Genomic DNA, 54,155 nt, shown 5'->3' with positions numbered 1-54,155 from the left:
TTGTTGGTTTTCGAAAAGATTTCAAGACCAAATCACCCCACCTGCTTCTTGTTTTCTCTTCTCCTGATGGGATTAGGCCACTTGAAGGATCAGATTCACTTTCAAAGGTGTTTTTTTTTTTTTTTTATTTTGTTTCTAAATTTACTACTGTTTATTATGTTATTTTATTTTTTTAGTTACCTAGGTGGTCGTTTAATTAATTTAGTAAAATAAAGTTTTTGACTTAAGAATTAGAGATAAAAATGTTAGTCTAGCTGGGTGCTGGCTTGTTTGTGGAAATGAGAATTTAATTATCAACCAAAACAAAAGGGAAAAATTGAATTTTCGTTTTCTTTTTGTTAAACCCGATTTGATTAGGGTAGAGGTTGAGGTCAAGTGAAATTTTGTTATTATGAAGTGGCATTGAAAACTTGACTAGATTTAAATTACCAAAATTGCGTAAACATGCATATTATGTTTACCCGGATTAAGGTATTTTAGCACAAATTAAGAATGTGGCTACGATGATGTGGGGCGGGGTGTGACACGAAAGAGATACAAACTACGAGATTAGGTTAGTTTTTACGCTAGTTAGGTAAGTAGAGAGATTTTTACTCTAATGAGGAAAATACGGATAGTATGTTAATGCATTTTCACCCAAAACAAAACCTTATAATTCCTTAGCACCAAATAAATGGGCATACCCAATGTTATACATGATGTTGAGGAACTTGCAAGGTTGTAAATATCGGTTATCGTTTTATTATCTTCCGACCTCCGATAAGCGATAAATAGGATATAGCGGGGATATATCGGATACCCTAAAATGTAAAGGAATTTATCTAAAATTTATATATATACTAACAAATAAACAATTTGCAATGTAATACATCAATAATTAGAATATAAGACTATAGAAAAGAAAATAATTACAATTAAAGTTTCGAAATTTAAGTATCTATAGACTATATTCAAAAGGGAAAACGGTAGTAAAGAAAGTAATTACAATTTACAACTAGAAATTAAAAGATTATTAAAGATTAACTAAAAAATTAAGGAATTAATTAAAAATTAGCTGGAAAAAATTGAATTAAAGAAAGTAATAAACCCTAATATTTGATAAAAACCCCTTTTTTTAAAAAAAAAAAATTGGTCAATTTTTTTTTACCGATATTGACCGATAAGTGCTAAGTTTGACTGAAATTTGAGCAAAACGATGGATTGCCCGATAAGTCATTGTTCTTATCGGTAAATGACCGATAACCGATATATTGCCGATATATCGACCGATAAATCCGATATTTACAACATTGGGAACTTGTCTTTAATGAGGCCCCAAGATTTTTGTATAAGATTTAGCTTTGGACTAGATCGGAGGGAAACCAAAAAATCAGACAGAATTCCACTCTTAGAATATATAAACAGAAGGTGACAAAAGACTACAATAGTATATTTACGAACGATCGTATTAAGTTATGTATTGAAACATGAGATTGCAGTCATTTTGTTGAATCTGGGGCACATAGTTTCTTTCATTTTGAAGTTCGACATTACCTTTAGTCAATTTGGATCTATGCCAATGTGTATGACAGATTTTTGTTGTCAAAGAATTGGATACTTAGGTTATTGTGAAGTTACATTAACAATAGACGGGCTTTGGAGTGTTTCACTTTGTCAATAGCAAACCCTTTCTAGTAATTGAGTCAATAGATTTTATCTGCTCTCTCAAAACATATGCATATGACAGGCAAATGATTTATATTTATCGGTTTACAAATTTCTATCATAATATAAGAGGTGTGGCTAAATCTTTCATGGGTTTTAATTCTACCAGAAGTCGGTGCTCTTGAAATTGATTCAAGAGATCGAGCCACTGGATGTAAGCCTCATCCAGAGAGATGTTCCACCTACTACTGTAGATGCCATGAAGAGGACTATATCTGGAATGTTGGGATTACTACCTTCAGATCAGTTTCAAGTTTTGATTGAAGCTTTATGGAAACCCCTTTCCAAGTTATTGGTTAATTCCTTGATGACAGGGTAAGTGGCCTCTTTAATTCTTTTTGCATGATACAATTGTTATAAAATTTTATGTTCCTTGGTTATTTGTTTGGGGATAAATCAAAAAATTTGCTACATCATAAAATGATTCTCTATCTAAAAACAAAAACTCGATTCTCTTTGCTTGCAAACAAGTATAAACATTGTGGATGTTCTCTTGACAAAAATAGAAATCTATGTAAAATAAGTGATGTAAGTATGTAAGACGATACATGTCATGTATGTTTAAGGGAAAGGTAACTTCTTCTTCTAACATAGCTATAATATATTGAATTAGCTATCGTCGAATTTCTATAAAAACTAAGTCACAATGTTTGTAAACAATTATCTATGCATTATTTGTTTTTTGATATAGATTAAAGTATATAACTAGTAATCTGTTTATTTATCTTTTGTTGATAAATAGCAACAAATATCACACATTTGCACCTAGGTCCCTCAATATTTTTGTAGACATTAAGTCACTTAAGCTTACACACAGAAGCACATTTTCTATAGTGTGGGCTAGTAAACCTAGCTCAACTTCTTAAAGTTTGATGCCAAATAGTTAGTTGGAAGTTAAAGGCATACGTGGGGACGGTTTTTTTAGAGGGAACTCTCATTTGGGAGTGTTTGCAAAAAAGCGGGTACAGAAGTGGCTCATTGTGCGAATTGTGAATCCTATTCAATGTCCTTGAGGTTCAGGAAGTGAGATATCGAATTTTTGAATCCTTTACAAAGTTTCAAAGATGTTTTGCAAACTTAGATCACTAAGGTTGTACACTGTTTAAATTACCTAAGTGGGACATATGTTAATATTTGTTGAATTTTTCCCTATATTTTAGAGGTTGCATTCATTGAAAAAGATGAAGCTGTCTTATTTAGGTAATTTTTGATTATTAGTTGGTCTCATGATTTAAGTTTACTTATCTAACAACCTTAATGTTTGCCAATTCAGATCCATCATCTGCTGTATTAGCTAATGATGGATTCAAATTGGTTCAGTATTCATTTTTTTGGCTATATCTTACAAAACTAAAATATCATCACGGAGTTGTCATCGTATCTCATCTGCCATCCAATTAGGGATCTCTCAGTTGTTGGAGATGCAAGTTCTATTATATGATACACTTATATCATCCTATATATTGCACTTTATTGTCTCTGTCAAAACGTGTCTGAGTGTCCAAAGCTTTCTAGACTGTCACATGAATTGAGGGTCTTTTTATTTTTTTTTAAGCTTTGGTAAGTGAATAATGAGATAAAATCGTTATTCACTTTAACGTTTGCCATTGTAATCGCAACATTTTGTATACAATCTGAAATATATACCAGTTCGGATCATTATTCAAGACATTGGTGATTGTCAAGCATTTCCATGAATTTACAACAACCACTACTGACATGTTAATTTAGAAGCAGGAATAATCCCTAACAGTTATCCAAAAACAAAGAACTGGGGAATAATGATCCAAACTCTGGGAAAGCTTTTATGGATTTCTCTTGCTTCTATTTTAGCATATCGGTAGTTTTGGACCTGTGATAGTCAATTCATGGAAAGCTGTACAATCGCTAATGTCTTGAAAACAATCCAAACTTCGGGATAAATTTCAAATCTGTATATAATATATGAAGGGAAAGATATAAGCAACAATAACGGATATCTAATCTTGTCACATTGCAGGTATACACTGAGGAATGCAGAATATAGGCTCTGTTTGGAGAGGAACTTTGATACTGATGAAGAAATTACTGATAAGCAGACAATTGAAGAGTCCAAGTCTCAAGAGTTACAAACGTTAATGCACAACAATATCGTAAAAAATTCACCTATGGGTGAAGATGAATTACATAAGTCTGAAAATACACCTGAGATTCCAGATCTTGGTCAAATGACCCCGGAAGTTCAACAATATATTTTAAAGCTGCAATCCCGCTTGTTTTCTGTCAAAAAGGTAAATTAAAATCTAAACAAAGTTGAATTTTCTCTTGTTTATACAACATAATCACTATAATTGAGTTCCATACTGCATGATTCTTCAGTCATATTTGTCAAAATGTTAAATTCAAATTATCTTACTGCATCTTGTCTAGACTTCGAAAGAGATGCTTTAATTGCATTATCTATACTCCCTTATAAAGGATTTTGAAGTTTTATTTATGGTATGTCTTAAAAAATTAAGCATACTTTTTTTCTTTCAAAAAACCCCTTTCACTATATATATGGTTCTCAAAATGGTCCTCCGTACACACAACACTGAATTACCGTATCTACCTTTATAACAAATTGTCACTCCTAAAACAAAATTCCGCCGCAACGTGCGGGTATTATGCTCGTGCTAATAAAATATAAACTAATGTTTCCATTTTTGATTTTAGGAACTCCATGAAGTAAAAAGGAAGAATGCAGCTCTTCAGATGCAACAGTTTGTCGGGGAAGAAAAGAATGAATTGCTGGACTACTTGAGATCTTTACAACCAGAAAAGGTTAGCAGTCTAGAAAAATTTATATTGTATCTGCTATTTTGTTAGAATATAAGCATATAAACATACAAATAATCACGAGTAAACGCAACGGAAGAATCAAATATGCAATCACATTAATTAACAAAGAAAGGAATTGAAACGTGTACCTTTGCGCAAAGCTTCCAATAATTATTATTAATAATAAGATTATTATTAGTTATTTAGGGTTTAAAGTAAAACCCCTCTACGATCGCAAACTAGACACCCCTATACCGTATGCTAGTACCCGATCACGAACTCACAAACCCGTTGTGTTGCTCAATGTAGTCGAAACCGAAACCCAAAACTCTTTGTAGCCTTCGAACAAAGCACCCCCACAAAAACAATTCCATTGTTTATTGTGTAATAATATGTTCCACAAAATGGAACTTATAATAATATGAGTTTTGCGGATGAAAAGCAAAAGCCAATCTTGGTTTTTCTTTTGTTTGTTCGACCGAACCAAAGAAGAAAGAGAGAAGAGAAGGTTTTGTTAGGTTTTTTACAATTCTAATTGTCTCACAAAACCTTTAACCCTTAACCCCTATATAGGGATAATTAGTTAGGGTTATAAACTTGGTGAACAAGTTTAGTTAAGGCCTAAAATCCCCTTGTATTTTTCGGCCCCCCTATTAGTGTACAATTAGGAAACTTTCCAATTTACACTTTAATCCTTCTCTTTAAATTAATAAACATTTAACCAATCGTTTATTAATTATTTCATGATCAAATTAATTAATATATTACTTTAATATACTAATTAATAATATAGAGTTACCGTGTCATTTCGTGTGACCCCGTAGGCTTAAATTATTTCCGGACATGCGTTTATTATAACGTGATCACATACCAATATATTTATCCTAGGATGAAATTTATTATTGCTAACAGGTTGCTGAGCTATCAGAGCCAACATCTGCAGACCTCAAAGAAACAATTCATTCAGTAGTTCACGGTCTTCTTGCTACTCTTTCGCCTAAAATGCATTCACAAGCTCCTCATGTATCCGAAAGCACCTCAATAGGAACTGCAGAAATTGGCAATGATCTTGTGGAGAACACTTCGATTCAATTTCAGCCCCTCATTTCTTTGAGTCGGGACTATTTGGCCCGTCTGTTGTTTTGGTAAGCCTGTTTCTGTCATTCACATACTCTATATTCTCGTTTTATCAACACGCTAAGGTTAAATATACTCATTTAGTAGTAACTAAAATATGTTTTTGTTGGTAGGTGCATGCTGCTGGGACATTACCTTAGAGGGCTGGAATACCGAGTAGAACTTATGGACCTTCTAGCATTGTCAAGCAATGTACAGAACGAGAATTCTGATGGTGAACATGTGCTGTGACGGTTTCTCTCTGTATATTTGTAGAATATGGTAACTTCTTGCACATGTTTATCATGTGTTAATTGTTATAGTCTGAGCTGTGGTCGTTAAAGGATTTGGGTCGGTTGGCAATGACGTGATGCAGAAACTGAAATTGAGAATTCAGAGATGTTGACACCTATGTTCTGCAAGATCCAAGCATAGCGCCGCAATGGCAATCACTTGGTGTTTGTCAAATCTGCCAAAGCGGTTATGGAGTTGGTAGGATATTGGTGTGAGCATATTTAAAGTCCGATTTGACGTTTCTGGTTGTTGGGCGCAAGAGCGATAGGATGTGTTTCTTTCTTTCTGTAGATTAGGTAATTCCTTTGTAATTGTGAATTTTGAATGTAGAAATTGACCGCTGTTTGTACATTTGCGCATATTCTTGTAATATTGGAGAAATAATAGTAATGCTTTTGTGATTGCTTGTGCATCCTCATGGATTTGTCCTTTCTTTCCCTTTTGTTAGGTGCCAGAGCCTATGGCTTTGTTCAAGTGTTCAATAGCAACTACTAAACCGAAAAAACCACTGCTTTTCTGACTTCTTGAATTCTAGTGCAAAACAGTAGTTGCACACTGCAATACAAGTTGTAATGTGAACATATCTGTTTGGTCATTAACCTTGACTTGATTCAGAATGAATAGGCGTTACTAACGTTGCCAATAACAAAAATTCGTTTTCTTTTTCCTTTCGCAAAAGTGAATCGGGATCAATCGATCCTACTCAAATGTCCTGGTCTGTTTCATCTGATGTCACTCAAATCAAATAAAATAGAATGAAAATTAGCATCAAAGTTTAAACTTTGTATCACTACTAAATTACTAAATTGGCTTATTGGGGACATCGAAATTTTACATCTTGAAAATTGAAATAGTGACTGTAGTCTACCCTCATCGGCAACTTAAATGGTTAGGTTTTTTTACCTTTTATAGAACAAAGTTAGATCATTTGTAGCCTTTTAAATCACTAACTGAAGCCCAAGCAAAATTAGACTGGTATTTTACAGAAGAGGTGGTGCAACCTCTTTGTCTAGGATCAGCTTCAGGGATCATCTACACACTAGCCTTGCTGTTTGAATCTATCATTCGGACTTTTTGAAAGCTTGTTCATCAGTTCCTTAAGTAGTTATAACTTGTTCCTGTACAAATCCTTCTTTACTTCACAATTTAGGTTTCAACTAGTATTACCTTACGGTAAATGTTAACATATTAAGATTCATACTATCATTTAGAGAGCTATTGTGAGCTACATAAACAATTGATTAAAAGGATTCAAACTAAGAAAACAGATCACTGTAACATCTACAAAAATTAGACCAACGACGTTCTTTTCTTCATCTGTTCCTTGTAACAGAATCTAGTGATGATATATATATTATATAAACCAAGCAACCCACAAACGATAGGTTTGCAAGAGAAACCTCCGCTTCCAAAAATTAACCTCATTTTTAACTAATACACCCACACCTAAAAGCCTTTTAGCATAACAGGCAAAAGGATAAGAACTCGATTACTCAGAATCAGAACCATGAGAGTTGGAACCGTGGCGAACATTTCTTGCTTGTGTCTTTGATGGTTTCAAAGATGATTCGCCTTCAAAAAAGATTACTTGGGCTTTGGCTATTCTCTCCTCAAGTTCTTCTGTGCTAAAGTCATCAGTTCCACCCAGCTCATTAAATCCCACCTACACATTAAAGCAAAAAAACTAATAAATACAACAGCAAAAAAGAAACTAGAGGATGCATAGGCCTTGAGTGAATCAAACATACCACATAGTCATCTACTTTGGCATTCTTTATGAGAGCAATTGTTGGAAGAACAACAATCTTTAGCTTCTCGGCCAAGAATGGGCTTTTCTCTGCTTGAATCTTTAAAAATCGGGTCTCAATATGCTGCTTGGCAAGTACGCTCAAGTGTTTGTCCACTACCTGCAGGTAAGAAAGGGTATAGAGTATCGATTGATCAAGTTCATTGTCATGCCTGGTATAGAAAATGCTTCCAAACATAAATTCCTACTCAAAAAGTCATTTTGATGATATTTTTCAAGCAACACACTCATAAAGCATCCATGCTAGCCTCCTTATCTTCGTATTTTCCATAGTCAGTTTGTTAACTAAATTAAGACTAAAACACTACGTGATGTTTGGTTGTTCAAGTGATGCCTTGACACCTCATTAGATAAATTTCTAATTAAATGGACATGTGAAAATTCATTTAACTTTGTTAGAATTTCAAAGGGCTTAACTTCCTTTGAACTATTGTACAAGTAAACTCGAATTTTCAAACTTTTTCGTGAATAAAGAAAAAATCATATTTCCCTCGTATTTGTGCTTTCTAGGTCAGTAGAAGGTACTATCCAGTTTGCCATGGGATTCGTTTATCAATGAACAGCAAAAGATAATGCCGGGATATTGAGTATTGACATAGGCTCAACATAACTGCACTTGAATGTTGGACTTAACTGTATAAGTCTTGTTGTCAATTGTTTAGGGTCTTATTTATGGTTAGTCTAACAATGTAATTTGAGCTACAAATTGTGTTAGTTAGTAAAGTTAAGGACCATACTTCTGTTTAAGGTCTAACACCCTCACAGCCAATGGACACGATGGTTCGAAACATCATTGACTGTTGGGAGATAACTGTCATTAGGACACTATACAAAAAAAAGTTTGTCATTAGGACACTATACAATGTATACAATATTCTTTGATGTAATAGAATCAAATTTCTTGCTCAATCTTGTGTTAGTGTAGAAAAGAGGGCATAACTTAGACGTGATTCGCTTTGAGAGTTCATTTTACATAAAACCTCAAACTACTAACATAACAGAGCCTACAAATTAAGCACTTTTAAATACATTATCTTTATTTAGTATCAGCAGGAACAACTACATTTCGGATTAGCCTTCTCGTCCTACCCCAAGGTTCTTTCATCAAACAACTTAACCCACATCATCACATTTACCTCACCTAATACTAAAATGCTAGTTCATAATATTATGTAAAACATTTGACACTTCCTATCCTGGTAACCAAACAGACCGTCATTACACAACCCACACACACTTGACATTTTCTATCATTTCGCAGATACAATGCTAGTCATTACAAAATACGAATCATACATACATACATTAACAATTCCAAATAGTAAATAATATATAGAGATAGATATATAGATAGGTACCTTGCAGGGCCAGTTTTCGCGATAAAAATGACAAACGACACGATCACTAGCCTTTACAATGGAAAAGAAATCCTTTTCGGAAAAGATTTCGGTATACTCTCCGTGACCAAGGGCCACCCATTTGCTACGCTTCTCGGCCATTTTTTTCATTTGTTGTAACCTCCTTTCTCTTAAGGCATCAATGTCGTCTAAATCAAGTTTATCTAAAGCCGCTATTTCATCATCTATCTTATCCTCTACTGCTTTTGCTACAGTCAATACTTGTTTTTCTATTATCTGAATATCCAACAAAACCAAACATTATTACTTAACAACCATTTAAATATGCATTTTCTACTTTATTCATACCATTATCATTTTCATTGAATTATTTGAAATGAAATGATGGAAATTGAAATAATACTAAAAACAAAAAATTACCTCTTGGACTTTGTTCTCCATTTTGATAGATTTGATTTGATATTAATGACAGAAGAACACTATTTTGAGGTTTGAAGATCTAGATCTTGCTTTTATTAATTTTTACAAAGAAAACAACACAACACAGATGTTTTTTATGTTTTGTATTTTGGAACTTCTCAAATCTAGTAAGTAAAGATATTAATATGGACCTGGTCTAGAAATATGATAATTGAACTCATTCAAAGCCCAACTCTTTTATTGAATACATTCAAAGCCCAATTTACTTGGAGGTCAGTTTACAATCTGGTTTGGTCGCGCGAACATTTTTATACAAACAATGGAAATAATCAATAATTACTAGGATTTAAGCTATATTATCATATTAATATATAATATACTTTGTGCTATCAGCATAATGTGGGTACCGAACTTCAAAAGTAATCAATTTATGCAATGTGCACTCAAACTTTGTTTCAATATCTGCAATACTCGTTTATTACAAATAATAAAATAATAATAATAATAATGATAATAATAATAATAATAATAATACATGATAACATGTCGTTATATGCATAGTCTGTAATTCACGTAAGCATTTCTTGTTGATATTAGAACAAAAATTAAAAGTACGCTATCTTTTTGGAGGTGTTGCCTAAACTGGAAATTACTTAAAACTTAAAAGTATGTTAACTACATTGGTAATTTTGTGCAATTTGTAAAAAGCTATGTACGAATTTACTAATTAAGTGACTTTTGACAAGTTGACACTCTAACGCAATCAATCAATTTAACAAATCACGTTGGTATTGAACTTGTTGTAGTAGATATCTCTTTAAAGTAAAAATTGTCATAAGATATTTTGATCAAGTAAAGTAATTGGTACCATGAAATAAAGGGAACTTTTGTGCTATGATTGTATCCATAGAAGGCGGAAAATGATGGATTGGATGTAGGTGGCACCAACTAATTATCATATTAAAAAAAAAAAGTGCATAGAGTTTCAAGCACATGGTCAACCCACTCGTCAATTCAGTTTCACTACTTTTAGATAACTTAACTTCTACTTCATTGTCATTTGTGATTTGTCATGTGATACAACTTAGTGTTTTCACTCTTTTAGAATTAATCCCTCTCCGTTGCTCAACAAAAATTAAATTTTTTTCTTGCCAGGCGAAGTCATGATAACGGGACCTGGGGCCATCATTTGAATTCTAGAGGTCCAGTCCAGTGCAAGATCATATCTAAATATAGGCTCGATATATCACAAAAAAGTTATATATTTGTAATAATGATTACACATATGAAAAGAATGGTAATAAACTAAATAATCTTTTTTAGTTTTCAAATTCTTATCATCGAAACTTGATGAAAAAAAAAAACGTTGATTAGTAACTAAAAGTCATCATTTTCACCAGTTAAAGTAAAAAAGAATTATCATATTGATCTTTTAATTGTGTACTAAATCGCGTCTAGCTTCAGGACGTCGCTTGGACTCCGTATACAATGGGTTGTGGCTTGTTTGTGACTTATTGATGAGTCCCTACCGGTAAGTTTATGTCTCTTTATGTCTATAAATCTTAAATATAGTTTACTGCCGTGTGTTGTTGATAATAGGTATGTTCGACAAAATTAGTTGTAGTTGTAGCCTGTAGGTTGTAGTTTTTAAGTACATATGTTAGCTAGAACTTTTATTTTTTAAAGGTATCTGGTATGGACGTATGGTAATTGGAGTTGCAACTTCTAGAAGTATTCGTGTAATTTTTAAATATTAATAGCTTCATCCAAACTAAAAGCTCTTGAAACGCTACTAACGTTTTATTTTGGATTTTTTTTTAATAAATTAAAGTTAAAATTGGTTGCATCTAAACAAAGTTTTTAAAGCTTATGGTTCAAAACTAAAAACTAAAAATCCAAAAAAACACTTACCAAAGATGCCCGATGATGTGAGATTGTCAATGAAATGTGTCTCTTGTCTTATAGAGAGATGATCTTAGTGCTCAAGTTAAGCGATTGGTGCTATTTCCATCGCGCCATTTCATGCTTATCTTGTTGGAGTTTGCTAGGAAGGATTTGGTAATATCCTTCCCATATATCAAATAGAGCCATGCTCATCAAGTTGTGAGGCTTCGTTTCCGTAGGCTTAACCTTCTGTATAAATGGAGAGGTATATAGAGCATATCATCATCATCTTTCTTTAGGCATTCTTTGAAGTAATTTGTTGATTAAACTCCAATAGTAGTCAATGTTATCTTAAAAATCTTTTGTTGCTATCATTGTCAATTGATTAAAGCATGAATGGTTCTTGAAAAAAAGTTATAGTTTTTAAATTTTGTATTTTGTTTATGGTAGATTGGTAGCTAAGAAACAAGTTGATCAATGCAGTTAGAACCGATCAAAATTAAAACTAAATACCAATAATTAGTACGGGTAAGTATAGTATCGTATCCACAGAGAATCAAAGGAAAGTGTTAAACAAATTACAAGAGTTAATTGAACTAGACATAAAACTTAAAACCGATTGATTGATTAATTTGATTAAAAACTAAATTTGATCATAAACTTAACAATTACTTCAATTAAATAAAAGGGATCATTCTCATGCTTCAAATTATGTTTTCAAAAGTATAACCTAACTTATGTTCGTTGGAAATCACATAGACATGATTCGTTATAAGTTTGGATTGAATGAATGCTAAGAACTAATCAATTAGGTTGTGATGATTCACGATAATGGAAACCGAGGAATTGACACAACTAAATTATCTATTCATTAACAAGATTACAAGTTCACAAGAGATTTTTCCAATAATAATTGACTAACAAGAAATTGAAATCAAAAGATAGATGGAATTCATTCAAGGTTATAAACTAGTAATCATTCAAACAATCCAAACAACATTAGATGTTAAAAGACTAATGGGAAATCAAACATCTAATCCAACATGAACATAAGAAAAGTTGAATACAATTGTCTTACATAATTGTTCACATGAGAATGATCAAAAGAGAATTAACCTAAAATCTTCATCATTGATATCATCATTGATTCTTCAATTAGGGCTTGAATCTCCATGGAAATATGAATTGATGATGAAATTGGGGTGTTGTGTGTGTTAGGAAACTGCCCAGGGATGAGAAAATATGAAGTGGTTACTTCCAAAATCGTCCATGAGGGAGTTATAAACTGAAAATTAATAAAACCCTTTAAATTCGGATTTTTGGTGCAGCTATGGCCATCCCAGACTGCCTCCTGGCCGTCTGAGACTGCCCTCCAGAAATGACAGTTTTCCAGATTTTTTCCTTGACACTTCTTGACTTGATTTCCGACTTTGCTTGACTTGTTTATGATCCATTTAACTTCAATTTGTCACCAAAGACCTGAAACACTTAAACAAACATAAAAACGCCCTAATCGTCTATTAACATTCACAAAACATGTTCGTTTTCATATCTTAAAGTAGTACGGATTAGGCGTTTATCACAAGTCTTCATTGCCTAAGGAAAAACGATATACCTCTATTATTTTATTATTGTCGAGTCCTTAATGAGTTGTATGGAAGCTTTGAAGAAAGACAATAGTTGGTGCCTAATTAGTTCAGAGTCATAGCACTCATACTTTTTAAGTGGGGAAAATTACACTTTTGGTTCCTGAACTTAACACGTTTTTCACTTTTAGTCATTAAACTTAAAAAATTGCAAATTATACACTGAACTTGTCACTTTTTTTTTCACTTTTGGTCACTGCGTCAACTTTGTTAGTTTTTCCCCGTTAACTTGTCCAGATTCGTTAATTTTCATTCACTTTTCATCCTTCCCATTATTTCATAACTAAAATCGATAATCGGTCCAACTTCAGGTTTTATATATTGTTTTGGCCGATTAGTGAAAATACATATTCATTTATTATGTTTTGAAACAAATTTTTTATGTTTACAGTTACTATCTATTTGTTATACAGTAGTTTGATTAGATAAAATAATTGATTTTTTTTAACGACGATGAAATTATTGTTATTGAAATTTTTATTTATAAAGATAGATTTATTTAGTAACTATGTTTGAATTTCGAGTCTTCTTATGTCTACTTTAACCGTAACTTTTTTTTTGTGTTATAAAAACTTATATAGTTTTTCTTAATTCATTTTATTAACTATTAATAAACGAAAATAAAAATAAGATATTGTAATGTTTATCTGAACTAACATGTTGTAGGTTTTTTTGATAATTTATAACACCTTATGATTTAACCATAAATATTTTTGTCTATGTTATATGAATTTGTTATAAAACATATAATAATGAACTAATTTTTAAATATATTTTTCATTGATAAATGTTATACCAACTACTATATGTTATAAATAAAAATGTTTAGAGTCAAAGTTAAAAGTAAAACTATTAAGAAAAAATCAAAATAATAACATTTAAAATTGGACGAATGAGGTATATATAAAAAAAACTAGGTAAATTACACTTTTCATCACTGAAGTTTGTCGATTATCGATTTTAGTTATGGAATAATTGGAAGGACGAAAAGTGAAAAAAAAAACTAACGAATCTGTGCAACTTAACGGAGCAAAACTAACGAAACTGGGCGCAGTGACCAAAAGTGAAAAAAAGTGACAAGTTTAGTGTATAATTTGCAATTTTTGAAGTTTAGTGATTAAAAGTGAAAAACGTGTCAAATTCAGGGATCAAAAGTGTAATTTTTAAGTGTTATCATCTTTGTTTAATATATATTCAATGTAGAATAACTCAATTCTAATTTTTAAAAGTTGTATTGTATAAAAAAATTAATCATAATAATAAAATGATAACAAGTGATAAAATCAAAATATAAAATTTATAAAATCCATACAATAACAGTTATATGTTTTATGATAGCACTTCTCTTTTAGAGGAATTAATCATTCTTATTCATATATGGTACACTCTGTCCGTCTCATATTAAATATTTAGTTTTAACTTATCAAATTTTCTGTTTTTAATTTTAACAATAAAATTTTTTGTTTATATTATATAACTCTTCATGTAAAATATATTGACATATAAAATTTTAAATATGTTATTCATTGATATAAATTTTATCAACTAATATATAATACATGGAAAGATATTTATAGAAAAAAAATTAACTAAATTAAAATCAACAAATTAATATGAGATGGAAAAAATATGATTTTAAGTCTAATGATTTTAAAGGACAAACTTATGTAAATTGGACCCACATGTTTGTCTTCGATCCAATTGATGGTATATTTACTTTATATTTTCTTCAGAAAAGCAAAAAGCCGAAACCAACTTGTATAAGATTACACATAAACATATCACATACAGAATATTAATGAGCTAAACTACTACAGTAATAAAAATTATAAAAAGTGATGATGTTGGGCCCAAATAAGGAGTATGAATGTATGACGAATTGACGATAGAGCTAAAGCGTGTAACGGCCACTGGTTTTGTACGTGTGAATGTAGGCCCATTGGCTGCCTTATCTTTCATAAATGGCCTGTCTTATCTATACTCTTTATTAAAAAAATAGACTTCCTATTGAAAGTTACAGGGAAAAAGATGTCAGAATTGCCTTTCATTAAAACAATATCTCCTAAATACAATATAACCTCACTCTAAATAAAACAAAAACACCATTAGTCCCTCAACCTTTAAAATAACTATACTAACCATTATATTAATCAGATTTACATAATAGTCCACACTATTCGTCGTCACCACCGCCGCCCGTCACCATCGCATTGTGGACACTGCCGCCGCATTTACGCGGGTACCATGTTAGTATATTTTAAAAAAATTGACAGAAAATCTTTCATCCCGTGTATCATATCGGTACATCCGAAAATTGATAGTTAGCTTCCATTATAAAATTTGTCTTTCATAAAAATTGAATCTAAGTCTCTCAAGATAAAGGCCCCGAATGATATCATGGTTATAACAAAGTTCTCAATCTAGATATATTGTGGTCACCGTACCTTGTTGATAATATCATCTTTACAAAGTTGTACATTATCTTCGACTATTTAATGAAATATTTCATACTCTTTGTAAAATCCAAATTTTGATTTAGTATACTTTTCTAACAAATAATACCACTTGCAAAGCATTGATAACGAGTAACCATGAATATACACGATACTTTTCGATGATAATGTGTAGGATAATATGTAAATTGACTTGGTTCAGGAAAAAAAAAATGTCTTAACTAGGAAAGGAGAAAAAAAATAAAGGTAGCCATGTTTTTTCATCCGGAACCAAGTGAGCTCTTCTGAGAATTAATGATCCCAACAAATTAGCATGCAAGGTATGAACTTGGGTTCCATATTACCATTTTACGTTAGCAATCTTAAAAGTGTTTTGTTATTACGTAAAGAAAGAGAAATGATATATCTACAATAATGTATGTCAGTTATAAATTGTATAGTAAAATATATACACTTATTATAGATTTATCACTTTCCAAAAAAAATATGTTACATTTGCATTATATTGGTACGAGATAAGTATTCGGGCAATGCGGCGGCGGTGGCGGCAACGAGTGATGCCAGTGACGGCGGTGGTAACGATATGGCTATTAATCTAAAAGTAATTAATGTAAATGGTAGTGTATTTATTTTATGGTTAAGAGATGTATGTATTGTAAATAACTTTATTAAGAACATTATAGAGATATTAAGTGGAAATATTTAAATTAATTAATAAAGGAGATAGATAGTTTGGATAAATATGAGTATAAAATATTTTAGGGATATATTGTGTAGATTTATTATATGAGTTAGGAATGTGTTAAAAATTAAGGTATTTTAGGTATTTTAAAAATAAAAAGTTAAAGAGAAAAGAGTATAGTTTGTTTATTAATATCGTATAGGTTACAAACGAATCCACACTTTTAATCTAACCATCACATGAATTTAATAATATTCACATCTATAATATCAAATAAATAAATAAAAAGGTAGTTACTTTAAAGAAATTATTAAAAATACCCTTGATGATTAAATTATATTATCAATTATTTACTTTTTAAAATATCTACATTATTTACATTAATTACTTTCATATTAATTATCGTCACCTCCACCACCAATAGTCTCTCCCACCATTACGCCGTCAGCGCCATAACCAACGTCTGATTATGAGGGTACTGTGCTAGTAATATCATAAAAAACTTTACAAAAACATTTACACCGAATTACCAACTTGGCGTCTTGCCCCCATTACATTAAGAGGTGTAGCCGTGTAGTTGGGGGACTGATGAGCTTCACCCCTATATATAGCGATCCCAAATTCTATATAAATCTTATCATCGAGCTCAAATCCGAAAAGAAATTATATAGCCGCTTCTTCCCAAATCCCAACCAAACAATCAACTACAAAGCCATATCACAAAACGAACAATAACAAACTAACATTATCTGAAAATTGTCAATGAATCCGAATGACCAGGATAACGCATGGTTCGATACTTGTATACTTCGCTATTTACTTAATTTACTTGATTCAAGTATAAACTCAACTCATTTTAATGTTAAATCATGACTTTACCTTTAATTACGTTGATCATCACACAACCTCCTAATGGTTCATGTTAAACAAAGCAACGTGATAGCCGAATCACATTGAAAGAAAAAGATGTCACAAATATAATTTTTACTTGCGTAGTTGAGTCATGAGTGAAACCAGAGGCGGTATTAGGAAAAAATTTTAAAGGGGGCAAACTTAGAATACTTATGAAAAATAAATCTAAAAGGGGGTAAATATTAAAAACCTATAGAAATTTTTTAAAAATTTATGAAAAATTTAAAAATACATGACAAAATTTAAATTTGAAGAGGGGCATTGGACTCCCTTGCTCCCCTTTAGTACCGCCCCTGAGTGAAACTATTTTGGACTGACTTATCGATATGTACCATTCAATTTCTTAAACTAGAAAAGTTGAAAAGGAATTTATATATCTTTCCAAATTCATGAATGTTTCATCTAGAAATGGACCAGAATGTGAATCCAAATATCGAATTCGTTACAATAATTTTAGCATGGATGTGAATATGTGATTGCAGAAGGTTACCTTAAAGACTCAGAGATCCAATTTAATTCTGATTCAGCTCCTTCTTCTATCCCATCAATCAATTGTCTTACTATTCCCTCTCAACTACTTTCATGCACCCTCATTTATCCTTTTATGATTTGTCAAACAATGACTTGAGCATGATGCATATAACAACAAATTTATTTTTAGTGGGCTGATTAATACTATGGTAGTCAAACCATATACAATCACGACAGTTTACTATGATAGATGTAACTTTTATTTTCTTCATCTTTCAAAAATAGAGTTTGAATGTTTGTACATGAAGTCGAAATTTCCGTTTTTTAAAGATTTGTCTAGAAGCCGAACATAAACTAATTAAGAGAAGCATATGAATTATTTAGCAAAAGTGTGGTTGTACACTTCAATACTTGTGTGAGAGTGAGTTTTCATTTTTTAACAAAGTGATCTTTTTCAATACAACATACGATGATATGAATTATATTAGATGATATTTTGAAAAATTAGTTGTGACAAGTAACGTTTTCACTATGTCCCTTCTCAAAAATTGGAAATTCTAATTTAGTTCGACTCTTTCTACAAATATACTTTAAGTTCGGCCCACAAGCCGAATTGAGAACGATGAAAGGGGTGTTTGTTAGACCTTCCCAAGGGAACCGCCCCTTTGACTCATGTTGTACTGACCATATATAGCCGTGTTATCAAAACGACTTAAATTAGCTTAATGACTAGAATCACCAACCCAAATTTCATTTCTCATGAACTCATATTATTTGAAGTTCACATTCCAGGGCCCGCATGTATTGCAAAGCATGTACAAATTCTATAGTTACAAATGATTGAAATTTTTTTTAGACATCAACGACAATGTCTAGATCAAATGTTTAAAAAGGAATATAGATACATAATTGTAGGGTAAAAAATGAAAACTAAATAAATATAACATGTTAACATTACTTTCAATCACACTTTATTCACTTCTTTCATTAATAACGTCACATATGTTAACAACACATCTTCATTTCCCTTTGTATTTTTATTTTACATACATATTAAAAATGATAAAAGTGAATATAAGGTTATTCCACAACTAATTTTTGATGTAAACTTCTCACAAACTAGTTTTTAATGTTTTTGTATAACAAATAAATGATTTTGATGCCTATTTTTATTAATTAAATAAAAAGTATGAACGGTTTCACATTTAAGTTTAAATGTTAGACAACCTCTTATTTACCTAACCTGTTACGAATATATACACATCATCGGGAAAGACCCAACTGAATAACACATCTCGTCGATTCACAAAAGCCAAGACCTCTAAGCATAGAGCCATTAGCACTCAACATAAGGGTCAACCAAAATTGAATTGGAGAATCGAGAAAAACAATAAAAACATCAAAACTAAAAAATATCATATTTTAAACCAAACCTAACTTTTTTTTAAAAGGTGAATTTCATTGGAAACCTCGTGTCGCGATTCGTCAGCGAGAGGTTTAACATACATTGTCTTAATCGGGTCCGCGTTAGAGAGCTCCATTAAATTAGGAATGTTTATTTCAAATACCTGATGGGGGAAAAACCCCCTAATAATCCGCCCGAAAGCACGACGATTAATTTGGGTAAACCATATCCCATCAGACTTGAAACTGGGTATACCAAAGTCAAGACCTCATAAAAGAACTTAATTAATATGTACTCTTCAAAATTTAAACATAAGATCTCATGCAAGGGGATACTCATTCAAACATTGACCTAAAACTCACTTTTCTCGTTTCAAACAAGTAAAAACTTAATTTAAATGTTTAAATTTGAGCCAAAAGTAACCAAAAACTAGCTAATATCACCTTAACCGGACTAGTGAATTTCCAATTTTGACTTTGGAGATCCTCATAAATGCAACCCTCTGCATTATGCGTTACATTCACACGTTATAAATTGGCGTCCCTTGATATTCACCCACTGCCTAAACATTACGCACTACCCACACCTTTTTTTTTTACTCTTTTTCTCTTTTAATTTAGGCAAACACAATAATCATATTTCCTTCCATTGTTCTTCCACATATACCCCACACTCAATTTCTCTCTTACCATAATTCGCATTTTTATTCATGACAACCCTTTGATATATACATATAGTAGATATATAAATAGATATTATACAAAAATATATATATTTGTCTATCCCCTTTCAACTCATTACTATTAAAAAAAACAATGGAAAGAAAACCCCAAAGCTTTTTCTCCGCACTAAAAGAAGAAGTCATACGAGGTCTATCTCCGGTGAGGTCAAGGTCAAAGTCACCGGGAAGAAGCCAATCTCCGATGTCGGCGCTACTCCGGCGGCGACCAAAACAGCTAACTACCGGTGACCAAAGATCAGGTAGCTTGACAGGAGAAACTTTAGCACCATTATACGAAGGCCCAGATCAAGATGGACTGTCGGAACTCGGTGAGTCGAAACGGGTCGGGTCGGGTATTGGAAACTGGATGAAAGGACAGCTGTCTAGGACACCATCAATGACATCAACTATGGCTTATAAACATAGGTCGGATTTAAGGTTGTTACTTGGTGTTATGGGCGCACCTTTAGCACCAGTGCATGTTAGCAGTGCTGATCCTTTGCCACATCTTTGTATCAAGGATACACCTATTGTAAGTTTTTTTTTTTAGTAATGATTGTTACATGTCATATATTATTTGAAAGACTAGCTAATTAATGTTTTTGCATTTATAGTTGGGGTCTTGGGGAATTTACTGTTTTTTTCTATTTTGAGGAGTATACATAGTTGGTTTGTATTTTAGCTTATTTGAGTAAATTAGTTCTTAATGACTCTATTTTTTGAATTTATTGTTTTTGTTGGTAGTATACTATTACTTTCTGGTGAGTATATATCTTTTATCTTTTCCAAAAATATTATATGTATCTTTTGTCTGTTAGGTACTTGTTAAGATTTACTGTATTATTATTATTATTATTATTATTATTATTATTTTTTCATATTAAGTTTGTATTTTAACATGTAAAAGTTGGACTTAATTTAAGTTTAACAAATGCAATTTTCATGGGTTTCATATAGTTCATGTTAGAATAAACTGTTTATTTAACAGCCAAAATGTATGGAGTATTTGTTTAATTTACTATACATCAGTAACTTGCTATGGTTTTTTTTTTTAGTTCTTCGTTAACAATCCACAATTAGGTAACTGAGTTTTTTCTTCACAATGAAGTAAAATATACTAAATGACATGTTTAGCGTTACAATTTATTATAAAGAAACTTTGGAAAGGTTTATATGAAGTTTTAAATTATAGTCTTTTTTAAAGTTAATTTGTTGACTTTAGGAAACATCGTCTGCTCAATACATACTGCAACAATACACAGCCGCATCTGGTGGGCAAAAGCTTCAGAACTCGATTAAGAATGCATACGCAATGGGGAAAGTGAAGATGGTAGCTTCTGAATTTGAAACTGCATCTAGAGTGGTGAAGAATAAGTATGCTGCTAGAGCTGCTGACACAGGTGGGTTTGTTTTATGGCAAATGAATCCCGATATGTGGTATGTCGAGCTCGCTGTTGGTGGTAGCAAGGTTCACGCGGGCTGCAATGGGAATCTGGTTTGGAGACACACGCCTTGGCTCGGTGCACATACTGCTAAGGGCCCTGTTCGCCCATTGCGTCGTGCACTTCAGGTCTAGTGATTGTGATAAAATATCAAGATTTTGAGTTTAAATAAAGTATCGCCAAAATTAATGAGAGTTTTTATTTTGTGTTGCAGGGTCTTGATCCTAGAACTACTGCAATGATGTTTGCAGATGCGAAATGTGTAGGCGAGAAGAAAATCAATGGTGAAGATTGCTTTATACTAAAACTATGTGCAGATCCACAAACATTGAAGGCTAGAAGTGAAGGACCAGCTGAAATCATTCGACACGTTCTGTTTGGCTATTTTAGCCAGAAAACAGGACTTATAATTCACATGGAAGATTCCCATCTCACCCGGATTCAAACTAATGGTGGTGATGCTGTTTACTGGGAGACAACAATCAATTCAAGTATGGATGATTATAGGCCCATTGAAGGCATAATGATTGCCCATTCGGGTCATTCAGTGGTGACCCTTTTCAGGTTTGGTGAAATGGCAATGAGTCATACCAAGACTAGAATGGAAGAAGCATGGTCCATTGAAGAAGTTGCTTTCAACGTTCCGGGCTTGTCAATGGACTGTTTTATCCCTCCGGCCGATTTAAAATCAAAATCTTTCTGTGAAACCTCTGAACTTCCAGAGGACGAAAGAGTAAAAACATCCGCCATGGGTGCTAGTCATCGAGCAAAGGTTGCAGCTTTGGTTTAGATAACGGCTGCTAATGTTCATATAGGGTCAAAGGTTAGCTTCTGATCGACTAACACCTTAGAAGTTACAGATTAGAAAGTTAGAGTTATTTATTTCACAACTTGGGTATCGCCGAGCATAGTTGGTCACCAGTCCCAGCCTTGGGGGCTTGGAAGCTCGGTTTTTTCTCTCTACTAGATCAAATGGAGGTTTAATTTTAGTTCACCTTCCATACGATGGCGGATGGTATACAACGCTCAGGGCATTCTAAAGAATCGGATTCTTGTTTGTTCTTAGTATTATGCTTACCTTGGTTAAGTTTGTTTAGGATTTTTATATGGTCGTTTTTTGTTTTAAATTGTTAGAAGTTCAAAGGTGGTTCTTCTAACCTATTGTTTTATGCATCTACTAGTAACCAAAATGTTACTAATGTAGATATTTACGATATAAAAAGTTTGAATTCAAAAGAATTATGTATGGCTTAGAGTTATTCTATAAGCGGTATCTGCTTGGTTTTAGCCATTTTTTTTTTCCTTTTTATTACCCGATCATCACAAGATTAGATATTGTTATTGTTATCTAATGTATAATCAGAGTTATGTACTGGAAAATGGAAATGTTCATTTGTTTGTGGGTAAGATTCCTTTTTGGTCCCTTTACTTTTGTAAAAGTTGCATGTTGGTACCCTTGAGATTTAGGGTCATTTGGATAAAAAGTTATATATTGGGTCAACTTTTTGGTTTGGCTTTTTGACAAATGTGCATCAGCATCCACTATACTTAAGTGGGCTTGCATCGTTTGAAGCAAAGCGTGTTTGAGAAATATGATTACGACGTTCCCACGAGGTTAAAGTTGGATAGGACCCACATTATTTATATTTTTACACATTCAGTTTACAGCTGTAAATGTCAAAACTTGGAAGCTAGAACCTTGTACTTTATGCTTAAAAGAATGTGTTTAGATTAGTGTTAAAATATGTTTTTGACAGATATTAAGCTTCTAAGATAGGCTAACCTTGAAATGATGAAAGAACCTAGAATAATAAGACTGTCTAGGATCAAAGTAAAATAATAAGATCCATGTGGTCTTAAGTAACTTTAGTCATGTGATTAGTAACCAACTATTGAGGGTGACTTGTGAGATTCTAAGACAAACTGTAATGTGTGTTAAGTTACTTTCTCCTTTTCTTTTATTAACGTCTTGTGCAAGAATTTTAGTCTTATGTTTGATGCATTTAACACTAGTAATTTTGATGTTTTTAAATCACTTTTTGTACGTTTGAGTAGGGTTGGTTTGAGAAGAGAAATGCACTATGTATTGATTTTCTCTCTATGTGAAGCAACATATAACATTAACATAAAAAAGAGGTAAAAAGTAAAACATAAAACTATTTTTTAAATTATTTATTTAAAATTATTTATTAATAAACTATGAAAAATATACCCCTCCATACCATTTTAAGTGTGTTTGACATTTAAAGTATTTTTCTTTTTGAAAATATATTTATATGTAGTTTATAAAAATTGATAAAACTTACATCATTGAAAAATAGATTGAATATTCAATCATTTCATTCATTTTATATCAAGTATTATATAACACAACAAAATATAATTACGGTCAAACATTATAAAAAAAAACTTTAAAAATCAAACTAGAACACTTAAAATGGGACGGAGAGAGTAACAATAAAAAGTCTTAAAAATAGAATAATACGCCGTTAATAAACAATGAGAAATACTTAAGAGTTGAAAATTTGAGACGAAATCCAAAACTTTATGAATGTTCGACCTCATCGATTCTTATTTAGAGGAAAAATTTGTAAAGTATAATGATTTGCAACTTGTGATTAGGATTTAAAAGTCTTAATAATTTTAAGAAAATTTCTAAGTTCAAATATTTCTTAAATAAAAATTACGAGATTCATGAAGATATTCTTATTAGAATACATATATGGGGATGGAAATATAAGGTTGTCGGGTATCTAAGCTTAGGTGTGGAACACTAACATATTTTTTTTTTAATCCTTAAAAATCATGGGACATGTATTTATTCATTAAATAAGAAATAATAAAATATTAGTATGTGATAGAGTTCCACGTCTAACAAATAATAAAATATAATGTGTGTGTGTTTTTAATTGGTTACAAAAGTAAAGTCTTTCATTAAGATAAATAACTTAGTGGGGTGTGTTTAATATTTCTTTTAGTTAATTAATGATACACAAGTGAAGACCAGTGTCTAAAGTATGGGGTGATGTTTTGTGAGGATAACAAGTATATGGGGTGATGTTTTGTGAGGATAACAAGTATGTTACTAGAAATATTATACTTTTATGATTTTGTGAGAATGGATGATTTTATATTTAAATATGTGATTTTTTTGGGGTATATTGTGAGATGGAATGAAAGCATTTTTTTTTCCATGTTTTATATACAAGTGTACAACAACCTGATTTGATTATAATAAGAAATGAAGATTTAATAGAAGCAACTGGTAGCGGGGAGGTAAGGTGGGGATGAAGAATACTTTTATGATAATGAAGGTTATGAACTGTCGATTTCAGAATTATGGGAGTGATGAATAGCTGTAAAGAGGATTATTACTGTTAAAAGTCATGGTCTTCATTTGGGATTCTGGAAACTAGACCAGTTTCTTATCTCACTAGGCCCCACTTACACACTTCATAATTTGTTGTCTTTTTTTATTTTTAAGGTTTCATTAAACAACTTATAGGGCATGTCCGGGAGGAAATTTTCAAAAACTTTCGAGGAGCTTTAACTTTTAACTTTTAACTTTGAATAGGAAAAACTTTTATAGCGCATTTGGTTCACAGATTGTTTTTGAAAGGAATGGAATCTTTCAAAGGAATTGGAATTTGACGGAATGTTTTTGATTTTTTGAAAATTCAAGTGATGGAAGGAATAAAATTCCTTCCTCCATCCCCAAGGAATGGAGATTCCATCAAATGATGGAATGTTTACATTCCTATGGAATGAGATTCCCTCTTCTTTGTGCAACCAAACGCACTAAGGAATGGAATTCAATTCCAATTCCATCAAATTCCATTAAATTCTGTGAACCAAACGCAACCTTATTGTGCATGTTAGAAATTTTATTTAGATGAAACTAGCTTTATCTTTTATTTGAAAGAAAAAGCTTCAAAATGAATTCGATAAAGCTTTTAATCTTAAAAGTTACATAAATACCATTTTAAGTTTCATTTACAACCATCATACAAAATATTTTAAATAAAAAAAGCTCTAGTTAACAGTTTTATTTAAAAGCTACACCTTATTGTTCCAACTAAAAACTACATATACAACTAGTTTTTAAGTTGATTGCTAAAAGTTATCGTTAGTTGACGTCCCAATCTAACTGGACGAAGCCAAAACCTGTTATTCTGATAATCCGGAACAAACTATTAACCCGCATGCACGACCAATTAATGTAAATCCGATATTTGTTAAGGCTTGAACCTATTTTACTAATAAAAAACCTATCCCACTAATAAGAAAAACAGAGAAAACCGGGGGACTCAACGCCTTTAAAAAGGCCCGTCCTTGGATATCTTCCATTTTTAACATTACCTTTGTTACAAATTTGAAAGATTTGTTATCTCACCACATATAGTATGGGTAGAATAATACAATCTTTGGTCAATAACGTGGCATTGAAGAGGCTTGGGAACAAGTGTTTTTTGATGGATGTGATTTCTCCTCCCAATCACTTCATATTAATTATGTGCACGTGTGTGTCTGTCTCGATCGTTTACGACATCTTCAAACTTTAGTCAATTTCCCCTTAACTAAAATTCTTCAAATCTTAGGACAAGGGTGTAGTCGGCAAGAAAAATCGGCTAACATCGGTTTTTTGGCAAACCTATAGCACATGCATTAACAAGTTTTGGCGAGTTACATCGGTTAGTTTTGGCCGATGCTAGTGAACGTTGGGCAAGTGTCACGTGGCCATTTTGGCAGGAAAAGTGAACGTTGGAGCTTTGGCAAGCCTATAGCGCATGCATCTACAAGTTTTGACAAGTTACATCGACTAGTTTTGGTCGATGCTAGTGAACGTTGGGCAAGTGTCACATGGCCATTTTGGCAGGAAAAGTAAACGTTGGAGCTTGTGTGGATTTTTTTTTTCTTTTTCAAATTGGCAAAAAAAACTTTTTACTACATCACATTTTTGGCAACAAATTGGTAAGAATTGACTAGCTTTTGGCTTGTACACGTGGCATTTTCTTATTGGAGGAAACTTTGCCAAAATTTACCAATATGTTAATTTTTGGCACTACATCCTTACCCTTTACAAAGTAATAAAAACACAACCAAAAGGTAATATATAGGATGTTGCTCACTTATAGTTTCATCACCAAAAATCTACATCAATAATTGTAACTAGAAAATTTTGGACCCCGCGTTGCGGGGTCTCAATTCCTTTGTTGAAACGGTTCGTTATTTTAGTATATATGCCGTGAATTTTTAACAGCTTAATTAGCTATAATTTTGTCATTAATATGTTTGTTTAAAAGTATGCAAGAAACCAAAACGTAACCCGTAGTAGAAACCTGAACGGGATGTGATATGACAAAAATATCAATATATTAATTCAGATATCAAGTGGATGCGATATAGCAAAATGCAAGTAGTGGTACGGGGTGTATCACAATAAGGTTGATTGACAAATAAAAAGTGTGAAAAAAACAACAGAAGTAACCCGTAATAAAAAATCCGAAAAGGAAAAACAAAAGTAAAAAAGAAAAAGACGTGACAAAATCCGAACAAGATGCAATATGGCAAAATCCAAACTATAAGAAACGTGCGATGTGTCACTTTATAATCGATGCCACGTGTCAAGTTTTAATAAGCATGGTTACTATTGATAACCATGCCAAAAAAAAAAGAAAGAAAAAAACTCCAAATGGGATTCGTAATGTCAGAATCTAAATAGTGATGCGGGATATATGATGAACCGATAATAGAGATCATATAAGCAAAAAAAAAAGGTATCAAAAAACCAAGATAAACCGAAAGATAAATAACCTTAAAGAAAATAGAAATAACAAAGGAAAAATAAAATGTTGAGTAAAAGTTTCCAATATATTATTTGGGAACACAAAAGCCAAAAAACTATGATGAACACCAAGAAAAAACCCCAAACGGATCCAAAATGGCAAAATCTAAATAGTGATGTGGTATATACGATGAACCAATAGAAAGAAAACACAAAAGCAAAAAAACTATGTAATAAACAAACAAAAACCGAAAGAAAAATAAATTTAACGGGATCCGATATGGCAAAATCCGAAAAAATGCGGGGTATAGGTGGACCAATAGAAAGAAAACACAAAAGCAAAAAAACTATGTAAGAAACAAAAAAAAACCGAAAAAAAATAACCTTAACGGAATCCGATATGGCAAAATCTGGGAAAAATGCGAGGTACAGGTGGACCAATATACAGCGCCACGTGTCACGTGGCATAAGGTTGAGCCTTAATGATATTGTAATTACTAATAAAGAAATTGTATATAAAAGCTTAGATAGAAATGTTAGAAAAACTTAGTGAGATAAATGTTGAATCAACTCCCACCCTTTTGTTACGAGCTGAGCGGTGGAACGAGCAACCTCATGTGACCTCGTCAATCTGTCACACATAAACCTTGGATGGGATCGGAGCTCATGGCCAGATACACACGACAATTGATTGACCATTATGTTTAGTGCGATACCTATAGCTAGTCAAGTAGTCAATTTTAACTAAAATGTCATCGCTTATGTAAATACGAAAGTTATCATATATACTTCTATCGTATGTTATTAATTATTCTCTTGACCCCCATTTACACCCTTGATACCATTTAGTCTTGGCAACTACTAGTATATGGGATAGAACCTGGAAAATATAAGAGTGTTAAATTAAATATTATATTAATTATAAAAAAACAAACACATTATCTATTTTTCATTTCCAAATACAATAAACGACACAAATTATTTTCATGCTACACCAAGTCATCTTCCTAGCCGTTTCGCACCAATCCTCCTTTCCAGTCACCAACTCTCCATCATCACCATGACTACCAGACAAACCACCATCACCCTAGCTCACCACTCTTGCAATTTGTAGGGTTCACTCTATGAATAATTGTTTATTAGTTTTATATGATCCAATGGTAATATTTTATCATGTTTATTTCGTTTTATTACTTATTTTACAATGACAAATCCTTATAATATATTATATATTTTCGTTTCATTTTAATGTCTTAAGTGGATTTTGAAGTTTTTATTTTAATTTAACCTTAAATTTATTTGTATATATTGTAGTTAATGAAAACTATATCAATGAAAAATATACTTAATATTTTTTATATCAAGTGTTTTGTGTCATAAACAAAAATTTATATATTTACAATTAAAATTGAATAAAAATAACCATAAAATGAAAATAAAACATTTAAAGTGAAATGAAAGAAATAAAAATGTATTGCATTTGTATATTTATCGGTTAACACAATATTACAATAAGACAATCTCTAAGACTCGAAGAGTATCTCCAATGCTAATAATCCTTCAAAAGCTTTTTTTTTGCATGTCCTTACCATGAATTATAATATTAAATTATAATTTTTAAAAGAATTCAAAAGAAAATATTTTAATAACATGAATTTAAAATTTAATGTGAGTGTATTAAAAAAAAGTGATTAATCAAAAGGTTGAAGAATGTCAAGCTTTTAAAGAAAAAAACTATGTTCTTCAATGACAAAAAGCTATTCAAAGACTTTTTTCTTAAAAAAATTTTTTTTGATTAAGTTATTTTTGGAAATGCTCTAAGTTAAGGTTTATAAACTATAAAACAATAAGCCCATCTTCGTTACGTAGATAAGATTATAATATAATGTTTACAGTCTATACTAAGTTTGAATTCTTGAAAAATGTGAACTTAAGGTTGACCACACTTAGTATATAAATAAAACAACTTCATTACTTTATAATATATTCCAGATACATGTTTATATATTGAAATTTAAATGTTTTTTGTTACACATGATTCCATTAACGGTCATGTTGTATATAAGTTATTAAAATTAAAATGTTTTTGTTACACATGAACATGATTCCATTAACGGTCATGTTGTATATATACATACATATTTAAAGATAAATTTTTATTCAAATGTAGTAAACATTGGTTGGGCTTAAATACTATAAACTCAGTGCATGAATCTATAATATTTGGGCTCAAGTATCCATTGCTTATAACTGGTTTAGTTTGGGTTAACTTTGGTAAAGTCCAAGGAAACAAAGTACTCCGTATGTGATATTTCGAAGGCCTTTGAAAACTTAAAATGATTACTTTATTGAAAAGGAAATTCTAATAGAAAAAAGAAAAAGAAGGCATAGGCACACTACCTAGCCAACGTACTAGTAGTTGGCGTAACTATAGAAAATAGAAAACACTTTTTAACCAATTCATAAAAATAGCAGTGACCTTCAAAAGTTATAATATTTAACTATGAATTTTTATTTATTTCCAAAAAATAGTAACATAATATTTAACAATGAACTTTCATTTATTTCCAAAAATAGTAACATTTGACACGTGTACATGATAACGTAGACATTTATTAATCACGTGACATTTTTTAATGACATTGTATTATTTATTTATTTTTTTACTATGTAATATTTATCAGCCATGTCATTTTCCCCAAAATGACATGGTTCCGTTTCAATTTCGGTCCCGACAAGGTATTTCTTCTTGTCATTTTCTTCCTATTACAAACATTGAAAAAGTGTGTATGAAGATCTTAAAGGAGACATATATCTAGCTTTTTTTCGTCTATCTCGAGATTAAAAATCTCTAAACTTAGATGTCAAAACGTCGTCGTTTTAGCCGAAAGGGAGATCCTGAGGATGTTTATGGTGAGACGACAGTTTCATAGGCCGGATCTAGGCCGTTTGAGAATAGTTTGTCGACAAATGACATTGATCAAGATAGCAGAGGTCGAGAGGTTAGCTCGAACTCAATCACACTGTTGGTGATTTATAAATTAGTTCAAGAAATCGATAAGAAATCACCTCCACCTCCAACACCGTCGTCGTCGGTGTTAGAGTAATTCGACAATAAATTAGAGTTTATTGCTAGAAAGTAAAACTTTTAAAGGTCACTGCTATTTTTGTAAACTGGTCGAAAGGACCTTTCTAATTTCTCTAGTAATAAAGCATGTCACGTCATTAAAAAATGTTACGTAATCAAAAAATGTACATGTCATCATGTACCGTGTCAAATGTTACTATTTTCAGGAATAAATGAAAGTTCATTTCTAAAAAGTAAACTTTTAAAGGTCACTGCTATTTTCGTAAATTGGTCGAAATATCATTTCTATTTTATGCATTTATCCCAAAATAAAACTGTAACCTTCCACTTCAAGATTAATTAACTTAAACGCAGGGAAAACTTGTTTGCCATTGTAGAACGGAAGAAAATATAACTATACGGACAAGGATGATGAACCTTACAAGCAACTTGAAAATTACTAGTTCGAATTAGGATTCTTCGAACGCCAAGATAAAAATTAATGGGTAAAAGCCACAAAGTAGCCTAACAAAAGACATGGAAACAGCCAGAATGGCGCCATATTGCACAGGCAGCGATAATTAGTTTGGATGGTTTTTGACAGTTTCCAGCCGGTAAGTTTAATCATGAAGGCAGTGGTGTAGACAGGGAGAAGAGAAGATATTTGGTAACATTAACAAAAATGTTTTGGTAACATAGACATAAAGTTGTACGTCCGTCTTGTTAGAAAGAAGAAAAGATTGTCAGAATCATAATTGACATCACTTCCCGTCGTAATAGAAGATTACGACTTGGGCTACCCACGAAGAATCAAGCAATTTCTCAACCATGATTTTATTTCCTAATTTAGCTTATTAAACTCTCTATAAATATAAGCTATGATAATTATAATGAATAGAAAACAATCATTCACAAGGTAATCTTTTATTTTCTTGCTGTTATCAAAGACTGTATATACCTTACAATCTTATGTTGATCTCATAATTTCTATATCAATTGTTAACCTGTCTAGAACTTGAAATATTTAATTACATACTTTTAATTTGTAAACAAGCTATTTGGATATACAAAGGATTGAACAGCATAACAGTAACAATAGTAGATAATAATATAATGATCATAGTAATCCCTCAAAATACAAAAAAAAAAAAAAAAAAAAAAAAAAAAAAAAAAAAAAAAAAAAAAAAGGATATAATATCCTTAAAAGAATCCCAACTAATAAATTCACTTCAAAATACAATGAAAGAAAATTCTTTTGCTACACCAATAAACAAGTGGCAAAATCATAAAGATATCGATGATAATCAAAGACCATAGATGACCGAGAAAAAATATACATCTCTAGAGTAGCAAGGAAACAAGAGCCGATCCAAAAACCAGGCCTCCAACCATGGATCCCATCTTCTCCGCGCCACTCTACAGTACAAATGCCATAGAGATAAAGTTACATTACAAAAGAATAATTACGAACTAATTCATTAGGTTACCGTCAACGATTAACCACTAAAACAGGCAAAGAGCCAGACCAATAATCCATGTGTTTGTACCGGTGACCAAGTGAGATTGATCCAATAACTTTAAAATCAACTTAAATTTCAATGTATAAACGTTGTAACTAATCCACTGCTAACCAATAGATTAACAAAAAAGTAATGTATAAGTAATGTGAGATGAGATGAAAGGGAAATTTAATAGCTTATTCGTAACTAACTACTGTACGAGATTAGTACACGCACAAAAGGTGAGTCGTTTTTAGCGACATCATATGTACACGCACAAAAGGTGAGTCGTGAATGTGATTTCAATATATATAGAAGCATAGATATAGTCCTTATTCCATATCATATGTAGTAAAACCAGTGTATATTCCATTTAAAACCAGCGTATATTCCATTTTTTTGTTATAGCCCAAATCACGCCAAACCGCGATCGACTTGGTTTACGTTTGTTTATAAATTATATTTAAAGGAAAAAACAAACTGAAATGAAACACATAAATGATAACATGTTGTAATCTCATAAAGTAAGATTGAATTTAATATTATGAATAACAATAAATATAAGATAAAATAGTGTGGCGCACAGATCAGGTGACGAAGTGCTGCCTTTTTCCGAGGCATCTCATAACAACGACAAGCCATCAGAGTATTAAACTAATAATAATAATGTCTAGTTCTGACCTACCTAGCTAGCTAGCTAGCTCTATGGATCGGGTTCATCAATATCACGTGACTACCCCATATATTCAGCTTATGTTAACGACCTCTTTCTACTTTTTTCTAACATACGCTTTACATATTAACAACATCCATTCAACACATGATTCAAGTTTATATATTACATACACTGTACTATAATTTATACAATCACAATATAATGCATAAATGTAGAAGAAATGTTACATGTAAAAAATCTAAATATATGTACAAAAGAATATTTATGATACTTTTGTAATGAATTACTTTTAAACTATATATTTTTTAAATACATACAGTACACTTTGATGGGCTTAGCCCGTGCCGAGAGGCAGGTTAGTTGAAGATCATTAATTTTAAATACATTTAGGAAATTTGTAGGATCTATTAGATCCGTGAATCATCTAGTTGACCCGACCCGATGAGATCTATTGGCAATTTTTTATAGCTAAACTAGACTAGATTTAAGAATGGTAATTAATCAAATGCTTAATAATGGGTAGTTCAGATGTGTTAATATAATATAACTAAAATGTAAAGTGAAAGTAATGTACCACATCAGTAGCTGATGGTGCAGGAGATATGCCGGTGGTTCTGACAGCTGGAGATGGAGCTCCGGTAGGTGGTGCTGGTGGGCTCATAGTTAAGGGAGATGGGGCTACCGATGGTGTCACAGCGGGTGAAGATACTGGCACTGGGGCTGGTGGTGGGGTTGCTACTGGCGGTGGGGTTGCCACTGGCGGAGGGGTGGCAACTGGTGGTGGAGTGGCTGGTGGTGGTGTTGCAACTGGCGGTGGAGTGGCAACTGGTGGAGGGGTAGCAGGTGGTGGGGTTGCAACTGGTGGAGGGGCTGAAACGGGTGGTGGGGTGGCTGGTGGTGGAGAGCTGACTGGGGGAGGTGTAGCGACGGGAGGGGTGGCAGTGGGGGGTGGAGTGGTGGAGGTTGGTGGTGCTGGGGTGGCGGTGGGGGAGGAGGATGGTGATTGGGCGGTGGCGGAAGTTAAGACAATGCAGATGAGGGCGGCGAGTAGAGTGGCATTGCGATCCATGATTTTTTTTTGGTTGATGTTAAAAGAATAAAGTTAATAACGTTAGGAACTGCGAAAGAAGTTTGATAGCGAGGAGTGAAAGTGAAGAGGAAGGGGTACGGTTTTTATATATCAAAGAACTTGGTGTATGAGAGTATCTACTTATGTGGACTCACTATTTGGAGCATTTTTTTTTTTCTAAATAACAATATATTATTTGAGTAAATAATCATATATATCTACAATTAAACTAAAATATGATTAATATGTTTTTAAAACAGCACGTGGCGTAATCCTTGATCGACATGTGTCTTTTTAATTTATTTATTAGATAATTTATCTTTTTTAATTGTATATAGATTCAAATTCCTTATTATAATTAAAATTAAACTCTAACTCTTGATTTATAAATACAAAACACATTACAACCTTATTTGATTGATCGTTCTCTTCTTAATAGAATTGTCTCTATTTTTTTTCTCAACTTTTCAACCCTATTACTTATAATAAGTTATTTGAGTTTACGATTCGAAATCACAAGGCTATTTGTCGTCATCCACTATGTTTACAAGTTCCAATTTTGATGTGATTGTAAAAATTTAAGGTAAATCCAAAACTCTAACTAGACATATACTATATTTATTATTACTGTTTATTATTATTTAGCTTCGATCATCGGTTTATTTTAACTATAAATTATTACATACTCATAAATCATGTATTATACATATTCGAATTTATTTATAACAAAATCTATGTAGCTTCCGTACATCGTACGGATATTAGGACTAATATGACTACGTAAATTAAATATGTTTAAAATACGACTAATAATATACGAGTATTTAAATAATTTATTATCTGTAGTTAACACATGTATTTTCATGATTCCTCATCATTAATTTTTAGATTTATTATTAAAGCATAACAAACATTTTTCGAATTAAAATGATATCAATATATCATATCCAAAATTCATGCGGCACAAATTGCAACATAACACATTCTTGGGAAACTAATGTTATCATCCTTTTGATCAATTATGTTTTCACTTGGAATGTCAATCAAGGATGGAGGGCTCGAATAACTTAACTTCTATCAGTCATGAAAGTGTTAGTCATATCCCATAGCGAATCTAACAAATAAGCCATAGTTTCTTGGTTAAGTCATCTGCAAAAGGTTTGAATCGAGAGGAGTATTCATTTTCAATAGCATGGACATGGTGGAAAAGCCATTTTAAGAAATCTTCCAACTCTCCACACACAACATAACCTTAATTGGTACCCAAATGTTTCCACAAGAAGTTTATTATTCCCAAATCGGTTTATCTTAATTTGTATGCCTTTTCTTACAAGAGCGGCTTAGATATGTATAGTCTATCTATATATACATTACTTGCCCTTGGTATCCGACTTCCAAATCAAACTATCATACTGCTTGGAATAAAGACAAAGGGGTACCAGTGCATAAATTAGCATCAAACTCAAAGGAGCCAAGAAGGTCCGCTTATTTGAGTTACACCTTCATTGCTAGTTAAAATTCCATATTCAGAGTATTTTTGACACGTAAATTAAAGTCCATTTCAAAGAAGTTAATTAGACATTTAAAGCTTTATATTTACCAAAATGATATATTTTTTTCTAATAAAACGTTCAACATTCTTTATTAAAGATTACATGGATCACAATAGGTAATATATAGATAAAGCCAAAGGTGTGAGGAACTCAGGAACCCCGGAATCAATGCAACGAATGCAATGATGGATGTTCAAAGTTCTTTACCAAAGATCGGAGCATCAACAATTGATGTAAAAGGCAATGTAAGAGGCAATTTTGGATTAAAAAGTCGAAAGTATAAAGAATAAATAACTTGAACAACTTCACATACAAACTATGTCATATTTTCTCCATGTGCACTTTAATTAACTTCAAATTTTTTTTTTTTATCAGAGTCTCTATACGAACAATCTTTTGGTTACGACTTACGAGTACAATTAAAGCAACGAAAGAACAAGGGATGGTCCATCTCTTCAACACCAAACAGAACTTGATTTGTTTCCACCGTTTGTAGGGCATACTTTGGTTGGATTCTTTTCTTAATTTCTATCTTGTTCTTCTTTAACACAGTAAAAATATATAATTAGCAACTTACCATGTATTTATCTTTTATTCTTTAAAGTAAAAAAAAAATAATAACGACTGCATACATTATGCTAAAAAATGTTTATGTTAACACTCTTTAACTAATGGATCACCTCATCACCACATGAATTCACATCAAACCAAAAATAAATCCCATTATAATTTTTCTTAATTACCAATCAATCTATTATCTATATATGTGATATTTTATGTCCGTTGTTGAATAATTGGTTCAAGTTCCGCATACTGCTCAATTGGATGTCATTGTGTTGTCTTGAATGCTAATTACGTATAAAATACTCGTTGTTTAAAAGAAAAGGAAAAAAAATAATATGTTAAAACTATCAAAAAAATTAAAATATGTGGAATTTAGTTGTTGTTGAAGTTTGTCGTTGTCGTTGAAATTTGTTTAACAACACATTGATCTGTTAAAATAAAAAAAAAATCACATTTTTTGTTTTGTTCATCCATTTAGATGAATATACATCCAAGATGGATGCACAAAACAAAAAACATGAATTTAAAACTTTTAATGCATCAAAATGATATTTTTAAGTGTTTACACGGTACATTATTCTTATTTTAAGTGTGTTCATATTTGATCGGTCTCTATGGAAAATTATATATATCTTCCCAATACATAGTCTACTTTTTTTAACGGCTAAATTTTATACTAAAATACTCTGGCTAGATGCCGGATTTCAAGAATTACTTACATCAAACAATTTGGACTAGTTTGCCAAAACGTCCAAAAAAAAGAAAAACGATTACAACGTGTACTCATCCAACGGTAACAAATTGATACAATTTGATTGAAAAAGGCCAAATAAATAGCCTAACACCCCTGATAACTTTATAACACGATAAGTGTATTTTATTTATTACCTTTCTTAATTTCATCTATTGATTTTGACAAATGTCATGATTTAATTGTTAAGAGGATTATTAAACCAATTAATTAGAAAAGTATACCATTTTCTTATATATATATTTTGTAAACTAAAATAAAAGTAATAGATTGTATATTGTCTAACAAATTAAATCATGTGAATTGGAAGAGGGTTATATGACTATATGCCAACTAGTGAGTGATATATGATTGCTTGGAGTATGTATTCACCGCCATAATCTCATGCTTGTGACTGGGATCGAAATCCTCCAGGGAACATTCACAGATTCACTATTGGACTATTCTGATCAAACATGTAATGGTAACGTGGTCTGAGTTGTAGCATACATATCCCCTAATAGTTGCTTAGATTTTTTTTTTTTTAAAGATATCTATTTCAATAATTAAAACATTTATTTTACATTTGTAATTTATTATTAGATTGTCGAACATATTTAGGTACGATTAATTAATTTGGTTTTGTATGGGTAATCGAGAAGTTTAGAATTTTGAAAGCCAAGATTACTCATTTTAACAAACTAATGTCATTTAGGAATGATTCTTAAAAGAGTTTCGAATAATGAGGATGGTGCAAAGTTGGAAGTTTAACGTTTTTAACAAACTAATGTCATTTAGGAATGTTCAAGTGTATCGTTTTTGTCACATGTTAGGTGTATTTAGAAGGCTATGAACGAGAAGATTTTTCAACAAGTCTCTCTTCGTAATGATAAGGTGTTTTTAGATATTAGATGTACATGTTTTTTGTGGTATAAAAGTAGACTAAAAAAAGTACTCTTAGTTGGAAAGATTGGATTAGCTTTAATGTGACCAATCTTTCTTTGTAATTTTTGCTATCCCGTAATTGTGGGATTGTATTTGTGCATCATGCGTATTATGATGTGATGATAGGTTGAAAACTTGTATTTGTGCATTGCCATTATATCGAGTTGTTGTTCGAGTCGCGAAATAGGTGAGTATATTTGCATACCTTTATGTATACGTTGGGTTGATTTCCATATGATGATGGATTTCATGCATGGAAATCGATTTGGGGTTAAAGCCCTTGTGGCATAGTGATTAATGAGGCCTAATAACCTCTTGATATGTGATTAACGGGGCCTAAGAACCCCTTGTGTACGAGGCCTAAGAACCTCTTGTGAATGGAGCCTAAGAACCCCAATATGTGATAATGATTGTGTTGTTTGCTTATATGGACCCATGTATAGCGTTAAAGTACAAAGGTGAGTATGTAAGTATGGCTCGACTGGGTCATAGGTTACATATAATAGTCCTTTGTGCGTTGCCCTCCTTCATGTTCATAAATGTATGCAAGTATATTCACTAAGTATTCGCTTACGTTTTAGTTTTACCCTTTTTATAGGCGGTTCTGGAATAAGGAACTAGGAACTTGTGGATTCGAAGTTTGAAATATTAGAAGTTGCTTTTGGAAAGGTTGAAGGTATTGCCATTCTTGAAGGAATGGTACTTTTATGTAGACACCTAGTTATCCCACCTCTTTATGGCTTTTGACACTCTTAATGTTTTGGTAATTTTGGTTATGACAAATTTTTGCAAATATGGGTAAGGTTTGATCTTTTGACATCAAAAGCATGTATGGTTGTTTTGATTAAATGTCAACTTGGGCAAACGACCCATTTAATGGCGATTGTAAAGGTGAATTGTGTTTGAATGTCAAACTATGTTTGTAAATGTGTTTTATATAAGTTAAAATCTGAATTATGATCTAATGAGGTTTGGTTGAGTTAGATAAGTTGCAAGTTGAATTAACTCAATTAAGTGTTAAAAACTGATTTTGGTGCTTTAAGGTCATTTTGTGCGCCGCACATAATTTCTCTGTGCCGCACAAATGAGTGTTTTAGTGTTGCAGACTTTCTGACCAAATTTTTTATGTTTTGTGCTTCGTACAAAACTTCTGTGCGCCACACAGAATCTCTGTGCTCCGCACAAAAAAAATAATTATTTTTCCTAAATTGAGTCTTGTCGTTTCAAGGATAATGTATATTAATGTCAATGATACTTACTTTTCAAAAAATAAAAATAAAAAATAACAATAATAATGAGGATGATTTTCGTGATGTCTGTTCGTGTTTACATTTCGATATCTTTGAGAAATAATGTGTACTGTAAACTATTTATTTCAATTCATCGACACTTGATTGTAACATTGATAATGCATTATTGCCATTAATTAGAAGCAAACATATACTGTGGGAGGTTTGCATCTAAAGCAATTTTCATGCCCAACAAAATGTTTCTTTTCGAATCATTGCGCTTTTATATCATTGCTAGCTAATCAATAGCATTTTAACTAGGTTCTTCAATAGAGTATAATGTGCTTTTTTTAGTAATTATAATTATAATTATTTTACAAGTGAAACTTTTTGAATTAAAAAAAAAATAAGTAACTTCCAATGTTGTATTTTATACGTTTTGGATCTCAATACCCTCTGTTACGGTATAAGTCAAACTTTTTAGAAAAATATATATAAATTTGACACGTCATATATGATATATATCACCACCATATCCAAGATGATCTAGTAGTTAACATACATGTCTTTTTACAAAAGGATTCAGGTTCCAATTTAATTAGATTTGGTCTTAAAAGTAGCGAATGGATGACTCGGAAACGGTCATTGGATACCATAGTTCGGTTGCGTACGTTTATCTAGGATATACTCGTACCACTTTTTTGTTAATGAATAGCTGAATTTTTTTCTTTAACGGCGAATTTGGGGTGCTACTGCATATATCTACTTGAAATCGAGCGTAACTATTTCCAAATGGGACCCATCTAAGGGCAGGGGCGAACACCCCCCCAAAACACCACCTCAGTGCCACCAATTCCGGAGGAAAAACCCACCGCTCGAAAGCCCACCGTGGTAAAACCCCCGGAGTCAGGTTCGAACCCAGGACCTTTGAGGAACCTGGGCGTCCCCTTCATTCTCGAAATACCGCCAGGCTATAAGCCTGTTGGTTAATGAATAGCTACATAAGCGGTGGATGTTTTCATTCTTCAAATTTTCATGAGAGCCAAGTGTGTAGCTCACATGTAAAAAATATAATCGTGTTATTAGGCACTTGTTTTTAATAAGTATGTTATGTAAAACAAAATATTATGGAGGAGTTAACTGATCATTTGAAACTAGCTAAAACAAAATCACCTAGTTAACAAAATTCAGATTAATAAAATCTAAAACAAACTAGCTAGTACAGTTTATATATACTTCGTAGTTTATACCGATCGAATTACATGTAATTCTTTATAATAATGTTAGTTGATAATTGACATGATTGGTTGGTTGTTTGATTGAAAATTAAAAACATATCTTGAATAACGAAAGTGGAAATAATATATCGTCACTTTGGCCTACCTTAAAGTGTTAATCATAACTTAAGACACCTAACAACTAATTAATCAAACCTTTTTCCTTTTGTTACTTCTTTTTCTTTTTTGTTTGTGTTTATTAATATTATTCCTCAATCCTCAGGGACTTGTATGTTGATTGCTATGTAAACAGTAAACACAAACGAATATCTCATATTTAGATGTATTGCTTTTATAAGTTCCATATTATTTTATCTTTTTTAAATTATGAAATTATAGTTAGTTTTGTCTATCGGTATCTCATTTGTAGACTTGTACTAGATCACACAATTCTTTTCAAATTTTTTTTATACTTTATGGACCTAGTGATCTAAGCCATCCTTTTCATTCAAGTCAGGCTCTTATATATTGGGCCAGTCCAAGTAGTAAAACCCATCTATCTACTTGGTTTTTATTATTGAATCAGTTCACGGGCTTAATTTGGTACATGTTCAGCAGTTCGCTAATATTATGTATTTTACCAAATCCATAGTAAATACCGCATAATCCCAATTATTTCCATATCGGTTAATTCGTTAAACCATTAGTCCATTAATCTTTATAAGCTTATCTATCCAATCTTATACAGTTATTCGAGTCCATAACTAGGTACTGCTACAGTTTTATAAAGAAAACATACATTAACTTACCTATCTATACTCTCTCTCCCCCCAAGGTTCTATCTCCATGAACTTAATTTGCTATGAACTTGATGAAATAATGGAAGAACAAACGTATGGATGCCATGTTATCTTCACTAGTTCACTTCTTGTATAAACCATTAAACCTCCATTAGAGGTGCTCTTAGTAAACATGCTATACTTGAATTAATATATTACTTTGTGTGCTGTTTAGTGTTTTACATTCTGTTGCCGCAAACCGGCCGTCAAGTAAACCAAAGTGAAATTCCAAATTGAAATTTACGCGGTACAAAATAAGGCATTTAAGAAAAAAGTAAAAAGAAAAAATGTGATTGTGAAGTTGGACAATTCTTTCATTATTACATTAGAAATTAAAAAATATTTATTAGATGTTACCCTTTGTCACAACATAGTTTTAATATAAAAATGAGTTTTAATTTTATCTGATTGCTATATATAAAAGGAGGTGATACATGTATCACAAAACTTGATTTATTTACAACCTGATTACAGTCGGTTATAAAACTTATAAATTATAGTAAATGAATCAAATATTGGTATGTTAGTTTATCATTCCTCTATGTAAAAACGTCATACATGATTACGTGTATCCTCTAGTAGTTTTATGCGGTCTCACTTGTTTGGGATCAAAGGTTCATAACGAATCATGTGAATGTCGATGTGAATGTGATATTGGTCCCACGATGTCAGTCGCCTACTTTTTTTATTTATGTATTCTCGTCGGAAAGTCGACCAACGTCGACGGTGACTAAAAACGTGCTCTCACGACAACATTCAACATGTTCTATGTGACCATATGTAGCGACGGTGGTCTTTAATACACGTGGACTCCTTACTACCGATGAGCCAACTGTAATGTGTGACCTGCCGTGCATGTGTTTTTCTCTCTATTTCAACTTTTAAATTTAGACTTGGCAATCTATAATTCAATATGACATATATTTCGTTTGGGAATGGGGTATTTGCCAACATTGTTAAAATTTGGGATATTATATAGAACAACTTTTAGTTCTATAAATCAAAATAACAAGATTAAATCAAGATCTGAAAATCGATCATACATATTATAGCTAACTTACATATGCTTTGTACCTCATATCAAATGTTAAATGTGTGACAAACATATGGCATAGTAATAATTTGAACATAATATCAATGGTACAATAATACCGACTAAGCATAGACTGAACTGAAATTGCTATATAAAATTACTTCTAGTCCTAGATTATACTAGATTTTAGATCCATATCCAACACTGGACACAAGTTTTACGATATTATCAATATTAAATCTACATACATTTAAGTTGTAAAAACTTATAATTTTGAAGATATATACTTCTAAGTGTTATATTTTGCAAGTTGTAGTACAACATAAGTTTGTCACTGTTATTATTAGCCGAGACATATTGATGTTGTTGTTTGTCGTAGTCTTTCCACAAGGCATATGCTATAATAATTTATCTATTATAGAATATATTTTGAAACCAGTTGTACTCATAATGTGATATTATTATGAAAGATAATCAAGAATTAAAATATAGACATACTTGTGATATGTACTTGACATTTAAGTATATGTATTTGATCATGATGCGGACCTATAGCACGCATAGGATTGTTTTTTATATTATTTGATAACAATTAGGACTTTTGATTTGAGTGACAACTGTAACTTTAAACATTAATATGCAAAATTTAATATATAAAAAATGAGAAAATTATGTACCTTTTTTTATTGAGAGATAAAATGAATCTAGAATGAAGTTCATATTGATTTGGATTTAGTATTGAAGTAACTCTTTGTTGTAAATTATGTTTTGTTTAGTGATCGTCTCATGTTCTGTTATTCCTATAATGTTTAGGATATGTATATAGAGTTCAAATTTTGTTTAGATTAAATATTTACTAACTACTACGAGTAATATTTATAATTTATAAAAATCTAATTTAATATTTGTTAGTAAGTCATTAGGTTTTGAAATAAAATTTTGTAAACAATATTTCATACGTTGAAATTTATTTAAATAATTGTAAATTAAAAAAAATTCTCAAGTTGATTTTAAAAATTAATATATATTAAGTATTCAGGGCTAAAAAGTGTAAATTATTGATGAAAAACAAAAAAAGTGTAAATTAATGAGACTTTTTCTACAAATTAAAATAAATACTAATATAATACGGAGTAATATATTTAGATAATGATTATTAAGATTTTTTGTTTGTATTTAATCTAAATGATGACATAAGCGAGAGTCAATTTGATAAAATTGAACGATTTGATTGGTTAATAAGTAATTAGTATATATTAAGATTTGAGGTTAGTCTAAATATTTTTGTTACTTGGCAATTGAAGTATATAGTAACATTTACTTCAACATCATTTATGAGTTAAATGTAATAGCAATGTTTTAAAAATCGGTGTTTTAGTCATTCCGGCGTGGAAAATTTTTCGGTATTATCGGTATTATCGTTATTACCGGAAATACCGGCCGGTACGACTATTTTTAAATTATTTTATTTTTATGTGTAAAAATCCTATAAACTTTGTTACAATTTAACAAAAATAATCAAAATGCAATTACAATTCACTCAAAAATAATACCTAGTATGTATTTTATAACAAAATATAAGTTTTAAAGTTCACAAACAACAAAAAATAATATTAAAGTATTATAAAAATAATCTTTTAAAAAAATAAAAATTTATTTTTTGAAAATAGCGGAAAATACCGGGAATACCGGCCGGTATTGAATAGTGAAAATACCGAAAAAATACCGGACTTAAAATACCGGTGTTGTCTCTGGTACCGATAATACCGGTAATACCGGCCGGTATTTACCGGTATTTAAAACATTGTGTAATAAGACCTTACAACCAAATTAAAGTTAACTAATTATTGGATTTTTGGTTTTTTAACTACTAACTCGTTTAATTTTCTTTTTTTTTGGATATTTGGTTCTTTATTTTAAGCAAAACAAAATTAATTTGTTTTGAACCAAATAGAATATAAAAATATATTAGATATATATAAGTAAAGTAATTAAAAAACTCATTAAAAGACAAAGTGTTACAGTACAGTAGTATGCTAATCGATAGTGAAGATAATAATAAAAATAGAAAGCACTTTAGGAATCGAAATAAACCTAACTTATAGTCTGGAGATAGATTGTAACGTCTTTATTTTCATTTCCACAAACTAAACACATCACATATTACGAAAATACCTAATTTTGTTAGAGACAGCGAATACACATCCCCTGTTACTAATTACTTGTATTAGTTAATACCTTTACTAAATTCTATCTACACCAACAGATTTGTTAATGCATCTTTTAAAAAAGAATAAATAAAAAGTTGTTACAAAATAAGGGGTAAAAAGTGACTACTGTAATCATGTGGGATATATGATCCGTATGATATAAAATCGTGGTCACCAAATCACATAAGTCTATAAGAAAAATACAATTTGCCAACTCTCTTTAATTTTTTCTACAACCTTCTTGAGTTCTTCATCTTCTATCCATACCGTTTCATCAAATACAAATATAAATAATTAAACACCAAATAAAACCTCCCATTTCCAACTAGTACTAGTATTACATCATGAGCTGGTGGTGGGCTGGAGCTATCGGAGCAGCCAAGGTGATTTAATACTTACAATTTCTATCTCTATATTATTGTTCATTGAATTCCATGTTCTTATTACTATTAATCTTTTAAAACAGAAAAAACTAGATGAGGATGAAGCCCCACCTAGATACCAAAGCGTTGCCTTAATTATTGGAGTTACCGGAATAGTCGGCAACAGCCTCGCCGAAATCCTCCCACTCTCCGACACCCCCGGCGGTCCATGGAAGGTCTACGGCGTCGCCCGCCGTCCCCGTCCAGAATGGAACGCCGACCACCCTGTCGAATACATCCAGTGCGACATCTCCGATCCAAACGAAACCAAAGTAAAACTTAGCAATCTTGATGATGTCACCCATCTGTTCTACGTCACTTGGGCCAACCGTAACACTGAATCCGAAAACTGCGAAATAAACGGAACCATGTTTAAGAATGTTCTTGATGTCGTCATTCCTAATTGTCCCAACTTACAACATGTTTCGTTGCAAACTGGCCGAAAACATTATTTAGGCCCGTTTGAAGTGTATGGAAAAGTGGCCCATGATCCACCTTTCCATGAAGATTTGCCTAGGCTTGATGTGCCTAACTTTTATTATACCTTAGAAGATATTTTATTTGAAAGTATTAAGCAAAAAGAAGGGTTAACTTGGTCTGTTCATAGGCCCGGGACAATCTTTGGGTTTTCGCCTTATAGTATGATGAATATAGTTGGCGCCTTATGTGTTTACGCGACTATTTGTAAACACCAAGGGGTGCCTTTTAAGTTTCCCGGGACAAAAGAAGCTTGGGATTATTATTCTGATGTTTCGGATGCTGATTTGATAGCTGAACAACATATTTGGGCCGCGGTTGAGCCTTACGCGAAGAATGAAGCGTTTAACATAAGTAATGGAGACATTTTTAAGTGGAAGCATTTTTGGAAAGTGTTGGCTGAACAGTTTGAAGTCGAGAACGGCGGGTTCGATGAAAGCTGGGGGGAAATGAGTATGGTGGAGATGATGAAGGATAAAGGGAGTGTTTGGGATGAGATTGTGAGGGAAAAGGGATTGTTGGTTACTAAATTGGAAGATGTTGCACCATGGTGGTTTGTGGATATGATCCTTAAGAGTGAATGTATGTTAGATACTATGAATAAGAGTAAAGAACATGGGTTTTTGGGGTTTAGGAATTCTAAAAAGTCTTTGATATCTTGGATTGATAAAATGAAAGGCTACAAAATTGTTCCTTAATTAATTGTAATGTTCTTGTTGTTTAATGATTTTATGTTTCATGTCCAAAAAGATGTTTAGATGATTTTATGATATGAAGCTGTATGTGTAAGATGAATGAATAAATGAGTTTCAATTATTTTTGTTACTAAGGTAATATTGTTTGTTCAGTAGTACCAATCAAGTGTACAAAAAGTTATGGTTTTTTGCTATGGATGTTGCAATAAATAGGAGTACAACATGCTTTTACTATTGGAAAACATATTTGAAGGTGAATTGGGTCATATGGGTTTTTATTAAGGTCGTTGGGTCATATGGGTCAAATAGATGAAATTTGAAGGGTAAATGTGAAACGAAGATCAAATAACATTAACGTACGAGCTAAATCTGAACTTATGTTATCACTCAACGCCATCACTCTCTTGATTTTATGGGTTCAAAGCGTCATGTCGATCTTAATCTCTTAGTTGCATCATTCAAATGAGTTGCTTTGCAGTTTGCTATATGAACCATCTGATGAACTTCAATAATATCATAAGAGTTAGTTTGTCCGCGATACAAGACATAATATTCCCAAATATTCTTGTATAATAGCAATCAGAGACATACATAAGATATATATACCCCAAAACCAGTTCTGCTTTATGTACATTTGATGTGGTTCCTACAATTAGTATGTTGGCCTCGAAAATAGACAGTACACGGCCTTTAAATAAGGAAACAAAGAACTGGAAACAAGGAGAAATTGCTAACAAACCTAAACTAAAGAAACAAAGCAACCACATCATTCCCCAAGAATAAAAATTTGAACCCAAAAATCAAAATCAATAACCCTAATCACATTTTCACCAAATTATGCCAGAAAATTCCAAAACTTTATGTTTTGACACCTAAAAAAAACTGTGGTCTATCGGAAGGGGATTCCCTCAAGTTCTCCCAACTTAAGATCTTGACTAGTCAAGTTGGAGGAACTTGAGGGAATCCCTTTCCGTGGTCCATCATAGAATGGATTATTATTACATATAGTCTTCAAATAATAAGTAAATGAGTTAATTTCACAAATCATCCTTGTGGTTCATGTTTCATTCTTTAAACTTAAAAATGACACTGATAGTCCTTTATACGCAGATAATGGTCGCGTTTCATCCTTTAATCTAACAGATGATGGTCACGTTTCGTCTTTTAATTTAATGGATGATTTTCACATTTCGTCATTTATACGGTCGACTAAAGGACGAAACGTGCCCATTATCCGCGTATAAAGGACTACTAGTGTCATTTTGAAGTTTAAAGAATAAAACGTGATTCTTTAGTAAAACCACAAGGACGATTTTTTGAAATTAACTCTAAGTAAATATAGAAAAGATCTAATCTTGAGGAAAAAATAAAGATCATTACTAAACAATGGTAAAATTAGTTATATATATATATATATATATATATATATATATATTTTATATATATATATATATCTCATTTCTTTCTTGTGAATATCTTAATTAGCTTCTTGAAACCAGAATCAGTCTGGGACTGTTTTATCATCGCAGCCATTGCTGGAGTTTGATAGTTTGCTCCACAAGCACCAATTGCATCAAAGGTTCCTCCACATTCGAAGTTTCCTCCATAAGCCGCGGCTCTTTGACTCTGGTGCGAGCTTAGAACTGATAACACATTAGCTCTTCCTGAATGCTCATACGTATGCCTACTAGTCATTTTGTCTTGCAATTCCTTGAGCTCAACATCTAGTGCCATACAAAGGTGGTCTCCTAATTTAGCAGATATGGTTTCAGAGAGCACCTTCCGAAAATTCTCAAGTATACTAACAGCTCGTCTTAAATCACCCTCTTCGGTTGCTTTTCTTGCTTGTTCCATGGCCTCTGCTGATTGTAACTGGTTTCTTTGTTTATCAACCTGAACTGAAACAATATTTTCTGGTCTTTTAATCGTAACATTTTCACTCACTAACTTAACGGTTTCTTTTGTCAACGCATCTATATATTAACAGCTAGCCTTCAATAATGACGTCTCATTCAGAAACCTGAAGACCATCTCCTCTGGGATGTTGACAGAGACGAGAAAATCCCATTCTTCATCAGCATACAAATCCCCAAAATCAACACACCCCGATTTCCTATCTGGCATTAATTGATTCTTGTAACTACCAGCCTTTAAAGATCTTAACAGAATGTTCGGGTTTGCACTCTCAACAGTCACTTGTAGACCTTTGACCACGACGCTTAGAAGTCCAGCGATGCATTGAGCAAATGCGTCTTGAATCACATTTTCGTTTTCAATGAATGAAAATGTCCCCCTGGATATTTATGAAATTGAGTGCATTAACCTAGCATCATGGTCCGCCCCAAAACCAAAGGAGTAGATCGGAAATTGGATCCCTGAAACCAAACTGCTGCTCATACCATAAGTATCTTTACCATCAGAGAAGAGCAGTATACCAGCAACGGGGTTTTTCTCACGGCGGTCTTCCATCACTTTACCACTCATTCTCAACCCTTCAGCAATATTTGTTGCACCCTGTGCTACCAGCGAATTGACATCCTGGAAGGCGTGTTGCTTCCCTGTCATAGACATTTTCCTGAGTGGGAAGAGGTGACAGGCAGTGGAAGAAAATGCAATCACTGACAGCCTATCGGCCGGTCCTAGATTCTGTATCACAAAACCCATGACCCGTTTAAGTAATGCTAGCTTTGTGCCCTTCATGGAACCACTAATATCAACAACTGTTACTGTAACACCCCGACTACGGCGGAAACACGAGATGTCACAGAACGACATGGTACAAAAGATTTAAATGGAAAACATCATAATTAAAGTCTTAAAATCATCCCAAAATAGTCGTTTACATAGTTCAAATTCAATTGTTTAAAACCATTACATAAATCCAAATCCGAATTAAAAAGATACTTGTTTGCATTACAAGCCTTCAAACATCAAACAGTTACAACATCCAGAGGCGGTCCATTAGCAAACCTACTGCTCTAAACCTGAAAAGCATGAAGAAAAAGTGTCAACTACGAGAGTTGAGTGAGTTCATAGGTTTTTAACTAGCAACATATACATATTAATATACCAATTATGATCAAAAATAAAGAACCACCAAGAAGGACCTTCAAATATCTTTACGAATATTCTTTTCCAAAAACGTATGTTCAAATCTTAATACTCAAATCTTAATATCCAATCATTTCAACTTCAATTTCTTTTAACCACGAGGGCAAAACTTAAATAGCTTTTTGATGAATAAATACTTGAGCCACTACTACTACCATTTTCAAGTCCAAGCTTTATAATATATTTTATCTTTGCACAAGCTGTCAATCAAGTGCCTTACTTATACTTGGGGTCGTGTCATGAGGACGACCGATTAAACTTACGTAGCTAGAACACCCTAATGGTCGGACTGGAAGTGATGGTCATCACGAAGGCAACCAACCTTCCACCGTTACGCTCTGGATGGGTGGACGACTCCTAGTTGCGCAACTATCTAACTACAGGCCTCCCTTAGGAGTAAATAGTAGTGTACCGAAAAGAAAACGGGTTGACAGAACTCAAGTTCATCATATAACAATTATCACTTGGAACATACGTTATAACTTCATATCATAATCATACTTATCAAGAGTCATTTCATATATCAAACTTTCTTTCAAGGAACACTTCATATATATATATATATATATATATATATATAAAATAACTTTACTTATCATGCTTTTCACCCCGAAAGTTAAACACATAAAATAGTTTGAAAGGGGACTATGACTCACTTGATTGGAGGGTGTTAGGGGCTGATCAAGTACCTGGAATGCGCCTAGTGGTGTCGTTCCTCAAGCAAGCCTAAACCATGGTATTCAAATATACACAACGTAAGTGTGTGTTACATGAACTTGTAAACTAGATCATGAGATGTATGCTAGTAGGCTTGCCTATCTTTGGTTGTTACTTAATTATGGAATCAAGTGTATTATGATGTTCAAAATGTTTGGTTAAGTTAGAATTGGTGATAAGAGTAGTTTTCGCGTTATACGTTTTTGCGCGTTTATTGGAATTTCGGTAGTTTGACTTTGATACGCATGATTTCTTTTGTATGCTTAGCCTTGTAATTTTATTTGGTATTGGTACTGTAGTATTATGAATCTTAAAATATATTTTCTGATTTATATTAATTTCCTTGATTTATTATTATTTAATTAATTATTTATTCCATTTATTCATTAATTAATTAAATAATTCTTTATAATTATCTTTAGGTTCTTAAATTACCTTTAAAATTCATAGATAATTATATTGTGATTATCTACTGATTATTATGCTTTTAAACTTGTAATGTTATATTTTATATATTTATTCAAGCTTTATTATTATTTATTTAATAATAGTGATTAATTAGTGATTTTAACTTAGTTATTTATTCTTAAATCATATGAAACTTGGTTCTTTTCTTGTAATTATTTTTCTACAGTAGGTTTGAGTTATTTTATCATTGGTTATGTGAATTTGTCCAAGTTCATGATTTATATAATTTATTATTGATTTAATTATCCTTTAAATCCCTTTTAAATTCATTAATTCATAAAAACACTTAGAAATCACCACAAGGGTTTTTGTCCAAAAATTCCAGGCCTTACTAGGCACCTTTTATCAATAAAAATTTATAACCATTCAACCTCTCTTGTTTCCTTATAATTTGAGGACTTTTAAACATGAAAATCGTTTACCGAAATAGTGATTTTTGCCTCATTTCTTAAGCAAATTAAGTGCTTCAAAAGGGATTTTTGTTATTGTTTCATTTTGTCCAGAATATCCATCATATTTTGATGTTCCAAGTCGTGCTTGTGGTGGTGGTGTGATATGTGCAATTTTGTGCTTTCGGCTGGTGATTATTTGACCCGAAAAAGTGACTTTTAAGCTTGTTATTGTCTTGAACCAACCAAGTTGAGTTTTGTAAAATAAATATCAATTTTTCACAGTAACTTTGTGATATTTTCTTGGTCATTTGATTTTGTGCAAGTGGGTGCTAAAAGTGCATTTTTACAAGCTTTCGGTTTTCGATTTCAAGCCTAACTTGACTTGATTAGTTCCATACTTGTATTTTTGACATATTAACAATTTTTCCAGAATATTAACATATTTTTCACCTATGACAAGCCTAGCTTCATCTCATAATCCAACAACAATCCAACCTTCTTAAATCTAGCATATATGCACTTAAATCAATACTTTTTAACATAAAGCCTTATCCATCTCAAATCCATCAATATGAAAACATGTTTTTATGAAATATTCCAGAAAATATATATGCAAATATTATATAAAACATGTTCATCTTTTTATATAAAAAGTTACTTTACAAACTATCAACACATATCTACCGTTTTGATGCTAACTTTTATAGATCCAACACTTTAACAACAAAATCTATATTTTTATAAAAATTTCCAGAAATATGACCTTCATAATATACATTAATATCACCATTTTTCAAAGGAAAAATCACATCAAGAACTATTAAACATATATCCACACTTTTGGGTCTTAAACTAGTTGAATCATTGGATTTTTCTTCATAGATCTAACATGCATGAGCATGAGAAGAAAGATCCTATCAACTTTGCCCTCATTAAGTGTATATTTGAAAGAAAACTTGAAGATTCATAAAGAAAACATAAGTTTTTAATAAAACCTTCAAGCATAAACATAAACAAGATTTAATCTAGTAAAGAGATGAAGATATATACCCTTGAAGAACACTTTGAGATGAAGAAAAGATGGCAGAAAATTGTGGCCTTTCTTGCACCAAATAACCCTTGTTTTAACCTTATATTAACCCTTAAACCTTAGCTTAACACCACCTTTGCTTAATCTAATCTAAACCCTTATTATTAACAAGTTTTTAGATGAGTTTTGCTTTGTTTTTCCTTTGTTCTTGGGCTGGCCGAAATCAAGAGGGAGAGAGGGAGAAAAGGAAGAGTTTTTGAGAGAAAATGAGTTATGTGTGTGTTGGGAGAAGAGAGAGTTTGAGTGTTATTTTCCTTGGAAGTGTAAGAGTGTGAAATTTGAAATGAGTGTGTGTGTGTGTGTCTAAGGGGGGGGGGGGGGGGGGGGGACGGCCAAAAGGAGGGGGAAAAGGAAAGACACACATTTTTTTTTTATAAAATTTGTTGTATAAGTATAAGTGTAGGTATATGTTAAGTGTGGATTTAATTTGTAAGTGTTTTGTTAGTAAAATGTAAGTAATTGGTTGTTTTAGTTAGGAATATGTATATGTATGCATATGTCATGTATATATATGTGTATGGATATATTTTTGTATTTTAAGTTGGTTACATAGGTCATTGGTTGTAAATTCGTATTCATTTTTAAGCTTATATGCTTACTTATTAAGTTTTCGACGTTTTTACGCACATAATACTTCCAATTATATTTTTAGTTGGAAATTTTACTTATTATAATCATATTTACTTGATTTGGTTTTGTTTTTGATTTGTTGGATATTTCATAGGGATTTTGATTGGTATCTCAATTTGTGAGACTTAAGTTATTATTATCGTAACGATTAATCACCTCTAAAAATTTTTGTTCCGAGGTATTTTCATTAGGTAATTCTTATAACATATCATTAGCTTTAGATTACTAATTTGGGGCATTACCTACTAGCTTCAAGTATACCTATGGCTTGCGGGAACATAGACAACCTAACTAGCACATATATAATATTAAAAAGTACGGTTGTTACAGTTACAAGATCAATCGGGGCTCGTGAATTCTGGTTAACTGTAGAAGTGGGCGCTTTAAGATGGACCAAAACCGTAAAATCATCAACAACAGTCAACCTTGGCACGGCTGGAACCTCAGTATATGTTTTCATTAATAACTTTTCAAGAGATGATCCATCTGTTGTTGTATCACTAGTATTGTTGCTTGAGCTTTGTAAATCCAATGCTTCATCATCATTAAACACAACAGGCTCAAAAGGACCGTTGGAGTTTTGTCGTGGTGGGGATGGGGAAAAATAGGGGGCGCGACATGTGGTGGTGACATCCATATCGCCAAGCAAACCTGGCAAGATTGGCAATTTTCATTCGAAGTAATACACTGAAAGTGGAAAAAATGTGAACACTTTGCAGTGAAAATGGCTTGGCCCTTCATTGATGTTAAACATATTGAGCATTTCTGAAAAGTAAAAAATTTTAAAACTATCAGAAATAGTTAACCGGGAAAAAAAGGAGACAAAAAAGGTCTTTAATTATGAAAAAATTCTTGAAATAGTCATATTTAAAGTGTCTTTTGTCAAATAAGGTTTAGTTCCAAAATTTTTATGAAACAAGGGAATCCGGCATTGCCACTGCCGGACTCACGATTTCAAAGCGAGAACGGTAGTGGCAATACCGGCCTCGCTATCCAAGACCGAGTCCGGTAGTGGCTTTGAAATCGCGAGTCCGGCAGTGGCAATGTCGGTCTCGTGTGGTGCACAGTTCGCAGCAGAAATGAGGTGACAACAGAAGCAGTAAAGGTGACAAGCCATTTCGAATCAATATCACATGCAGCTTCAATTATTTTTGGGTGAATGTCGTGTATATATACAATATCAAGACTATGTGTTACTTTAAGGAGTTTTATGTAGTTTTTATAATATCGTATTATGTAAGCTTTGATGATGTTTTTACTATTTTCATGTAACTTTATGATCACTTAATGTGATGTTAATGTAATATTTATTATTTTCATGTTAATTTATGATCCATTAATATGTATTATCTAAAAAAAACACAAGTTGTTTACTTTATTGATAAACATATATTTATTAATCAAAACATACAAGTAATACAAAGTAGAATCTATCTAAGGCCACCCGTTCCACATCCTGGTGGTCTGCGACTTCTTCACGGACGCACATTTTCTTCTCCTTGTCATTCTTGTTGTTCTTCGTTATTTCCCAGATTTGTAACTGGGTTTTGAGAAGATCTTGGAATGTCGAAAAGTTGCATCGGATAAGGAGAGTAGTTTCGTGGCGGTGGACCAGAAAACCGGTAATCTTGTGCAAAAACATTAGAGGGGGGCATTGAACAGATTGTGAAATAAAGTACTCGGAGTCACAAAACCCGGGTTCTGAGGGATATGCTAGGTGCCAGAACTTGAGGCACCGCCCCATGAGGGATATGTTGGTGTCGGCCTAAACACAGATTGGCCACCAAAACCAGAAGGACCAGCAACAGTCCATGAGAGGATGATCAATTTTGTGGACCACTGAAATCAATACACCCTCAAACCGAGCATTCCTAATATGGGTCATGACATTCTCACAGATTGTTTTGTTATTCCTTATCTTTGCAAGTTGTAAGGTGATTCCTCCATCACCTTTTCTACATCTTGGCTCACTCACTGTTCGTTCATGGAAAATATTGTATGCACGACGGGTATCTTTAGTTTGTCGCCACAACAATTCTGGATTTTTGGGAACACAGGTAATCTTAAGAGAAGCCATTTGTATTGAAAATAAAAGTGTTTGATGATTGAAATATATGTTTGAAAAAAGAAAAATAATGTAAGTTTGTTGCTTAAAGTGTTTGATGAATATCTATTGAAGCTTGCATGAGAATTTATATACGAAATATAGTATGCATGTATGCAGCTTCTACACATATGGGTCCAAATTATTGAGTTGCATGTGAGTTTTGTCCTTGAGTTCGAGACCGGAAGTGAAATGAAATAGCTTGTCACCTTTACTGCGTTTGTTGTCACCTCATTTCTGCTGCGAACTGTGCACCACACGAGACCGGCATTGCCACTGCTGGACTCGCGATTTCAAAGCGAGACCGGTAGTGCAACTCGGTCTTGGATGGCGAGGCCGGTATTGCCACTACCGTTCTCGCTTTGAAATCGCGAGTCCGGTAGTAGCAATGCCGGATTCCTTTGTTTCATAAAAATTTTGGAACCAAAACTTATTTGACAAAAGACACTTTAAATATGACTGTTTCAAGAAATTTTTCCTTTAATTATACATACATATATTTTCTTTTTATATTCTATA

At 32.2% G+C, this 54,155-nt stretch overlaps 6 protein-coding genes across 6 annotated transcripts in view; 3 read left to right on the top strand and 3 right to left on the bottom strand.

Annotated features, from left to right (window-relative positions):
• The window catches only part of LOC122595375, a 6,524-nt gene extending 199 nt beyond the window's left edge, over positions 1–6,325 (top strand). The window contains exons 1-6 of the mRNA XM_043767726.1: positions 1–107; positions 1,814–2,019; positions 3,704–3,974; positions 4,399–4,506; positions 5,416–5,648; positions 5,754–6,325. The exon at positions 1–107 is cut by the window's left edge and continues 199 nt beyond it. Coding sequence (XP_043623661.1) covers positions 1–107; positions 1,814–2,019; positions 3,704–3,974; positions 4,399–4,506; positions 5,416–5,648; positions 5,754–5,871 — 1,043 coding nt within the window. The 3' untranslated portion in view covers positions 5,872–6,325. The remainder of the gene's footprint in view (positions 108–1,813; positions 2,020–3,703; positions 3,975–4,398; positions 4,507–5,415; positions 5,649–5,753) is intronic.
• An 809-nt stretch (positions 6,326–7,134) lies between these two features.
• On the bottom strand, positions 7,135–9,636 carry LOC122596408 (thioredoxin domain-containing protein 9 homolog). Its single transcript, XM_043768979.1, has 4 exons — positions 9,499–9,636; positions 9,079–9,354; positions 7,662–7,820; positions 7,135–7,576 (listed from the first exon to the last, which is right to left on the bottom strand). Exons 1-4 carry the CDS (start codon positions 9,517–9,519, stop codon positions 7,403–7,405), a joined length of 630 nt encoding a protein of 209 aa, XP_043624914.1. The 5' UTR covers positions 9,520–9,636; the 3' UTR covers positions 7,135–7,402.
• A 10,093-nt stretch (positions 9,637–19,729) lies between these two features.
• LOC122596239 lies at positions 19,730–22,353 on the top strand. The gene is made up of 3 exons (XM_043768786.1): positions 19,730–20,204; positions 20,895–21,242; positions 21,329–22,353. Exons 1-3 carry the CDS (start codon positions 19,767–19,769, stop codon positions 21,902–21,904), a joined length of 1,362 nt encoding a protein of 453 aa, XP_043624721.1. The 5' UTR covers positions 19,730–19,766; the 3' UTR covers positions 21,905–22,353.
• Positions 22,354–31,163: 8,810 nt separating this feature from the next.
• Positions 31,164–33,299, bottom strand: LOC122598387 (classical arabinogalactan protein 9). Its single transcript, XM_043770982.1, has 2 exons — positions 32,716–33,299; positions 31,164–31,382 (listed from the first exon to the last, which is right to left on the bottom strand). Exons 1-2 carry the CDS (start codon positions 33,208–33,210, stop codon positions 31,308–31,310), a joined length of 570 nt encoding a protein of 189 aa, XP_043626917.1. The 5' UTR covers positions 33,211–33,299; the 3' UTR covers positions 31,164–31,307.
• Positions 33,300–43,709: 10,410 nt separating this feature from the next.
• LOC122595422 ((S)-8-oxocitronellyl enol synthase ISY1-like) lies at positions 43,710–45,263 on the top strand. Its single transcript, XM_043767775.1, has 2 exons — positions 43,710–43,913; positions 43,997–45,263. The coding sequence occupies exons 1-2, from the start codon at positions 43,875–43,877 to the stop codon at positions 45,125–45,127; spliced, it is 1,170 nt and encodes a 389-aa protein (XP_043623710.1). The 5' UTR covers positions 43,710–43,874; the 3' UTR covers positions 45,128–45,263.
• Positions 45,264–46,579: 1,316 nt separating this feature from the next.
• Positions 46,580–52,649, bottom strand: LOC122597463 (E3 ubiquitin-protein ligase WAV3-like). The gene is made up of 5 exons (XM_043770053.1): positions 52,514–52,649; positions 51,852–52,183; positions 47,448–47,818; positions 47,145–47,417; positions 46,580–47,042 (listed from the first exon to the last, which is right to left on the bottom strand). The coding sequence occupies exons 1-5, from the start codon at positions 52,647–52,649 to the stop codon at positions 46,580–46,582; spliced, it is 1,575 nt and encodes a 524-aa protein (XP_043625988.1).
• Positions 52,650–54,155: the final 1,506 nt, after the last annotated feature.

Source organism: Erigeron canadensis, chromosome 4 (assembly GCF_010389155.1).
Source record: "Erigeron canadensis isolate Cc75 chromosome 4, C_canadensis_v1, whole genome shotgun sequence".
Classification (NCBI taxonomy): domain Eukaryota; kingdom Viridiplantae; phylum Streptophyta; class Magnoliopsida; order Asterales; family Asteraceae; genus Erigeron; species Erigeron canadensis.
The sequence above is the reverse complement of the archived record's forward strand: the minus strand, read 5'-3'. Positions and strand labels throughout refer to the sequence as shown.

Excerpts from the sequence above, each read along its gene's own strand:
- LOC122598387 (XM_043770982.1), bottom strand. The coding sequence starts at position 33,210 with ATGGATCGCAATGCCACTCTACTCGCCGCCCTCATCTGCATTGTCTTA. Across the intron at positions 31,383-32,715 it reads CACCATCAGCTACTGATGTG|AGTGGCGCGGAGAAGATGGG; the intron begins GTACATTACTTT and ends TTTGTACTGTAG.
- LOC122596239 (XM_043768786.1), top strand. The coding sequence starts at position 19,767 with ATGGAAAGAAAACCCCAAAGCTTTTTCTCCGCACTAAAAGAAGAAGTC. Across the intron at positions 20,205-20,894 it reads GTATCAAGGATACACCTATT|GAAACATCGTCTGCTCAATA; the intron begins GTAAGTTTTTTT and ends TGTTGACTTTAG. Across the intron at positions 21,243-21,328 it reads CATTGCGTCGTGCACTTCAG|GGTCTTGATCCTAGAACTAC; the intron begins GTCTAGTGATTG and ends TTTGTGTTGCAG.
- LOC122597463 (XM_043770053.1), bottom strand. The coding sequence starts at position 52,649 with ATGGCTTGTCACCTTTACTGCTTCTGTTGTCACCTCATTTCTGCTGCG. Across the intron at positions 52,184-52,513 it reads GGTCTTGGATAGCGAGGCCG|GTTTGCTTGGCGATATGGAT; the intron begins GTATTGCCACTA and ends CAATCTTGCCAG. Across the intron at positions 47,418-47,447 it reads GGGGCGGACCATGATGCTAG|GGGGACATTTTCATTCATTG; the intron begins GTTAATGCACTC and ends ATAAATATCCAG.
- LOC122596408 (XM_043768979.1), bottom strand. The coding sequence starts at position 9,519 with ATGGAGAACAAAGTCCAAGAG. Across the intron at positions 7,821-9,078 it reads GCGAAAACTGGCCCTGCAAG|GTAGTGGACAAACACTTGAG; the intron begins GTACCTATCTAT and ends TCTTACCTGCAG. Across the intron at positions 7,577-7,661 it reads CCAAAGTAGATGACTATGTG|GTGGGATTTAATGAGCTGGG; the intron begins GTATGTTTGATT and ends TTTAATGTGTAG.
- LOC122595422 (XM_043767775.1), top strand. The coding sequence starts at position 43,875 with ATGAGCTGGTGGTGGGCTGGAGCTATCGGAGCAGCCAAG. Across the intron at positions 43,914-43,996 it reads GAGCTATCGGAGCAGCCAAG|AAAAAACTAGATGAGGATGA; the intron begins GTGATTTAATAC and ends CTTTTAAAACAG.